Below are 60,948 nucleotides of genomic sequence, written 5' to 3'. Positions count from 1 at the left end.
TTTTGCAACTCTCCGTGAACGAACAATTTTTGTTGGCTTTAACTCATTTTCGAACACCCAAACTCGTGACTGGTTTTTTGTTTCGGGTTCGTACGCGTATATCCAGGATTCGTCACCTGATACAATGTTGTATACAGCATTTGAGGATCCTGCGTGGAATCTTTCGAGAGTTCTGACGCACCAAGTAACGCGAGCCGCTTTTTGCTCTTCACAGAGCAAATGCGGCATCCATCGGGAAAACAACTTTTTTACACCTAATTGTTCATGCAAGATTATTTGTATTTGACTCATACCAATGTCTAAAGTTGCCTGAATTTCGCGGTATGTCACATGTCGATCTTCCTCAATCAGCTTACGCACAGCATCAACGTTTTCTTGGGTGACTGCAGTTTTTGGACGACCTTGACGGGAATCATCACTGAGCTTGACACGTCCACGTTGAAACTCAGCAAACCAGCGATAAATTGTGGTTTTGGATGGGGCTTCATCACCAAATGCAGAAATCATCCGGTCAACACACTGTTTTTGTGTTAAACCACTTCGAAAGTCATAATAAATCATCGCTCTTGAATTTTCTCGAGTCAATTCCATTTTCTCAACGACTAAACAAGTTTGACAAAACCTCGTGACAAGACCGATAATCTTTTTTTAAATAAATAAATGGTATTCGATTTTTAAAACCAAGGAGTTTTCAATTAAAAAGATTTTAATATGACAGGAACAGTGGCAATATTCCATTCCCGATACTTTTAGTGCAGCCTATGTAGTGCCGCAAGTGAAAATGAATATCTGGAAAGTATTGTGGACTCACGCACCGGATTCTCTTAGTGAGATTAAGACGGTAGGTAGTGCGATCAGTCACCGGGAACACCCTAGTCCGAGTCCTGGTCCTTTGACCTCTTGGAGTCCGCACGGGGTAGGTACCACCGCCCTGCCTGTTTCTGCCGTGAAGCGGTAATGCGTTTCGGGTTTGAAGGGTGGGGCAGCCGTAGTAACTATACTGAGACCTTAAAACTTATATCTCAAGGTGGGTGGCGGCGTTTACGTTGTAGATGTCTATGGGCTCCAATAACCACTTAACACCAGGTGGGCTGTGAGCTCATCCACACATCTAAGCAATAAAAAAATAAAAAACCTGCCCCACGTTGGAGGGGCAGTGTTGTGTCATAGGCGCGAAAATCGTTAGGTTTGAGCCCCGTGACCTCACCTACTAGTTAAGGTTACCCTGATATAGCCTTTCAAGGCTCTCAGCTTAGGTAGGAAAAAAAAAGGTGCGCAAATTAGGCCGCTTCTTAAGCCTTTGACCTCCAGTAATAATTCACTGGGCTTCCCTATTAAGCCATTAAGCCATCCAATCATTTATCTTCGATTCAAACCTGCAAGTTCACTTTTATTTGATGTTATCACTAGATAACATCATATTCTCTGGATAACATAAAGTAATTGACGTAACACTGAAGACAGGTCTCTCTCAATAAATCACCAATGAGATTAAATTGCGCGTGATAAGAACTCGGTAAAAATAGACGAAAGATCAATCAATCAGCTGATTTCGACTGAATCGAAGAAGAGGTCTAGGTAAATTGGTAACACGCCTCAACACGGTCCTGCGGCATAGTGTGGTAGACCTCTGCTTCTTACATGGTACTTCATAAATTTAGAAAAAAATATATAGATAATAATTATATAATCAATCTAAGAAAGGGCACAAAAAGGTTACCTTTGTGGAAACTTCCATAAATGTATTCATTATGCATAACATATTAGGTAATTTTTTTTTTTTTCAACTAAACAAAAGTATTCAATCTAAAAAATAAATTAAGAGCTTTGATTGTTCGTACTTAAAGTTCGCAATGTAGAAACTAGGATAAACATCCCGGACTGGAAGTTGGCCGAATTGGGCATTGAATTATCATAAAGACTAAGATAAAACTGTTAAATTATTAGCATTTCAAGATAAGCTTCTACAATAGACTACTATCAACTTCGATAGGTAGCGTCAGTCAAGTCATCAGTCAAGCCTTCTTATTAATGTTTTATTTATTTATAAAATAATAAAAATTTATTCCAAACATAAATTAGGTACAAAAATAAAACAAAACAAATTTAATTACTGGCGGTAGGACCTCTTGTGAGTCCGCACGGGTAGGTACCACCACCCCACCTATTTCTGGCGTGAAGCAGTAATACGTTTCGGTTTGAAGGCTGGGGTAGCCGTTGTAACTATCATGAGACCTTACAACTTATATTTCAAGGTGGATGGCGCATTTACGTTGTAGATGTCTATGGGCTCCAGTAACCATTTAACACCAGGTGGGCTGTGAGCTCGTCCACCCATCTAAGCAATAAAAAAAAATTAAGATAAATAACGAGGCTTGGAAAGGGTTACCGATTCAGCAATGCCTAACAGTAATGAAACTTTTATCACCTTTTATTCTATATGGGAAAAGTAAGACAAACAATAATCATGACAATAACATATTTTATTCAGAATCAGAGGACGTTGGTCCGTCAGTGTCCATGGGCTCAACTTCTTCTCGTTTTAAGACCACATCTCCGACGGTCTTTATGCACCTTATCGTATATTTGTTGAAATCACATCTGAAACAAGTTTGTTAACATAAATAATTAAATGTCTCACTGAAAACATTCGATTATCTTTACGAAATCGGTTTTTGTGGAAGGTTTTTTTGTTTTGTGGAGTCGGCACGCGTAGGTACCACCACCCTGCCTATTTCTGCCGCGCAGCAGTAATGCATTTCGGTTTGATAGGTGGGACAGCCGTTGTAACTATATGGAGACCTTAGGACTCATATCTCAAGGTGGGTGGCGGCATTTACGTTGTAGATGTGGGGTCCGGAAATGATACTATTACCAAACTTAACCAAAATCGTCGTGCCTTAAAAGATAAGACCCCCGGTGCATTCGTATCGAGCAATACGACTGTGCCGGTGTTCGAATCCCGCAGGCGGTACCTTATAATCTAATAAAAACTTACTGAAGAAATGTCCACGAATGACCTCTACGATGAAGGAATAACATCGTATAATATTTGCGTAATTACCATACTAATTGAGACACGCACCTCAATTCGTTGGATGGCGATATTGGCCTTTTTATATCTATAGGCTCCGTTAACCTCTTAACACTAGATCGAGCGTGAGATCGTTTACCCGTCTAGACAACAACAAGAAAAAAATTGAAAATAATCTTTAGTTAAAAAAAATGTAAGAAGATTAATAAAAAAAACACTTTGAGAACCTCTGACAGGGGACATCACGGTCGGAGCGTGACGAAATGTGATAACGTCTCCGAAGGCCATCAGTCATTTATTTGTATGAACCATTTACACGCACGATACCACGATACGGCATATCACAAGTTTTGTGCTAACGACTTTTTATCGCGTCATCGGTGTCGTTATGTCGTAACGGCTTTTGCCTTGACGATATATGTATAGCGCTAGTGACGCGCGGTACGAAACAATTAAAACACTGTATACGACACACGACGTTTTCGTCGTTGACAGCTACTTCGACAAAGCGGCGCGACACGAAAACCCTCTTATTATGGCTGCCGCTAATTACTTATCCGACCGCGACGGAGCAACACAAAGCCGCCGTCGCCCTAAACATGTCTTTGTCCGATCCCCCGGATTCATTCTCGATGCTTTTAGGATCCTCAAGCACCGGTCGAACTCTTCATCGAACTGACGAATCAACCCATAGACACAGCTCACTGAGTTTCTCGCCGGATCTTCTCAGTGGATCGCGTTTCCGATCCGGTGGTAGATTCTGCGAAGCACTGCTCTTACTAGGGCTAGTGTTAGCAATTTCTCTCAGGTTGAGCCCGTGAGCTCGCCTACCCACCCGGGTGTGGCTGAAATAGCCTCTTATGCTACCAGCAAATAGGTAGAAAAAAAAATCGTTGACAAAAAACGTCACCTATGGAAAAAAATAGTACAAACGACATGACGTCTCGTGTGCAAAGCGTATCGTGTCGGTTGTTATAAAACGCTTCTAATTTTTATGTCAAGTTTATTATTTTTATTTTAGAAAAACATAACGTAGTGTCTAAAGTATATGCAAAGACAAACATTGAAAATGCATTTTATTTATTTATAAAGCAATGAAGTTGTATAAAAAGCCAGGAAGTCACTAGACCACAACAAAATGAAAGGGCCCATCGATTATACTAACAATGTAACCGTGAGCAAACTAATGTGTAACATGCCTGTCGCGGTACACTTGACCTTACAATACACAGTATCATCGGTAAAAGAGTAGTTCAGTGTGCTTAGTGCGAGTTTTGAACGTTCTCGAGAGCGTAAAAGTTAACTCAAATTTGTAGGGTGTTTGAACGTTTGCCTACGTTTTCCGCTAGGGGCGCTGTTCCAACTGCATACAAATTTGAGTTAACTTTTACGCAATCGAGAACATTTAAGAACTCGCACTAAGCACATTGGTGCATTGTAAGTTTGCATCGAAGTTACATTTTCGTTTTTTTTTCCTTTGCGAACTATTCAAACTCTCCTAATATTCTCTAAGACTTAAAGAAAAATAAACGGCAAGACGATTTTCGCACCCGTACGTACGGGCTTGATACATGCCCATCAATATTAATTAATAAAATGAATATTGATATATTTTTTAATGGTGGTAGGACCTCTTGTGAGTCCGCGCGGGTAGGTACCACCGCCCTGCCTATTTCTGCCGTGAAGCAGTAATGCGTTTCGGTTTTATGGGTGGGGCAGCCGTTGTAACTATACTGAGATCTTAGAACTTATATCTCAAGGTGGGTGGCGCATTTACGTTGTAGATGTCTATGGGCTCCAGTAATCACTTAACATCTGGTGGGCTGTGAGTACATCCACCCATCTAAGCAATAAAATATTTTATCTGGATTGCATTCTTCGTGGAGCTGTGTTACGTACGCATTTATATAATTTCGCAGATGAAGGTAAACTAGAATGTAACCCACTTGACCATCACTCAAAGACATCGATATTCAAATCAAATCCACTCCTCAAAAACTCCTTTTGAACCCCTGTTCGAGAAGGACACGTCCTTCATAATACACTATGAAATATACAATGGCAATTCGAACGACATAGTAAAAATTATCGCTGACATTAAGTACATGAAACTTTTTTTTTCATATTCTTTAACTGCTGCACATATCCGATTCTTTCTTTCCACACAAAATGTATATGCAATAGCAACGACCTTGATCGTGTAACCGACTTGTGATTCTGTTAGTAGATACACTGTGTATGTCACGTGACACGCGTACTGATGCCACACGTGACAACCCTGATTAGCGAGATCACGTCAAATCTATCATAATTGAAGTGAAACTTCCTTATCGGCGTTGGAAAAAAATTTACCGTCACATTTTTCGGTTACGCGTCACATTTTTCCGTTACGCGCCATCTTTTTTGTATTCATGTCTATGATAATAAAATCCTTTTGTTTAAACTTTATCTAATTTAACTTTTTTGTATTCATGTCTATGATAATAAAATCCTTTTGTTTAAACTTTATCTAATTTAACTTTATTTAACCAATTTCTAGAAAGTTGCATGTAGATCATTTTTCGAAAAATAAGGCCATAAACAAGTTTCACTTCTTACGTGTGTACACTAGTACACGCACACATTTTTTTAAAAATACGAAAATGGAACGTTCACGAATTCGATTAATTTTCTAAGCGACAGCTGATATTTCCGAAACGGTGGAAAATTGTAAAAAAAAAAAAGAATATCTGACATCTTGTTTCTAGGTATCTATATATTAATACGTCAAGGAAAACTTTGTATCCCTTTTTACGAAAATTGCGCGGACAGAGCTGTATGAAATTTCCCACACTTATAGAGACGAAGTGTTTAATGCTATTTTTTTTTTTAAATTATGCATAAAAATACATTAAATCAACACAAAAAACAGGACATACTACCATGTATTACATCACACAAATATATACTTCTTCGTTTATTGTTCAAGTCTGTGGTCAAATTGAGAATAGATTAATATTGTTTGTATTTAACATTATTTTTCTATATAGTGTAGCCTTGACGAAATCTGTGATCAGAAGTATAATAGTAGTATTTGACAACAGAAGCATAACAATATTCAAACTTATAATTTCAAATAATTATGGTCGGATTTCGACTACTGCAAGACCACTAGTATTATAAAAAAGGAACCTTGACTTTAATCGTTGATAATTTGTTGTTCTATATCTGACTTGTTGTTGCTTGACATTGTATTAACATTTCTTCTTTTCGATATGACATGACATTTTTATTAATATTTCAACAAATAGTACTATTTTTTATTATTATTATTTTTCAGAAAGGTAATCTTTTCTTAGCACTTTGGCTAGTCTGAACCACATCCACGGGCCTAAACCAAGTGAACGCAGCGTGTAGTAAGGAAAATTTATGTTGACGGTATGTTATTATGAGGGGTAATTTCGTTTTCGTCTATCTGCAAGAATTTCCTGACTATTCTACATGTATTCAAGATTGCGGCTTTTTGGAGAGTTATGTAGAGAGTTTCTTTGAGGTCTAATAGTTTTAGGCTATGGAGAAGATGGTTGGGAATGACGCCTGTTGTGGAGAGAACTATGGGTACTATGTATACTTTTTCCTGTCGCCAAATTCTGCTCACTTCATCTTTGAGTTCTGCGTACTTGCTTATTTTTTCAGTTATTGTTTTTTGTGTGTGTTAGGAACAGCAATGTCAATAAGGTAAGTGATTTTGTTAACTTTGTCCTGTACAGTTATGTCTGGTCTATTATAATGAATTGTCTTATCGGTGAGAATGGCGCGGTCGTAATAGAGTTTGTGTGTAGTATTTTCTAGAATGGTTTGTGGATTATATTTGTAATATGGAGTGTTTGTGTCTTGTATGAGTGCATATTTGAGTGCAATATTATTATTATTGTATTCCATTTTCGAGCCGTTGAATTGCCAATGCTATGTACGCCATTGTTGTCACATGCATCAGGCCATAAATTAAATAGTTTAAGTTTCTTTTCAATGTTAGTTGTTTGTGGTGTACTTTTTTAAATAAATAAATAAATTATAAATGATTCGAACAGTTATTGTAAAATAAGCGTGCTCTCAATGTTCGAATGCTGTGGAAGCAGCTGAAGATTAGTTAAGTCGAGAAGTTTGTACGTGGATAGCAAGGCGAGTTCACGATCAACCTAATGGAAACAGGAACCTTATGGATGTGTATACCTCGATGGACATCGCATGTGTATACCTCGAGCCGTGTGTTCGAAGCATCGCGGCAGAAATAGGCACGACTGTGGTTTTTACTCGGGCGGGTTCGTAGCGCGTACTACCAGCAGTAAAAGTTTTTATTTTTATTGCTTAGATGGGTGGATGAGCTTACAGCCCACCTGGCGTTAAGTGGTTACTGGAGCCCATAGACATCTACAACGTAAATGCGCCACCCACCTTGAGATATAAGTTCTAAGGTCTCAAGTATAGTTACAACGGCTGCCCTACCCTTTAAACCGAATCGCATTACTGCTACACGGCCGAAATAGGCAGGGTGGTGGTACCTACCCGCGCGGACTCACAATAGTAAAAAAAAGTTTCGGCGTATAACATAATACTGTCTACTAACACACTACAAGGGAGCATATCTACTGGTGTGCGGGTGAACCCATGATGTACGGCGAGCAATGCTCCCTCAACGCGAGGATCTTCCCTCATAAGCGAATCTCGGGTCCAGCTCGCAAGGGCCCATGGACAGCCCGACGCGAACGCCAACATCAATATTGAGGTCGAATACTCCTATAGTCCAGTACGTATACACACTACGGTGATACTGATAGTCGAGACGATGCGGGATATATCGGGATAAACAGTAGTTTGGGGGGAATCGGGACGATTTCCAATTCCAACAAAAAAATTTCAGCGGTTTTATAGTAATATCAATAAAATTGCTATTAAAATGGTTCCTGAGGTTTAAATTTTCATATACAATGCATTATTAGACATAGTTCATTGAAAAATATACACAAAAACTAGCTTGACATGGTACACTTTGGCTTTTGGGGTGAATCGGGTCAGGTACGGGGACAATAGAGTTTTTCGATAGGGCTGACACTGTTTAGTTGTTACGTAGTTGTTACCTTTAGGTAATTAACTTTTCAATATCTTTAATCAGGTACAAAACTATGATGACTAAATTAAGCTATTTAATATTCTTAAACGCTAAATAAAAGCCTTGTTCTATTCAACAAATTTAAATCTAAAAAAAGCATTGTGACAACCCACATTTATCCGTATTATTATTTTTTAATTTTTTTATTGCCTATGTAGGCAGACGAGCACACGGCCCAACTGATGGTAACTGATCACCGTCGCTCATGGACGTCAGCAATGCCAGGGGCAGAGCCAAGCCGCTGCCTACCATTAAAACCTCTAGTCCCTATTCGCTCCAATCTACGGTACTTACATTTTACTCAACTGCGAGTATTTGACGGTCAGAACTTTCTCTACGGCGAGCAGCGCGCTCGGCGGGAACTTGTGTCTCCCCGTCGACACGAGCGCCGTGGTCCAGTGCAGCAGCTGCTCCACGTGCCTGCTGTCCTCGAGGAGGCGCGCTATCGTGCTCAGCAGCCGGTCGCCGTAGTCTTCGTCTAGACTCGATACCGTTAGGGATACTGCGGACAAGAGATTGCGTGTTCGTATCGTTCTCACGGCAACAAACACCTAACGCCATCTAGTAGGCAAACTAGGAAACTATCGGACGACCGTGCGGCCGCGGGGCGGGACGGAGGGCGGCGCGGGGGGCCGGGGGGACGAGGGGACGTTATGATTCGAAGCGAACAGCAATCGAAGACTACAGTACGCTATAGTGGTATGAAGCTAGTACTGGTGAGTACGAAAAGTGGGATCGTTCTAAATTAAAAGCTAAATTAAAATAAGCTACAATCTAAATATATCGTTCATTTTATGTTATCAGATTCGAGTGCCATTACATGCATGAAACATAGCAAATATACGTAAATAAATGAGTAATAAAGTTAAATTACATTGCGTCCCTAAAAACTATTTTAGAGGCATCAATTTTGTATGTAATAGATAAAGATTTGACTTTAAACTCGATTTGGGTGATTTGGGTGATGATTGAAGCTAAAAATATTATTTGTACAAAAGTTTTTAAAATTTTAAATCATTTGTCGTGACGTCATCAGACACGTCATACGTGCGCTCTCTGCCTAGCATGATATTGTAAACACCAAAATTTCCCTTAACTCCGAATCCAATCTTCATATTATTCTCATTATTATATCCGTTTATTTGAGCTAGTAAAACATTTCTCGGCTGCAAATTTCTCGCACTCACTGTCTTTAGTGGGCACAGATTCAAGGCACTCCTGTATGAGCGCTTGCTCCGCCAGCTGTAGGGCGCCGGTGAGGGCGGAGCCCCAGGCGCCGTCTCGGAGGGACTGCCTCACCGCGGCCGGCGTTGACGTCGCCTCCAGTCGATACGGCCTGGAAACAACGGGCTTGTGATGACCATGGACAGCATTCGGCGAACTACTCCGACCGGCGGCAACCACGCACTTTAATCATATCGAGAGTCGAAAGGCCTTTTTTTTTATTGCTTTTGATGGGTGGACGAGCTCACAGCCCACCTGGTGTTAAGTGGTTACTGGTGCCCATAGACATCAATAACTTAAATGCGCCACCCACCTTGAGATATAAGTTCTAAGGTCTCAAGTATAGTAACAGTTGGATTTTCAAGTTAAGCTAACGTCTCACATTCGACGAGAATTACATTCGAAGATTCAAAGCGTGTTAAAAAAGAAGAGAAACAAAAGTCCATTGGCAAATAAGATCTTCTTAGGATCTTATTTGCCAATAGGATCCTGCCTGCATGCCTTAGGATCTTAGATTTTTTCATGGGTATACCTGAAAGTACCGTCGAGGCCGGCGTTCTGGCTGTACAGCATCAGGCCCTCCGTGGCGGCCACCGCGAAGCTCTCCCCGGTCGGCGAGAACCGGACGCAGTACACGCGGACCTGGAACCGGACCAAATGAAACCCAACTACCCTCACTTTACTCCCACCAACTAACTACTTAACCTAAACGAGATACTTTCCTATAGTTGGCAATCTTTACGGATCGGTGGTAGGACGTCTTGTGAGTCCGCACGGGTAGATACCACCACCCCGCCTATTTCAGCCTTGAAGCAGTAATGCGTTTCGGTTGGGAGTGTGGGACAGCCGTTGTAACTATACTGAGACCTTGGAACTCATATCTCAAGGTGGGTGGCGCATTTACGTTGTAGATGTCTACGGGCTCCGGTAACCACTTAACACCAGTTGGGCTGTGAGCTAGTCCACCGATCTAAGCAATAAAAAAAGATCCCATGGAACCGACGATACAATGGAGAATACTTCAATACTCTCTGTTTTGTGCATACTCACGGTACATGCGCATCAGCTACATACAGATCAGAACTGACTGTACATTGTCCCCGTACGTAACCCGATTTACCCCAAAAGCCAAAGTGAATCAGGTCAAGCTAGTTTTTTTATGTTTTTGTGTATATTTTTCAATGAACTACGTCTAATAATTGCATCTTATATGAAAATTTTAGCTTCCGGAACCCCTTTTAATCAATTTTATTGGTAATACCCTAAGAAAATTTGTGTTGGAATTGGAAAAAGTCCGGAACCCGTCAATATACTGTACCTCAGGTTTGACGTTCCTATCGGCCATGTCCCCGGTCTTGACGCCCGGCAATCGGATGTTGACGTTTCCTCCTTCCAGATCCTCCCTCTCTTCCAGTAGCGCCATATTCCCGAACTCCGTGAGGTTGCGGCGATTCACAAAGTCCTGGATGCGACAAAAGACTATTCATATTAAATAACGAAAACGTAAAAATATTAATTCATCTCTGGTTTATGAGGCTTCCAGGTAATATTGATTTATGAGTACTTTGCTGTGATTTTAAGTCTTTTGAGCGGCACGCAATGGAACGCTAGCAGAAGTCAGCTGACGCGCGGGGTCATTGCCCGCACGCTCCGTGTGACGTGGCGGTTCTCATAAACGTTTAATATTGCGGGTTCACAAAATAGATAAAGAATGATATATCTAACTTAATATAAAGTAATTTTGAAAATAAATACTGATATTAATTTATATAATACTAGCTGACCCGGCAGACTTCTTAGTGCCTCAATCGATAAATAAAAGATCTAAGCTTTTGTATAAAAAAAACTTAAAACAAACAAAAGGAATCCGTCCGACGGGGGACACATCAAAGGAAAAACAAAATTGTTATTTTTATTTAATTACGAGCATTTTCAAATTTATCTATCTTTTAAACCTTCTCTGGACTTCCACAAATAATTCAAGACCAAAATTAGCCAAATCGGTCCAGCCGTTCTCGAGTTTTAGCGAGACTAACGAACAGCAATTCATTTTTATATATATAAGATTATCGAAGACTAAAAGGCTATTTCGTTTAAGCGACATTTCGCTCAATACGCGACATTTATCTTTGTAATTAAAGGTTGCTTTTATTTGGTTTTAGTATCAAATATTCAATGTTTTCAATTGAATTTCAACGAAGTATACCCCATACAAACACCTGTTTTTTTTTTTTGTTATGATACTTTTTCCAAAATTTTCAACCTTAAATGACTTTCCTGTGAAGTTGCAAAAATGTCGCGTAAACCAAATAACCTTTCACTCCTCTTAATTATTATTATTATTCCTACCTATGCTGATAGTCTAGATAAGCGTAACCTTAACTAGTAGGTGAGCTCACGGGGCTCAAACCTGACGACGTTGCTAACACGAACCCTAGCAAGAACAGTGCTTCGCAGAATGTACCACCGGATCGGAAACGCGACCTACTGAGAAGATCCGGCGAGAAACCTCAGTGGGCTATATCTGTGGGTCAATTTACTACGAACTACTAAGAACAATGACCGGTTCACTCCTCGATCTATAATCGATGTGTAATTTAGTTTTCTTTCACCTTATAAAAAGTAACGATAGTAGCAAAGTAATAGGTAACTCACATTAACAGCATCCAAAGATCTATTTTCCGTGACGACAAACTTCTTGATGAGTACGGAATCCTTCACGCTATAAAGACAAACGTTCTTCGAGTTGCCGCCTCCCAGTATGCAGGTACCGTCAGCAGAATAGCATATTGTTGTGAACGCTCTGAAAGTAGAGACAAGTTTTATGAGATCTCTAAGTATCAATGAAACGACTTTTCAATAATAGTAGTATTATTATTATTATGTATCTTTATTCAGTAAAAAAATATAATAAAAAACTATAACATTCTGTTAGTATAAATAATCTATGTTGTTAGTAACTTAAAAACCAAACACATCACTATTAGACTATTTGTTACAATTTTTTTTTTCATTAATAAATTCACTCAATAATATCATTTAGTAATTTAATGGTTAGATTAACAAAGACTTCGATTGTAATATTAAATATTCTTATCACAACAAGTATAAATTGTAATTTTCGAAATGTTTAAGTCTAAAAAAGTACCAGATTAATTAATTTATTTAGGTCTTTATAATGTAATATTTATATTTAAAACCCAAGGCTTCTCTACTCTCTTCTTCAAAGATAGGACAGCGTTAATAATGGTAGGTGCAATGAAATATAAATTTGTTTTTGCAATCATTTAAGGATATTTTTTTATTGCTTAGATGGGTGGACGAGCTCATAGCCCACCTGGTGTTAAGTGGTTACTGGAGCCCGTAGACATCCACAACGTAAATGCGCCACCCACCTTGAGATATAAGTTCTATGGTCCCAGTATAGTTACAACGGCTGCTCCACCTTTCAAACCGAAACGCATTACTGCTTCACGGCAGAAATACGCAGGACGGTGATACCTACCCGCGCGGACTCATAAGAGGCCCTAACACCAGTAATTACGCAAATTATAATTTTGCGGGTTTGATTTTTATTACACGATGTTATTTATTCCTTCACCGTGGAAGTTAATCGTGAACACTTTTTAAGTACGTATTTCATTAAAAAAATTGGTACCCGCTTGCGGATTCGAACACCGGTGCATCGCTCGATACGAATGCATCGGACGTCTTATCCGTTAGGCCACGACGACTTCAACATATCCTACGAAAATGAGACTCACTTGGTTTTCAAGAGTGTCTGCGGCGTGACCAGGTCGGTTTCTGCCCTCCCAGAGCCCAGGTCGGACCTGCCCTCCACGCTACCCGTCTGCTCGCACGTGCTCGGCTCGAAGAACGTTATGTTGCCGTCCAGGGTCGACACCGCGATCTGCACAAAATTAGTACACGTTACATTCTACTGACAACCCTAGTTAATCTATATATACATATATATTAATACCGCTTTTTACGAAAATTGGCGTGGACGGATGAGAATGAAATTTCCCACACTTATATAGAATACTAGCTGACCCGGCAAACGTTGTTGTGCCATATATAAGATTTCTAGGGAATTTCTAGTGTAGAAAAAAAAAACTAACTTATTGTAAGTGTGTAAGGATGTTGTAAACGATGAGGGACTATAAAAATAACAAAACCTCATTCAACCACATAATGCCGCATTATAACAAAAAAAATTGTCCAAAAAATAAAAAATTAATGTTAGGGGTGGACAACCCTTTTCACTTAGGGGTATGAAAAATAGATAGTAGCCGATTCTCAGACCTAATTACTGAACATGCATATAAAATTTCATAAAAATCGGTCAAAGCGTTTCAGAGGAGTATGTTAATTAACATTGTGAAACGAGAATTTTATATATAAAATAGGAAAGGAGTGCAATATGCTACTTCTTTTTTTTCCTACCGACGCCGAAAGTTCGGTTTTCGTCCCGCTGTACAGGGAAGAAAGTGTAACTTTTCCTCCCTGGGTACTGAAAAGTGCGCATGCGCGTTAGTGTCTACGTCTGCTCTCACGCACCTAAAATTCTCCGCCATTGTTTGCTCGGGTAATTTGCAATATTGTGTTTAGTGTAAAAGTGAAATAAACAAAAGGCAATAAAATTTCATAGTGAAGTATCAAACAAAGATGAGTTCGTCAGACAGTTCTTATTCAATTAGTAGTAGTTTATTGAAAAATTTAAAAACAGTTAAATTGTTTCTTTTATGGCCCCCCGCCAGGGCTTCGACCCTGGACCCCGACTCGGTACTCCACGGGTGCTAAGTTTTTTACAATGTCGAACTTTCGGCCTGGTAGGAGAGAAAATAGTATGTGCACTGCGGGAAAAAACGTAGGACATCTCATCCCGCGTGTTTCGTGAATGTATAAGTCAGCTGCCAGACCCACCTCTTCCCCGTCGGGTCTGAAGGCGACTTGCAGCGCGTCAGAGTTGAGTCGGATCGGCTCGCACTGCACCTCCCGGTCGATGCAGTCCCACAGACGGACCGTCCCGTCCCAGCTGGCGGAGGCCAGGCGCGTGCTGGTCAGCGTCGGGCTGAACGCGAGACTCGACACCGGCGCCTCGTGACCACCTAGAACCTGATTTTGATACGCTTTTATTAGCTTCAGACGTATGTATGTACGTTTGTAACGGAATCTTTGAACATGATTTTGACCCCTTTAAAAAACGTCGGATTAATTCGAAATTTGGTAATCTTATTAAGGACCGATGACAATTTAATATTTAAAAAAATAATTAAAAATTGAAATTCAACTAAAAAATTAAAAATAAATAATAGTTCAGAAAAAACTAACAAAATACGCTTTTATAGAAAAACCAACGTAAAAATATAAAAAAAATTTCAATAAGTTAAAAATAGTTATTAATTTAATTTTTTACACTATTTTTAAGAATTAAAATAGTGTAAAAAAAATTATTTTATTGTAAAAAAGCGTGGAATGCTTTTCAGAATATTATCAAAATAACCTTTCTACTCATATCTGTTCATAAAATATTTATAACTACTGATACCGTGCAATTTATTAAAATTTATTTTCTATTTTTTAGTTGGATTTTCTATAAAAGGGTATTTTGTTAGTTTTTTTAAACTATTATTTATTATAAACGAAACTTTATTTGTGACGCACTCATTACTTATGAGCAAGGAAACCACTTATGAGGTGTATTAAAGCAAGTCGACTACACGAAATACTTACTAACGACGTCATGCAATACGTTGCCGTGTTTGAGAACAAACATAACGTTTACGGGTCAACACATCATGTTATTAGTCAGCCACAGTTTCCTCGAACTTCATTACCTCTAGCAACTTCCCGAACTTGATCGACCAAACGAATATTTCGAAGACGTCCTGACCGCCGGCCGCACAGAACTCTCCGCTGGAGTCCAGCGCCACACAGCTGAACTGCACCAGGCTGGGTGACGTCAGCGTACGGAAGTTGCGGTATCTGAAACAACAATCATCATCATCATCACGATTCATGAGGTCGATGTCTCAATTGAAGTTTGTTCGCGGCGTGACTCGCACCACAATGCAATGGAAGAAACGCTGTATTTTAGTGCTTTATTTATTAGACAATGATTTTTTATACAACAGATATGTTATCTTCATAGTAACTGACTCTTCAAATCTGATCGCGCCATATATATCTACATAACTACCGATATAGTGCACACACATGTTGACAAGTAGCATTAATGAAAAGTAAAAAAGATGGGATAAGCGCTTGAGTAAAAAAGATAGCTATAATTGGAACGATTGCACTTATTATATTATTATTGCATTTGTTTAGACACGACTAAAGACGAAACGTCCCAATTGGCCTGTTTTCGAGTCTTCACTTGACGTGCGCTTGAAACATATCTGCTTCTTTTTACATATAAAATATCATTGTTATTAGATCAATTTTTCAGTTGCAGACATTAAAACGACATATCGTCGCCGACATTTACGATATCGAAACCTATAAATGTCACACGACACCTTAAGACATGAGATTGCAATATTGTATCGTACGTACGGTTTTAAATATAATTATGTAAGATTGTAGCATTTATTATCCCTATGGTGTTTAAATACTCCTTGTAAAACGCACATCGCAAGATGCCATAAGATTTTGGAAAAGAGAAGATGACGCAGTAATATTCTTATCTCAGACAAAGATTCTCTGAACTCTCAAACAAAAATTGAAATCGTATAAAATTAAACTGGTAAAAAAAACCTTCAAACATAACTGTCGAGTTCCAGTGGTAACACCAAATATGACTAAAACAGAGTGGGTAGATTTGTTTGCTCCTAGCATCCTACCGGCAGTCTACCCGTGACTGACTAACTTCACTTTCACCCAAGTTCTGGTAACAACTCGTGAAATAACCGCGTGCGTAAAAAATAATGGTAGGCAGCGGCTTGGCTTTGCCCCTGGCATTGCTGACGTCCATGAGCGACGGTGACCACTTACCATCAGGTGGGCCGTATGCTCGTCTGCCTACAAAGGCAATAAAAAAAATAAAAAGATAAAAGATATGGAGAAGTAAGGAACACTCTCAGTGTATTAAAAAGTGTCCGTTGAAAGAGGGCCAAATTAAGGTGGCGCTACAGTAGCAAATGGAGAGATTTTAAAAACAGCGCCATAAACTATAATATTAAAGTAGGAAACTAAATTAAGAAAAAAACGCTTTTTACAGCTTAAAGAGTAATAAGACTAAATATATAATTGAGATTTTAAGTAATGCATACCTACATACATATCACGAAAAATATTATTTTTTTCAACCCAGCACAATTCACTCTGCTTTAAAGCTGCTATATTCATATAAGTTCCACTTCCTACACTAGCGCTATTTCTGAGTGAGTCTTCCAACAATAACTTGCCGTTTACATGTGTACACTTTTTCAACTTGTCCCCTATACATTTTTTTAAGAAACTTTATGACCCGGTAACTAAGACCTCTAAGTCATAATATCGAATGAAATGAAGATGATTAGTTTGAGACATTAATCAACTGGGATAAAATTGAGATGATATGGGATGAAATATAATCTCAGTAAAATGGTGGTCATTTACTGAGATTTTTTCAGTGGATTTTTTGGAGGATCCCGAGAAGTTACGTTCAGCGGCTTTGTTTCATTTTCCCATATTTGTGCACTTTCACAGATATTAAACAGTTAATAAACTGCCATTTAAACCTGAAGAAACACTAAATCGACAAAATAAAACAAATCACACAACTTCACTCCTCGCGTTCCCGCCAAAAAGTCCTCCCCTATTCAAGATGGCGCTCCTTGCATGATTGCATCTACCCGCCATAACGTAAAACTAACCTGGTCAAGTCGTAGCATCGTACAGTGCCATCTAGCGACGACGACACGAAGAACTTCTTGTTGGCGCTGCACGTGACGCCGCTCACGGTCGCCTTGTGCTCGTGGAAGGTCACGAAGCAGAAGCCGTTCGTCGTGTTCCAGACCTTCACTTTACCGTCGAAACCCCCGGTCACGACGTGCAGCCCGTCCGGCGAGTACGCCAGGCACGTCATGTCCAACGAGTGACCCTGCTGCTTCATCACGTATTGCTCGCCTGTGGAGTCATCGACGAGCCAAGTCACGTAAAGACATCTGGTCCCAAACCAGAACTCTCTGTACTACGGGAACCCCTATACATATGTACGTTTACATATACATACGTTTGCAGTCGTCGTGGCGTCGGCGTCCGGTGCATTCGTGTTGAGCGATGCACCGGTGTTCGAATCCCAGGCGGGTACCAATTTTTCTAATGAAATACGTGCTCAACAAATATTCACGATTGACTTCCACGGTGAAGGAATAACATCGTGTTATCAAAATCAAACCCGCAAAATATAATTTGAGTAATTACTGGTGGTAGGACCTCTTGTGAGTCCGCACGGGTAGGTACCACCACCCTGCCTATTTCTGCCGTAAAGCAGTAATGCGTTTCGGTTTGAAGGGTGGGGCAGCCGTTGTAACTATACTTGAGACCTTAGAACTTATATCTCAGGGTGGGTGGCGCATTTACGTTGTAGCTGTCTATGGGCTCCAGTAACCACTTAACACCAGGTGGGTTGTGAGCTCGTCCACCAACCTAAGCAATAAACAAAATTAATAAAAACCTACACTTGTCTGTCTGTAGCTAATACTAGTCCGTATCAAGTCACAGATCTGTTCGCAGCATGCCTCACCTCGACTAGGAAATCAAAATGAGGAACTTACTTTGCCACTCCCAGACCAGCAGCTGACCGATGTTGGGACAGGCGAACGCGATCCAGTCCCCGGGCGGCGACACGCTGATGCTGCTGATGCGGTGCTCCGATATGCTGAGCGTGTGGATCAGATTCACGTCCGGCATCTCGTGCAAGAAGAACAGACCGCTCGAGAAACCTGAAGCGAAATCGGACTTTTTGGCGGGAACGCGAGGAGTGAAGTTGTGTGATTTGTTTTATTTTGTCTATTTAGTGTTTCTTCAGGTTTAATATGTGTAATAACGGTGGTTTATTAACTGTTTAATATCTGTGAAAGTGCACAATTGTGGGAAAATGAAACAAAGCCCCTGGACGTAACTTCTCGGGATCCTCCAAAAAGTCCACTGAAAAAATCTCAGTAAATGACCACCATTTTACTGAAATTATATTTCATCCCATATCATCTCATTTCATTTAATTTCATCCCAGTTGATTAATGTCTCAAATTAATCATCTTCATTTCATTTCATTTCACTCCATTTTATCATTTTTCATAAAATTATGAATATAAATTAAAATAAGACATGACCCAAAGTTATTAGTTCAGTCTTAGTTACCAGGTCATAAAATTCCTTTAAAAAAAATAATGAAGCGAAATCACGTAGTTTACAGTAAGGGGGCGTCCATTAATTACGTGAGGTGTTCTAGGGGGGGATCAAGCTAAATCTTTCCAAATCTCACTTAGGGGCGAGGGCTGGTCTTGACAAATATCACGTAATTAATTATATTTCTCGCAGAAAACGGTGTAAAATTGAGTGAAAAATTATTGTTTTTTTTTCTCAATAATCCAACACTTTTACTGTCCAAACAGAAGTTTTGAAGAATCTCGCGTGAGATTAGAGGAGGGGGGGAGGGAGTTGAGAAAAATCTTACGATATCTCACCAAGGGGGGAGAGAGGGGGTCAAAAAATTATCAAAAACGCCTCACGTAATTAATAGACGCCCCCTAACAATCGGTTTGCAGGGTGGGGCAGCCGATGTAATTATACTGAGACCTTAGCATTTATATCTCAAGATGGGTGGCGCATTTACGTTGTAGATGTCTATGGGCTCCAGTAACAACTTAACACCAGGTGGGCTGTGAGCTCGTTCAACCATCTAAGCAATGAAAAAAACAACAATCACCAATTAATCCAAATGCAGTCCGACATTTTTTTGTTTACTTAACACCCGGTGTGAAGTGGTTACGGGAGCCCATTGACATCTAAAACGTAAATTCCGCCACACATATATTCCATTTTATATTCCATTCTCTTCTATCAGCCGTCATCTCAACACTCACTCCTCTCTCTCTCTATTAACACACTCCATCTATGTCTTCTTCGGTCGACCTCTTCCCCCTCTACCTTGCTCTACCATTTTCAAACATCTCCTAGTCACATGCATCTTCTCTCTATGCATAATATAAATAACTGAAATATGATAATATAATTGAAAATAAATATAACTGATAGTGAGTGGTTACCGTCGCTCATGGACATCAGCAACGCGAGGGTCACAGCCAAGTGGCTGCCTCCCAAGAGCAATGGTAACGCTAGGCAATCCTAAAATGAGTCACGAATTTGAGCGAAGTACTCGAGTGCGCAGCGAAGGCAGAGTGTGGACAGTCTTGTCTTCATCTTCAGTTGTCCAGTCACCGTTCTCGTCGACCGACCCGTCGCTTGCGACCAAGGGCTCGGCGAGTAAACTAACCCATAGACACAGTCCACTAAGGTTCTTGCCAGATCTTCTCAGTGGGTCGCGTTTTCGATCCGGTGGTAGATTCAGCGAAGCACTGCTCTTGCTATGACTAGTGTTAGCAACGTCGTCAGGTTTGAGCACCGAGAGCTCACCTAGTTGTTAAGTTACGGCGACATAGCCTCTCAAGGCTATCAGCTTAGGTAGGAAAAAAGATGTGTGGTGCCGTGGGACACCGGATAGGAACGAAGTTCCTTATTATAAAAATATTAATTTTAAGTTCTATTCGAGGTATAAAGAAAACAAAACTGGAGGTTTCGCAACAACCCACGGTCATTCGGTAACGTGCGAACTTATTGTGGTACACTTCATTCACGGTTGTTTGCATAAGAGTTAGTGTATTGCGCAAACGAACGCTCTGAGATCATGGCCAATGAATGATAAAAAAAAATGTTATTTTTGTACGTTAGTACAAAGTTAAGTCGTACACTGTGTGCATTACTAATTTGTACGTTATTACAAAGTTAAGTCACTACTAATAAAAATCTTACGTTACGGACTTTTTTTCCCGGTTAGGGTACCCCTCCGCATTGTCCCATAAGGAACTTCGTTCCAAAAAAACACTTCAGTTATTCTAAGATAAACACCTTAGTTCTCTTTGCTGTCTAAGGCATCCGGAGCATTTTCCTCCAGCACCACATTTCGAAACTATCAGGGGAATCGTGTCTCCACTCACCGGTCACTAGCAGCTTATTCTCCTTGTGGTACTGAACGGCCGTGAGCTTGACCTTCCGATCGGCGTTGCGTATCGCATCGCCGATGTAGTGCCTCCCCAGTTTTTTGTACATCAATCTCTTATCGTTCTCTTCAGAGTTAACCTTCGAATTGTTCTGTTCTTGTTCCGCGTCTCTGTCGCTGTCCTGATTGAGATATAAAACTGATCATTTATTTTGTTTCTAGTACCTAGAACTGTGTGCTAAGTGCGAGTTTTTTAACGTCCTCGATAGCGTAAAAGTTAACTCTTGTAACGTTTGCCTACGTTTGCCGCTAGGGGCGCTGTTCCAACTGCATACAAATTTGAGTTAACTTTTACGCTAACGAGAACGTTAAAGTACTCGCACTAAGCACACTGACACCGAGATTAACAAACATTGAATAAACTTGAAACAACTTAGTGTTAATTTTATTTAAATCATTTGGCTGCGCAATTAATTACAGCACATATAAATATCGCACACATAAAAGGACAAAAATAAAATAGTGTAGGACATCTTATGAATACTGAATGCACTGTACTGAGACATTAGAAATCATGTCTCAAGGTTTGTGGCGGATTTACGTTAGTGACGTGTATGGGCTCTGGTAACCACTTAATACCAGGTGGCCCGTGAGAAAGTTTCGTCCGTAAGAAAACACTACTTTTTTTTTGTTGGACAATGGTTTGGAATGAAATTTAGTAACATCTATATTTTTTCTTAAAAACGCCTACATTTTTCCTGTTTACAAGAAAAAAAAATATAAACAAAACGTAATACATAAAGCGAATCTAAATCTTGATAAAATTTCAACTATCGATTGAGCGAGCACTACTAAAACACAAATATTCAAACTTACATATTCCTTTTCTTTCTCAATATCATCCTTTGCGTCAAATTCTTCCTCTAGATTACCCTCGTTCTGCAGTCTCACTCGTTTCTTGCGCGACGTGTCATCCTGCTTCACTGCAAGCTCATCGGCATCTATACTGGCCTCCCACAAGCACAGCTGACCGTTCCTACTGACCGTTATCAGATCTAAGCTTTTCCTCTCGAAGAAGACACCGATAATTTTATCTGTGTGTCCGCTGAGCGAATACATAGTGATGTTCTCTAAATATTCGACGGTGTGAATCTTCGTTGTCGTGTCTTTCGATCCGACCGCCAGGAGTCTCGAGCAGGACGACCAGTCCAGACACGTCACTTCGTCTAGGGCTTTCTTGAAGACACGTTTCATGATGAAGGGCCGGTATTCGCCGGTGAAATGTACCGGTGCTGTCATCACGAATACTGAAATTTAATGAAATTCCTTTTTTTACCTAAGCTGATAGCATTGAGAGGCTATTTCAGCGTAACCTTAGCTAGCAGGTGAGCTCACGAGGCTCAAACCGGAGTGATGCTAACACTGACCCTATCAAGAGCAGTGAAACGTGACCCACTGAGAAAATCCGGCGAGAAACTCAGTGGGCTGTGTATATGGGTAATTCTTCTAAGCATTCAGGTTCGTTATTAAATTTCTCTTGACCACAATAAAACTGTGAAGTATTCAAAACATGGAAAATACTGGCCTCGAAATTGAGTTGTAAACAAAATTAAACATAGTTTTTTTTTTTATAATTATTTAGATTTGTTGAACTTTCTGTGCATTTCTGTGTGACACTTCTCTTCTTCTTAACCTCTTCACAATAGCTTGGCTTGACTTGAGATAATCAAAATTTAGTATTTATTACAGTATTGTAAACTATACATAATTATATTATATTCACAAATAGCTTTTTCTATCAGACTATTTCAGTCTCTAAAAATAGTTTTGTTATTATGATTTGAGTGTTTTTTATTTGTCTAAGTTCGACTAAGAAGCATTAGTAAAGTAAAGAAGTTTATTAAAAAGGAAACAAAAAATATGATGATATTAGTTAGGAAACTACTTTTATAATAAATTAGCGACCCGCCTTCACTTCGCTTCGGAAACATTAAATTTTATAATCGATAGCTGAGTCCCGCGATGTTACCGCGGTTGACGCCGTTTGGAAAACACAGATCTGTTAAAACCATATGTAGATCTCATCTATGGCACCTTAATGGTGCTTTCACGAAAACATTCCTTAAATAACAAAATTAACCATATAAAGTTCTAAAACAATCAGATAAAGAACAAGACCAAAAATCATGTGCAAAAACTGATAATTAGGTAAAGACAAAGTTACATTGAAGCTCGAATTGACTCAACATATTGAAACAAATCAACGTACCTGTATTATCGCAGCACACGGCAAAGTATTTTCCATCAGGACTAAACTTAACCGCATTCACTTGCTGCTTGAACTTATACTTGTGTAACACCACAGAAGTTGTAAGACTTATAATTTGTGCTTCACCCTCTAGATACAAATAAAATATTTTTCTAATCAACAATATTTTGTAGTACAAAGTTAAATTGTGTAACTATGTAATGGACAAAGCCAGGAACAAGATAGATCTTAAGAGATTTTTTTTTTTTGAGAATCTAACGAATTCTTTCCAGAGGAAAATGGCGGTGCTTGGGACATCAGTTTTTCAGTATGACAATCATAAAACTAAGATACTTATTATGAAACAAAATGAAAAAACCTATAGGAATTTCTAGTTTGAATATGTCTTGACTCCCAGTATACTTTTTTCATTAAATAAATAATGTAGAAAAAGATACATGAAAAAAGGTCTATGCCAAAAACTGTTTCGTTATATAAGTAAACAAACTTAATGTACTTACTTTCCGTAACAGCCAACAATGTCATTCCATTTGGTGCAATATCAACAGCTGTATAATTGTAGTGACTTTCAAATGATAGAGTGTTACTTTTATTCCTGTGATAAAATTGTAAACAGAATTACTATACAACTTTATTATTTATTATTGTGTGGACACTAAAACGACACATTTCTGCCAATCATAATCAACTGCATGATATGGCTCTGAAGTAATACTAATACTAATAAATTATTATCATGAAGAAAACAATCATTGAATTGACTTGGGATAAATATTTGCACTAAATGTAGTGTTGGCTCAATCAAATGCAATCAGTGACCCGACAACTTCATTCCACTGGTAACACTAGTTATTTATTATGTTAAAGTTGTTATTTAAAAAAACTGCTCTTTTTTTTTCCTACCTATGCTGATAGCCTTGAGAGGCTACTTCAGCGTACCCTAGCTTGTGTAGGTGAGCTCGCGGGGCTCAAACCGGAGAATTGCTAACACCGCCCTAGCAAGAGCAGTGCTTCGCAGAATCTACCACCGGATCGGAAGCGCGACCCACTGAGAAGATCCGGCGAGAAACTCAGTGGGCTGTGTCTGTGGGTTAATTCGCTCGTCGAGCCCTTCGTCGCAAGCGACGGGTTCGGCGAGGACGGTGACCGGTGCTTGTATTGCCTAAAAGCACCGTTAATGGATCAGGAGGATCCGTGATGACGTGCTTTGGGCGACGTCGAAGGTTTACCAAACGGTCTACAGGATCGGGTATGTAGTTTCCGGCGGCCACGACAAGAGGGTTCTCATGTCGTGCCGCCTTCTCAAAGTGGCGCAGCGATGCCGACTGTAGATACTTAGAACTGCTCTGTGATGTCTTGCTGTCCCAACGAGTTTTCAATAAGACATGAATGCTTCACAGCAGAAATGATAAAAATGTATTTTTCCTATCATCAATAATTCATGTTAAAGGTATGGAGAGTGTGGATAGTCTAAGCCTCTAATGCCAGCATAATGTAATGCTAAAATATTTGTAAATAATACTTCAATAATTAACAAAGAACTATCAATAATACTCAATCATAGAGCTATATCTTTATATTATAATTTTGGTAGCAAACTAGTCTTAATTGTCAAAATATTGAAATCTCCAAAAACATAATATCTAAAGCAGTGCATGATATCCAGATTGGTCTTGTATATTCTCATCTTATGCACCACTCTATGTATATAGCCAATTTTACTTTAATAATAATTAATTAGCCTTAATGAAATGACAATAATAAATATATGGTCTTGACTGATAATAATTAATTAGCCTTAATGAAATGACAATAATAAATATATGGTCTTGACTGATAATAATTAATTAGCCTTAATGAAATGACAATAATAAATATATTGTCTTGACTGATATTTTTGGAGCTTTCTATTTGTGCTAACGTTCAGTACATTATACTGCAACAAATCTGCTCATAGTCCAGGAGACTGGACAGATCATTAAATAAAATAATCCAGTTAAATGATCTCAAAACTTAATTTACATTCAGTTTCAGTATTTTTTGTTTGTATTCAATTTTGTATACAATAAAGACTACTTACTGTTTCAAATTATATATGGTTATTCTGTTACCAACTGGACTGATAACGCAATTTCCATCTTTACTGAAGAGCACATCACCTTTACGGTAAACTGTTCCGAGTAAATTTTGAAACTGTAATAATAAACATTCTACTCTCATAAACTCACAAGGGCCCAAGCTTTGATAATACTAATGTTATTAATGTCAGGTATATTGATACATACTACCCGAGTTGGTTGGGGTATCTAGTTTGAATGTGAGTGTAGACTCAGACTAGAAACCCCACAGCTTTAAATTATGATACAGTACTCATGGCTACTAATAACTCAACAATAAATAAGGTTATGTTGTAAAGTTAGGAAAATATTTAAACTCATTAATACGTATTCTAGTTTAGTACCGCACTTTCGTGCCATATATACAGTGGACTATTCTAACTGGATATAATGGTCCTTTATAATGAATGTATTCATTCAATAATTAGTATTTCTTTTAAAATAAAACACATTGTTATATTAATGACATTTTTACCTTATAATTAAACTTCATGGTGACTAAAGTGCTTCGTAACTATGTAATAATTCTATTGAATTTGCTCTTAATATTTGAAACAACTGCATAAAGAATCACACCATATTCATCGTGAAATTGTGTTCGGTTCATAAATAAACTTAGAACCACAATGTGAATCTATTTGTTTTTACATTTCCTGTCACTGATAGATAGCTGTCAATGCTGTCATTGCTACTATTGATTGGTCTATTAGATGGGCAAAGGAAACTTTGCCGATATAGATAAATTTTATAAGTTAAGAACCAAAGCCTTGAACGTCGTATCAAACGTGAAATGAACTGATTTATAAATATTAAATGAGATGATATGAGACAACACTAAGATTTGTATTATTTTAGCGAAGTCAATAATGAAAAGCATATTTAAGTTAATATTTTATAAACACCCTTTTTAAGCCCAATTCATCAGCCCGCTGACTTTCAAGCCTTCTCTTCTCAACGGCCTGTAATTCCTATGTGTTATGAGATACTTTCGGGAAGTAGCTGCCTGGTAGGCCTCAGATGCACTCTGGCAGCTCTTATCAAGCTCTACTCCTATTGAGTGAGTCTGAGTTCACCCACTCCGAGTCAGAGTTTGAAGTTGTCGTGGCCTAAAGGACAAGACGCTCGGTGCGTTCGTATCTAGCGTTGTAGGGGTTTTCGAATCCTGCAGGCGGGTACCAATTTCTCTAATGAAATACGTACGTGGCAAACGCTCACGATTGACTTCCACGGTGAAAGAATAACATTGTGTAATAAAAATGAAACCCTCAAAATTATAATTTGCGTAATTACTAGTGGTAGGACCTCTGGTGAATCCGCACTGGTAGGTACCACCACCCTGCTTAATTCTGCCGTGAAGCAGTAATGCGTTTTGGTTTGAAGGGTGGGGCAGCCGTTATAAGTATAGTGAGACCTTAGAAGTTATATCTCAAGGTCGGTGGCGCATTTACGTCGTAGATGTCTAGGGGCTCCAGTAACCACATATCACCAGGTGTTTTTTTTATTCCTTAGATGGACGGACGAGCGTTAGCGTTAGCTTAACAAAATAAACCATAATAATATAGTAAAAATCGTTGATAGCACAGGCAGACTGGAGCTCAGCGGTACACTTAATTTAGAAGTAACGGACAACTTTGTTTACCTGGACTCCAACATCAGCAACAATGTCTCTTTTGAACCGGAGATTCGCAGACGGATTGGGATGGCAAAAGGTGCCATGTCTCAGCTGGACAAAATATGGAAGGATAAAAATATATCTAAGAACACCAAGAGCTACCTAGTCCGCACACTATTGTTTTCAATATTCATATTCGGAGCAGAGACATGGACTATAAAGAAAGCTGACCGCAATCGGATTGACGCCTTCGAAATGTGGTGCTGGAGGAGGATGTTGGGTATTCCCTGGACCGCACGCCGCACCAATGTATCCATCCTAGCTCAGCTCAAGATCCGGACTAGACTCTCCACCATTTGCCTGCGAGGGATTCTTGAATTCTTTGGCCACATTGCAAGGAAAGACAGTGACAACTTGGAGAAATTGGTGGTCACTAGAAAAGTTGAGGGCAAGCGACCAAGAGGCAGGAACCCGACCCGTTGGACGGACTAGATTCGTGCAGCCCTTGATACCACAGTGCACGATGCTCTGCACTCAGCTGCAGATAGGAACATATGGCGGTGCATTATAAAAAAACAAACTGTTTCAAGGCGATGACCACGATCCTCAGTAATGAGGAAACCGACGCAAGGAGGAGGAGGAATATAGTAAAATAACCCATAAAAAAAACTTGGTGAAGCTAAAAAGGACTCAGGGTCTAAAGCAATCCGTCTAACCGAAACAAGACAATTTTTAAAAACTTTTGCATCAACAGCTAATTTTAAGCATGGCAATCCTACTGATGAGTCAATACAAGTTTTTGTAATGTCTTGAAAATATTCTTTAGCTTTTTTGGGAATCTATTGTATTTGTAGCAGTTTAAAAAAAGGAATACATTTTTCAAATTATAAAAAGTTTCATTTAAGTACTTATAAAAATATTATGTTTTTAAAAAGTATTGGAAAAATCAATTAGTTCATGCGCAGATGAAAAGTGCTGGCCAGCGATCCCCATCAATGATCGACGTCAGAACGCTGCGAAAATCTCAGCTCGGGATTGGTTGCGCATATCGGAAATTACGTAGCTACGCCAATCAGAACTTAGGTCATATCGAGCACTGCCTTCAACATTCTTCGTCATATGACCCATTCTGTTGAGTCTGCAAAGCTTGGGCCATATTTGTCTGTGCAAAAGTAGTTTCGTGGAGTGAGTGTGTGCAGATAGTCATCACAGTTTTTGGGACCTGTAAATACTCCCACATTTAACAAACAAAATGGCTGAAAATAATCCAATCTACGGACCCTTCTTTGGAGTTATGGGGGCGGCGTCTGCTATCATCTTCAGCGGTACGTATTCTGTCTGGACCATTATCGTCGAAATGGCTGTCTTGATTCAATATCGATTTCCCGAAACAGGGAGAATAAATTGGTAATTTTAGTGGAATTTGGGTCTTGTAAACAATGAAATCCACCATGATCACGTTGAATAACGAGAATCTAGTTATTTTAAGAGTAACTAATTATAGTAGCCGCACCTTGAAGAATTCATACCAATATAACTAACTACATCTGCATTATGTATCTGAGGTCTTATAGTTGTTAAAGATATTGAAATTGGGGTGAAAGGTATTTTGAACGGGTTGTTTTTTCTGTATCTGATTCATTGTCATGTGATAGATAAGCCTTCCGTTATAATGTTGGTATTACTGAAATAACGCGTGAGATTGAGACGTTCAAAATGCCAAGATTTATAATGTCAATGGCTTAATGCGGTTGAATGGGGCTCTAAAATTTAATATTAATTTGCATTGATGAAGTATACTTAGCCTTACGTATGACATACACACGCCTGTGTCACTAAAAAGCACACACAATATATGGGAGTTTTAAATAAATGAATGCTATTTGACACATTCCATAAAGTATCCTTAAAATTGTTTAACTTTTACTAATAATCGTTTTTATTGTCACATGACATTACTTGTATCATGTGACTTGATCATCAGATGGGCAGTCATGCCTAACTTAACTGTGTCTATGGTATTACCTAACTTAAAACATCAGGGCTAATATCTCAATCACTGTTTAGAACAAGTACCATTAATAATATAGGGGATGGAAATGTGTTTCATTGATCACATTGAGGAAGAAACTGAGCATTTTTTTGAATTCAAATTAAGCCTTTAGTTAGATACTTTATAATGGTTATCAAACTAATTCAGGTAGTTTATTTGAATGTCAAATTAAAGAAAATTAAGGAATCTCCAGTAGGAAACTACTATAGCAAATTAATAAATTATCTAAGCAGGCAGAAAATTATGGAGATGCTAATTTTCCATTAGAACTTAAGTTTTGCTGGACTAGTAAGAAATTTCAATAACCTAGGCATAAAATTATACTAGTATCTATTTCTTGGTACACTCAATTGTTAAGCAACCATTCCATACAACTAATTTCCACTTCATTGTCCAGCTCATGTTATGTCACATACAATGTAAAATGGTACATGACATAAGTTTGTGCTTCACTGGTTTTGTGACTGTTTTACAAATGTGAATGAAATAAAAGGAATGATTCATCATCCTTAATAGTCTGATATGTCTGGAGGAATAAGCATTAGAATTAGGGTTTGTAGTATATTAGTGAATATTTATCAAGGGTATATGTGGTATTATGGATATCAATTTATTAAAAAATACATGGAGCTCTCAAATCTTGTAATAAAAAACTGGTCTTAGTTATATAGGAAATGTTTTTCACTAAAAATCTCAACTCTGTCAACATCTAGAACATTTTGTGCAAAAACTGTTCAATCAGCAGACTGATAAATTATTTTATAAATTTTCAGCCTTGGGAGCTGCCTATGGAACTGCCAAGTCAGGAACTGGTATTGCCGCCATGTCGGTGATGAGGCCTGAGCTGATCATGAAGTCGATCATTCCTGTCGTCATGGCGGGTATTATTGCCATCTACGGTCTGGTCGTGGCTGTCCTGATTGCTGGTGCCCTCCAGGAGCCAGCCAACTACCCCCTTTACAAGTTAGTATCTGGTTCAGTAGTTAAATATAGGTTATTATATCAAAAGATGGTTATGTAATGTAGGGTAGAGGATGCATGTGACATGTAATTGATAAAAATACTTATTTGGGTTAAGTTAATATTGGATATGTACTTGTCCACACACAGTAGTATATTTAAACTTTCATTTTCCTTCACATTAACATTAAAAGAAGCAAATCATATCTATCAATATGATTTATGATGAAGTGTACCAGATAAGTGACATAAGTGCCTAAATGAACAATTTTCTCCAAAAGCATGATCATCTTCTGATCATAATCATGTTATTTTGCTAAAAAAGAAGTAGGAAATTCAGAAAGTTCCTACAACACCTAGCTCTCTCCTTTTTTAAGTATGAATATTCTTGGTACATTTCTCTTATTATAGCTTATTTAAATTTGAATCTTTTGATTTTGCCACTGACTTAACACTCAAGATTCTCATTTTAAAATTAATTATAAAAATTGTGGCCTCTTTTGTTGTTTTAATGTTATTTTTGCTTGGGCAGATTGAAACTTATGTTCTGAATTGATAACCTCCTTTTTGGTTAGTAGTCTTAAAACAGCATTTACTAAAATGTGTTTGCTAATGATTATAAAGTAACCATATTAAAAAAACAATTTAGTTTTTTAATTTAAAAAGCTCTCATTAACAGTAGTTACCTAACAACAAAAAAGAATCTCTTTTTAAACAGGAGAAACTGTTGTTTTTTATATTTGTCTATTTATACATGTATGTTTTTTTTATTGTTTAGATGGGCTCACAGCCCACCTGGTGCTAAGTGGTTACTGGAGCCCATAGACATCCACAATTTTGCATTTTTGATTGTAATAAATTTAAATGTTAAATTTTTATAATTAAAGACTATTTCCACATATTAAGCTCAGTATTCTTCTTCTTTCTGGTCGTTCCCTCAATGCTGAGGATCGTGACTGTATGTCAATCTTCTCCACTCGGTATACTTATACTATAAATATGTGAATTAAAATCATATTGTTAAATACGGAATATTTCTAGAAGTAATTGTAGTTAAAATGAAGTGAAAATCCAAACGTTGGAAATGTTTTGAAGTATTCAAATGAGGATACTGATGAAATGTGAATTATAATTTATGCTTATTATGTTTACAAGTGAAATTATTGGTTAAATATTCAAAAACTGTCTTAGAGTTACTATAAATGAAAAATTATCATTTTTCAGAGGGTTCATCCACTTGGGTGCTGGTTTGGCTGTAGGATTCTCTGGTCTGGCTGCCGGTTTCGCCATAGGCATCGTGGGAGATGCAGGCGTGCGTGGTACTGCTCAGCAGCCTAGGTTATTCGTCGGAATGATTCTTATTCTTATTTTCGCTGAAGTATTGGGTCTTTACGGACTTATCGTCGCCATCTACCTGTACACAAAATAAACGCCCTGAACACACACCACTCCCGTCGCCCGTGCTCCGAGCCTCTATGCTCATTATCTGAGTCTGAAGACGCGCACAGGGATGGTCGTCGCCGGTAGCGGGTCCACCTTGCATAGGGTTTCGGAGCACCCTTCCACTCTTGTATATTACATTTGTTCCCTGCTCGTTTTCACATATCTCCAGACCGGTGCAGCCTTGTTGCTGCGGCTGCTCCGCATCTAGAGACGTGAATCTGTATATTTTTACTAAAAACTTTTTGTAAAAACGATCAAACCTCAATCATGGTTTTATTGAACATGAATGCTACCGTGCGATGACCCCCCAGTATTTGATTAATTTATTACACATATGTTTTATTTTCGGTGACAGGAGAGAACATTTCTTTTGCGATTTCTATCGACATATCAGTTTTATTTGCGCGTCACATCCTCCGCAACATCCGAAGATATCAATTTAGATTATTTTAGCAATAAGGCGAAACTAATGTACAGTTAGAAGTAGAAAATTAAGTCCAAACGAGTTATTTTAATATAATTTATGAAACCGTTGAACCCCCAGGGTACAGTGTACCGGTCTCTTGCGGAGTTAAGGTTAAACCTGGCTTTGAAAAGTATTATGTGCTATCTAGCTTTCAGTGTTCTAGTGGATGTATGTATCCTAATTATACTGTTGTGAGCCTGTATTAAAATGTTATCATATCTCTCTCATGTGACTGTTGACAATTACAAGAGCGAGTCACAAACATTGTATTGCCAGGAATCAGTAAATAAACATGGTTTGTACATTCCATATTATTTTGTTTCTACTTGATTATGTGTTTTATTTTCCTTTTTATTTTCAAAGGCTTTGCTTTCACCACATTAAAATATATTATTCTGCGCTGTTGTAGTTAAATTAACCTATAATAATAATAATATACTATTTGATCTTATACCTATATGAAATATTTCAAGTAAAATATTTATTCTGTATATGTACCTAATAGTCAATGTTTGAATGATATAAATTGGTGAGTAAAAATACATGTAGGTAAAAATTGTATTTTAATTTAGGTTTCATGTTAGAGAATGTTATAATCTTTGGTGTTATTGAATGAATTGTGTTAATAAAATATTTTGAAAATAATTAATGTAAAAATTTGAATTGTTTCTATTTTAAACCATGTTGTATTTAGTAAAACAACTCTAGTAACATAGTTAAATTAATCACATCAGCACAATATAGTAAAACTTAGAGCTTTTAAGGAATAAACGATTTACTAATATTTTCTTGAATAAAAGAACCCTTCAGTCTACATGCCTATTATATTTCGTAAGAAAAGTTTAACTAGGATTTTGAGATTTTAACGTAAGTGAAATCTCACTGGCGAATGATATGTTACTCGAAGTGAAACTGCTTTGATAAACAAATATCCGATTAAGACGAGTGGGTAGGTAAAATTTAGAAGTTAAGCTTTGAGGAATATGAATATCTGCATAATTAAAATGTCACGAATTCGATTTCTATTCGAGTAAGCTGGAACACTGGTGACGCAAGCCTAGTGCCTAAAAATATATCTAGCACAGTTTTAAGAGAACCGCCATTGTGTCATGCAGTCACACCGTCTGGCGATCTAAGGCTAATTTAGATTTTTCTTTAAAACAATGTCTAAAAAGTTTTTATTTTTTTATTGCTTATTTGGATGGACGAGCTCACGGCCGGTCTGTTCAGTGGTTCCCGGAGCCCATAGAGATCTACAACGTAAATGACGCCACCTACCAGTAAGAGGGATCGTCGTACCCCCTGACGGGGGCACGGAACGGGCTTCGGGGCAAACCCCATTGCCCGGGCAGACGCTCCCTGCCACTCAGGGCAGGGGTGAAGTTGATGCAGGGAGAAGCTGGGAGAGGTAGGTACTGCTGTTCGCAGTGCACGGCTGCACTACATCCATAAAATAATATACGATGGGCTGGTCTGGTTACGGCTCGATGTCCGCGGAGGAGTCACCCCGGCGCCGGCTGCTGTCCTCTGTTTCCTAAATGCTAATATTTTTTTTTCCCTTGCATCTAAGCCTCCCACCTAGACACCAGAGTTAAGGGTCTCCGTTTTACAGTACAACGTACAGTACCCCATCCTCCAAAGCGGAATAGGTACCTACGTTGTTTCCCTCTACTCTACGGGCTCAGACTATCAACAGTTAGTACCTACGCAAATTAACATTTTCGTGGTTTTTTATTTTATTCTTTCATTGTGGAAGTGATTCATGGATATCTGCTACCATGTTAGGTTCAATATTTGTACGTAATTGAAAAGATAAATTTTTATTCGCTTTTTATGAAGCATTACTTACTAAGTAATTATATAAGCATTACTTACTAAGTAATTATATAAGCATTACTTACTAAGTAATGCTAATACCTAAGTAATACTTAGGTGGTTTTCCAATTACAGCACTATAGTCGGATTTTTAATTAGACGAAGCCAGCTGACAGTAGCTAATGTCACTTTGTGAAATAATGTTGCTATATTTAAAGTAATAGTGATGCGTTCAGTTCTCGTTCAATCACATGAATGAACAATGAGTGTGAAGAGTTAATAATTAATTTCAAACTATAAAAGAATATTATTTATATTTTACAATAAAATTGTATTAAAGTGCTCCAATATATGTTACTAGTAGTATGTAACTACAATCAGTTTTTTTATTTTCATTACATACCTATAATTGTTATATTTTATACATCTATAATTTCAACTATATGATGTATTGGAAATAGGACAGTCTTACAAGCTTCCTCGCAATGTTTTTCTTAATGTTTAAAACACTCGGTATTCAGTACAGGTAGATACTATAGGAACATAATATTTCGTCGAAAACTCGTTGGTATGTACAAAGCACGCCTAAAATACGAACCCCGTACCCGATATCGGCAATTCGGCACACCAACTATTCACTAGACAATCGAGGCAATTTCATTAATTCAGGAGTTTTTTCAATCGTTCACTTTGTCACAACATTATTTTTATTTCATCAAAATCTGACAACACAGTAAACGTCAGTTTACTTCGTCTAATAAAAAATCCGAGTATAGAGTGCGTTATGCGGCATAAAGCTCAACGGTGAATGTTCCAACTACAGCAACGCTTCGCACAATCGAGCACTCAAAACTACTGCCTGTCATCAGATATTTTATTAATGGCTCAAATAACTCATCTGTTTCATTATCAATAAATATATCACTTGATAATGAAATGATTGATTTAAACTCTGAGCACTCGGTAAATCATCGTCATCACTATCATCTGGATAAGATGATTCAATTAAAAAGTATATAATTTTCTTACTACTCATTTTAAAAAATTACTCAAAACGTAAAAATTTTTTAATGAAATAATCAAAATCCAAATTACTTAAAATAACCGTAGTTTTCACCAATTAATATTGTTTACCACATTATTTATACCACAGAACACTATTACTTCTAGCGAAGATTTATACATTAATGAGGTTGCTAACTCCATGATAATTTTTTTTCAACACTGAACTTAGCGCACTGCTGATGCATTTGAAAACTAATTCACGTTCCAATTAAGCTTCAGCATAATTCGCCATTGTGTGCCACTGAGTCGCATTATGCTCTGTAATTGGAAAACTACCTTATGGCTCCTCTTCACCATCGGCCATGATGGGCCAACAAATGATCGTCCATCATCGCCGTCATAATCGGGCAACTCTCCACACAATCGTGAACGGTCATTTACTGACTGTCTACTGATATGTTAAGACGTCTAGGTATCGATGATGGAAATCGAGGAGATCGCGGCTACGGCAATATTTTTAGTTAGCTCATATAGTCATTTAATTAATGTGCGTGAAAAAAGAATCTTGGAAACTTTTTTTATCGCCTTTTTAGACAGACGAGCATACGGCCCACCTGATGGTGAGTGGTTACCGTCGCCCATGGACTTCAGCAGAGCCAAGCCGCTGCCCACCGATAACGATAAACAAGATGAGAGGAAGAGAAGGTGGTGGGCGGTGGCTATCAATCAGAACAAAACAGGATCCACGCAACCATACTTTTCTAGTCGACACAATTAACACACACTCGAGACAACGACATCCTGACTAATCGGCGATGGATGGACGCTCACACAATCATGGGCCATCATTCCTTTGATCTACCGACACAACGCCGATTGCGCACGATCATACGCAATGATGGCCGATCACACACATTTATGCCCTCTACACTATCGTGAGTTTCTATAATCGCCCATCATGGCCGATTGTGAAGAGGAGCGAGCCATTGCATATTTCTAAAAGGCTTATTACACTTGGCTGAATTTAGTCGACTGAATTCAGTAAAGTGTAATAGCATTAAGTAAGTTAGTCTACTGAATTCAGTAGCAAGGATGGTTTCTGACTGACTAAATTATTTAGAAGCCTTATTAGGAACGCATTTAGGAAGGTGTAATCGCATTTAGTTACTTAATGGTTTCAGTCGTCTCATAGCTCTCCGTGTGTAAGGACGACAATAGGAGTCGAGCGACACCATAGACTTCATGACTTTAGACTACTTTAGAGCAATATATCTACTGTTAGAGAATTTGTCACTACCCGGCCCCTCTACTCAGTGACGTCAGGTGGTGGGGCGAGAGTCACGTCATCGCGCCAAGCTAGCCGGCCGTTTTAGATCGTCGGTCACTTCGCTGCGGGCGCTCGGATGCAACGGACGTGTAATCCAGTGCTAATTATTGTGGTGTCGTGATTAATTAATTCCTAGTTGTCGTAATTGTATTTCGTTCTGATAAATCATCCTTAGAGTATCATTTTCTTATTTTTAAAAAAACCTCTTTCACTTCTGATTTCTAATATCAGAAGTGGGATCGGTACGCGCGCTTTTCTTTTTATCGTTCGCCATCGTTTATAATCGAAAATAGTTTTCGTGTGATTTTAAGTTGCAACTACCCGTTAAATTAATTATTTTCCGTTGAGTGTTTGTTTTCGGGTGTGATCATCATGTCGGATCGCGAGTTTAGATCTATGAGTCGCCGTACTCCTCCCAGGCGACAAAATAATCGACGGAATTCACGTGAACGTCGTAGTGAATCGCGTAGTAATGATAATAGTTCGAGTAGACGCAACCGTTCGCGCCATGCGCGCAGTAGATCTCCTTACTTAGAAACTCGGCGCAGGCGCCGCGATAGTTCATTTGGCCGTCGTGATAGTGTGCGGTGCGATCCGTTAAATCAAATACTCGAGAGGTTAAATGCACTAGAGGGCCGGTTGCCGGTTACGGCACCATTAACGTCGACTCCGCTACTACATCCGAGCGCTGGAGGGCGCACTCCGACGTCGGCTTCGGGGGCCAACGAGGTGTCCGTGGCTGATGCGGAGACACACGGAACGGGCCAAGCTTCCAAGGCGCTGCGTGATGCGAGCGTTGGCACGGCGGACAGGATTGTTGGTGCGCTTTCTTCATTGCTTCAAGTAAGATCTAAGCATTATTACATCTCAAACTTTGACCCTAGTGTCCATGAATTTGACGCGTGGTGTACGGAAGTAGATCGAGCTCGCGAATTAAATCGTTGGGACGATCGCGAATGCCTAGGGCGAATTGGTGGTTGTTTACGTGGTGATGCTAAAACTTGGTTAGACGAGTGGGTGACCGGAGACCGCACGTGGACAAATTTTAAAGCAGAGTTTAGATCGTTGTGTCCACGTGAGGTTGATATGGCCACTGTCCTTTATGACATAATGAGCACAAACTCCAACAAATTCACCACGTATGCAGAGTACGCACGAAAGTCTCTTTTACGTTTAAACATCGTCAAGGGGCTTTCGGACGAATTAAAAACCGCCATAGTGATTCGAGGCATTTCCGATCCTCAAGTAAAAGCGGCGACGGTCAACGCTAAGCTGCAGTCAAAGAATTTGGTCGAATTTTTGTCGGTATATGTAAAACCTAAGGGTGCACCTGCTCCTAGCAATCCTGTTCGCCCACCAAACACTAGCACGTTCAATTCACGTAAGCGTGATGTTAAATACGATTGATTGACTTGCTATATGTGCGGGAAAGTAGGCCATAAGCAAATTCATTGTCCCAAGAAACCTAGGATTGAAAGTAATTGTGCGAGCTCGACAGTGCCTGTAGCATCTAGCTCGCAACCACCTAAAACTAATTCCAAGTCTGTTAAGACCTGTACGTTCTGTAAAAAGATCGGGCATCTCGTTGATTCTTGTTTTTACAAAGAACGCGTTGAATCGAAGCCCAATGTTACTAAAAATCCAACCAATGTAAATTTTTGCTTGAAAACGAGTACAAACGAAACAACGTGATACCCGCTGTAATTCAAAAACTACCCGTTGATGTACTGATAGATTCCGGCTCTGATATCTCGCTCATTACTGAGTCTGTTCTAAAATATTTAAATTTAAATAAGCTGCCTACTTATCGTCGTATGCGTGGCATCGGTAGTCAGGATATAGAGTCAACATCATACGTAAATGCTATATTAGAATTTCCCGAAATAATTTTGGAAGTAGATTTGTATGTTGTTCCATCAAATTGTATGCAGGCACCGATCCTAATAGGTACAGACGTTTTAAATCGTGGTGGAGTCGCCTATATACGAACAAATGATTCTCAACGCCTAGTGAGAGTCGATCAAGTACAGGCTGTGTCGACTGCGGAGGTCGATATTGTAAAAACACCTTTGATCGGTGAGGACAAATATCGTTTATTGGCTTTGATCAAGGAATTCTCTAATACCTTTACCACCGGAACAGCGACCTCAACAGTCAACACGGGAAGCATGGAAATCAGACTTAATAGTGACGTCCCAGTGAGCTATCGTCCGTACAAACTTTCGGCTGATGAGAAAGGACGAGTACGGAATATAGTCAAGGACTTGTTAGAGAAAGGGGTGATTCGCGAGTCAAATTCTGATTACGCAAGTCCCATCATCCTCGTTAAGAAAAAGAACGGGGAGGATAGGATGTGTGTTGACTACCGAGCTTTGAATGCCGTCACCATTAAAGAAAGATTTCCACTACCATTGATTGACGATCACATAGATCGGCTAGGTAGTTTTAAATATTTCACCAGCCTCGATATGGCGACTGGCTTCCACCAGGTGTCCATGAAGGATGATGATTCTGTCAGTAAAACCGCCTTCGTAACGCCCGAAGGGCACTACGAATACCTTAAAATGCCCTATGGGCTCGCTAATGCACCTATTGTCTATCAAAGAATCATCACTAAGACCCTGAAGCACCTGATAGAATCCGGTAGAGTTTTGATCTACATTGATGATGTGCTGATTATGTCTAATTCGGTAAAAGATGGCTTAGAAACTTTGCGTGAGGTGTTAACAACGCTAACTCAAGCAGGATTTTCGGTTAACCTCAAAAAGTGTACGTTTTTGGACACTCAGCTCGAATACTTGGGTAGACTAATTGGACAGGGACAGGTACGGCCGAGCCCAAGTAAGACCGATGCTTTAGTTAAATCCCCGAAACCAACTAATGTAAGAGAGGTTCGTCAGTTTCTGGGCCTGGCGGGCTATTTTCGAAGGTATATCGCCGGTTATGCCTCTAAAACGGCTTGTATCGCTAGATTGCTTAAGAAAGGCGAGCCTTTCAATTGGAGTGTCGAACAAGACGAGGCTCGAGACTACGTAATTAAATGTCTAACGGAAGAACCCGTTTTAGCAATATTCGATCCCAAATTGCCCACTGAGCTTCATACCGACGCCAGTGCGATAGGCTATGGTGCGATTTTGCTCCAAGAACATGAAGGAAAGCGTAAGCGAGTGGTCGGTTACTTCAGTAAATCCACACAGGGTGCAGAGTCACGTTACCACAGCTACGAGCTTGAGACTCTCGCAATCGTACGCGCATTACAACATTTTCGGCATTACTTGATCGGTATTAAATTCAAAATTGTGACCGATTGTAACTCTTTAAAATTGACAGAGCGTAAACGGGATTTATTACCGCGTGTGGCGCGCTGGTGGATTTACATGCAAGACTTCCAGTTTACGTTGGAATACCGAAAGGGTTGTTTTATGCAACATGCTGATTTTTTGAGCCGACAGCCCGTTAACGTTTTGCATATTCAAAATCCGCGTAATTGGGCGAAGATTGCTCAAACGGCTGACTTAGAGACCCAGAGCTTAATTCAAAAGCTAAGAGATGGTCAGTTAGATACTACTCGGTTTACAAAAAAAAATGATTTGTTGTACTATAAGTATGCTAGTACTGGAGAAGATTCTCGTCTTCTCTGTTTTATTCCAAAAGGACATAGACTTAGTCTGTTAAGAATCTTTCACGATGATCATGACCACATCGGAATCGACAAAACTACTGACCTAATTTTGCGTCACTTTTGGTTCCCTGGAATAAGATCGTTTGTAAAGAAATATATTGGTCACTGTATCGTATGTCTGGCACATAAAAAGGTACCTAGGGCACCTCACCTACCTATCGAATCGTGGACGAAGCCTGAGATCCCCTTCTCAGTTGTTCATACTGACGTTCTTGGACCACTAACAGAATCAAACGGTTTTAAGTACATACTCATAGTCGTTGACTCATTTTCAAAATTTTGTCTGTTGTACTCATTATACAGACAAGACACCGCAGAACTAAAGCGTGTCTTTTCCAATACCATTTCTCTCTTTGGTACTCCTTCTACAATCGTATGTGACCGAGCCAGGATGTTTGAGAGTGCACCGCTCCAAGATTGGGTAGCCGGGCTAGGTTCCTCCTTACACTTCATAACCCCGGAAATGCACCGCGAAAACGGCCAGGTCGAACGGTATTGTAGGACGGTCCTCAATATGCTGCGAATTGAGGTCAATAATAAGGGAGCTTCGTGGTCTGACGTGTTATGGAAGGTACAACTGACATTAAACATAACAAGGCATTCGACAACTCGTGCCTCACCACTGCAATTACTAAGTGGCATTGAAGGGACTACTCCGGTCTTAAGGTCTCTTGTGCGGGATGTCGCGCTTGAAAACTCTCATACGAACCGAGAAGCTTTAATGACGCTTCGGAGACAGAGAGCCTCTGAACTGCTAGCTACTAATCAACAAAACCAGGACTCTCGTGTTAACGAAGGTCGTCGGCAGCCCCGAACCTTTGCTGTTGGCAGTTTTGTCTTTGTGAACAAGGGTTCGCAAAGTACTGGGAAGTTGGACTCGGGGATGCGAGGACCATACAAGATTGTTCGAGCGCTGCCGCATCATCGGTACGAACTGGAGCTGTTGGCTGGGTCTTACGGAAAGAAGACTCAGACAGCCGCAGAACTTATGGTTCAGTGGCGTGGCGAGTGCACTCCAGCCGTATGTGAAGCATTCTTTGAAAGTAGTGAGTGGCTTCTGCTGTTTTGCCCCGACATTGTGGCAATGCCCCGACATTGTGGCTGCTGTTTTGCCCCGACATTGTGGCTGCTGTTTTGCCCCGACATTGTGGCTGCTGTTTTGCCCCGACATTGTGGCTGCTGTTTTGCCCCGACATTGTGGCAATGCCCCGACATTGTGGCTGTTGTTCTGCCCCGACATTGTGGCAACGCTTCGTTGTTGATATTGCCCTCTAAAAACCCCGATAGTGGTTATTGGATGGTAATGCTAACGGTTATGTTTCAATGTTTGTTGGCATTTGGCAATTGACAATGACGCAAGTGATTGTTTACTCAGTGTCTGAGAATCCGGACTCATTCATTGGCGAAACAATTAACTTTAAGCGTTTTTCTATACCGTATGTGCCTAACGTATACGGATATTGGTGGCCGCCTATTCTGATATGATCACTTGAAGTGCACACTTGTGGTCTGGTTGGATTGGGTGACTACTAATAATAGCAAGAACAAACAATGAGCAGCTTACTAAGAGTTTTCTGTTTTAGATGACGATGAATACGATGGGCACTTCTTATCCAATGAGAATGAGTCGCATGGTGATCGTGTTGAAGAGGAGCAGGAAGACCAGGTTGGGGTGGTCGAGGGAGACCAGCCTGAGGGGAACCAAGCTGACGAGGCCGTTCAGCTGTCAGGAGAGGCCGTGTTAGAGAATTTGTCACTACCCGGCCCCTCTACTCAGTGACGTCAGGTGGTGGGGCGAGAGTCACGTCATCGCGCCAAGCTAGCCGGCCGTTTTAGATCGTCGGTCACTTCGCTGCGGGCGCTCGGATGCAACGGACGTGTAATCCAGTGCTAATTATTGTGGTGTCGTGATTAATTAATTCCTAGTTGTCGTAATTGTATTTCGTTCTGATAAATCATCCTTAGAGTATCATTTTCTTATTTTTAAAAAAACCTCTTTCACTTCTGATTTCTAATACTACCTATACTAATATTATAGAGCTGAATAGTTTGTCTGTTTGTTTGAACGCGTTAATCTCACGAACTACTGGTCCGATTTGAAAAATTCTTTCAGTGTTAGATAGCCCATTTATTTAGGAAGGCTATAGGTTATATAGCACCACGCTAAGACCAAAACAAATGGAGCACCAAAAATAATGTTTCAAAATCGGGTTTTTTTTCCCTTTTGAGAGCTTCCGCTGCGGAAACGGTTAAAGTTTTGCTAGCATAATGTATGACAGAATTGTGGCCCTATAAAAGTCCTAATAAAAGTCCGCGACAGCATATGTCTATAGGTTAAGGTTGGCTCACTATAACGTTTTTTATGCTAACCATATTTGTGCTAAAATAAAGCATTATTTGTGAAGGTGTTCTTTTAAACATGATATTAATCCTTATCCAAATAAATACGTTATTCATTACAACATTGAAACACCCAATCAGTTCAAGATCGTTTTTGACAATTATATATTTTTCTAGATTTCTCCAGGATCCCATCATCAGATCTTGATGATTACAGGAAGTCTACCCTTTCGAACAAAAAAAAGAAAAAAGAATTATCAGAATCGTTTCAAACATTTTCGAGAAATCGGTGAACATACATAGATGAAAAAATTATGGTCGAATCGATAACTTCCTCTTTTGAGGTCGGTTAAAAAGCGTGATTTTGGTAGGTACCTTAAATAGCTCCTTAACATTCTTTTATTCAAAAATATTTTCAGTTTCTACGTAAATGAAGAGGCGGGAAAAATTTAGCATTATGCCAAAATAGCTAATCCACGCGGACGAAGTCGCGGGCAAAAGTTAGTTTAATATAAATAAATAAATTTAGTAATACCATATTAGCTTAATAGTGGAGATTACAATGCTTAATTTTTTTAGATAAATTCATAATTCATTCATAGCAATTCATCATGTGGTGCAAGATAATTTTACATTACATCTTACATTATACAACTACAGCCGCTCGGCATTACTTGGCTGTCAGTTGGCTTATTCAAAGAGAGCAAATCATTGGCGTTTGAGGCGTTTTTTGTGTCTTAAGTGCAGTCGTCGTGGCCTAAAGGATAAGACGTCCGGTGCATTCGTATGTAGCGATGCACCGGTGTCCGAATCCCGCAGGCGGGTATCAATTTTTCTAATGAAATACGTACTCAACAAATGTTCACGATTGAGAAGTCATTTTATTACACGATTTTTATTACACGATGTTATTCCTTCACCGTGCTTCCACGGTGAAGGAATAACATCGTGTAATAAAAATCAAACCCGAAAAATTATAATTTGCGTAATTACTGGTGGTATAATAGCCGGCAAACTTCTTGAGCATTTGTCGACGTAGTGGGGGTAAGTTCGCGCATGGTACACTCACGTGCAAAAACATTATGTACTCTGCGTCATAATGCTATTAAATTATTAAAATCAACATATGTATTTATTTATATATTTATGAGAACATCAACAAAAAATATAGGTTAATAATTGTAATAATTTAATCTTGGGGTAAAATTGATATTCCTTCTATTAAGTCAAAACTAGAGCTGTTGCCAGGTCTTGGTTCAGTTGAAGCGAAGCTGGTATTTGTAATTTTTTTTTTCGTTATCATAATCTTGACCATCATCATCACTTTTTATCACCCGAGTTGCTATCATCGTGATGAGTCGACATAGGGATCATCGGTGTAGTTTACAACTCGGTCGGTTCGGTCTACTTTTTTGTCTATAATTAATTATTTTTTGAAGATATTCGATTCGTAGTAATCGAATGTAACTTTTTTCAATTACCAGCTTCCGATTATTTTCTGTTTTTTTTTCATCTGAAGCCTAGCTCTTTCATAATTCGTCGTAAACTTCATACCGAGCCATTAAAATTTATATCTTCTTTAAATTTTTCGAAGCCTTTCTACGGTACGGAGTTTCGCTGCTTGTTATGTAGTTATTATGATTACATCTTTTTATTACAGATTGAACGAAACTATCCATTCCGGTAAATTTCTTCTTCCCTGATCTTTTCTTACCCGGAGTCCGAAACACGGCGAGCAAGCCAGAGCCTTTAGCTTCGTTAATAATGCACCTAACAGCACTCACGGATGTTTTTGTTGCTTCCGAAGTCTGTTTTACTTTTTCTATATCATTCTTCCCCTGTTTTATAATGAAGCAATATACGTCGTACACAACTTTTCTACCCTTTCTTTTGAATACTACACCAGTTTGTCGCGGCATAGTGTATTTTTTATAAAAAATCAACAAACACTCAACAAATAGCAATGGCAACAAAGTCAACAAGCAATTATAACAAATAACTTAACGATTAATAACGATAGACTTTTCACTGTACGCAAGCGTACTTTTGGGAGCAAGCGGAACGAGGGCGCGGTGCGGGACGCAAGGTTCGACTGATCTACCAATAACGCGCTCGATACGATTTCCCCTGCCGTCGCGCCTCACCCTCACCACCAAAGTGATCTAAAATTCGGTTCTGCGCAGTCAAGGTCATTTGCTCACGAAGTTTGCCGGTTACTATAGCACCTCTTGTGAGTCCGCACGGGTAGATACCACCTCCCTGCCTATTTCTGCCGTGAAGCAGTAACGCGTTTCGGTTTGAAGGGTGGAGCAGCCGTTGTAACTATACTGGGACCTTAGAACTTATATCTCAAGGTGCGTGGCGCATTTACGTTGTAGATGTCTATGGTATCCAGTAACCACTTAATACCAAAAAAAAGATCACTGAGTCTCCAAATGGAGAAATCGTAGTGATTACTTGCTCAGTGGAAGAAATTACATTTTGTAGTGCTGATGCAATGAAATGTCTATGAGGATCCCAACACATTTTTGAGAACACTAGATTGTTAGTTTTTCGAGTTATGCCCAGTATCGGAGTTAATTGGAAGATAGTGTCAAATTTGAGAAATTTTAATTTTATGCCTATTCAATGTTCATTAAACACAATGTTGTGTATTGTTCCAACCTCGGATAGGGGTCAACGTGGACTGGAAGAATAAAATTGTACCTTGTACCGTAGGTTCCATGTAGAATGCTCTGCGGAATTGAGTGATTGAGGTTTATCAATTAGCATTCCCTGTGGTTTCGGAATAAAGATATGATACTGGGAACTTGCCCACTGAGTTTCTCGCCGGAACTTCTCAGTGAGTCGCGTCTCCGATCTGGTAGTAGATTCTATGAAGCACTGCTCTTGGGCTAGGGCTAGTGTTAGCAACGCCCCCAGGCTTGGGCCCGAGAGTTCACCTACACGTTAGGTAGGTAGCGATGGCATAGCTCTCATGACTACCACCTTAGGTAAGAAAAAAAGGGAGCAAATGTTACCCGATCTGTTTTGTTCGCTTAGGGATTTTTATGTTGTTGATGTGGTATTATTAAAATTTGTGTTTGACGTTTCTTATTTTCGTTTTGAGTTGGCAAATGTCAATTTATCGGTGATACGTACCTACATTGAGAAATCCATTTATTATAACTTTTTGAGTTGATTCTAGTACTTAGTAGGAATCATTCATAAGTTAAACATGAATTTCAAAGTATTATTGTTACTAACAATAACTATAACATACTATGAAGGAGCTGCGCAACCTCGAGCTAAAGGGGTAAATAAATCGAAATCTACAGGCCGCACCGGTTCTTGAGGTTTTATTAACAGTAGACGAGCTTACGCCCATCACTGCCGATAGAAACACACAAAAGGCATTTGCCTCCCCTGAGACACGAGGAAAGTCAATTATTTAGGATCTTACCTGTAACGTAGTGTAAAATTTCAGATTGAGGAGAAAGTGCAGCAGTTGACTGATATTACAGCAAAGAAGTCTGTAATTCCATTAAACATAAATAAGTTTAAGGAATATGTGAAGTCTCCTCCAAGGGATTATTCATTTGTAGTGATGTTCACTGCAATGGCACCTGCAAGAAGGTGTGCTATCTGTCAGCATGTTAACGATGAATATTTGTTGGTGGCCAACTCATTTAGATTCTCAGCTGCTTACAATAATAAATTATTCTTTGGTATTGTTGATTTTGATGAAGGCTCAGATATCTTCCAAATGGTAAGTTTAAAACAATTACTTACACTTGAAACATGACAAGGGACCGAATTTGTTGTCTACTGGCTATCGAATTGAATAAATTTAACCAGAGAAGTTGTCATGGTCTTAACCTCCTACTGATCAAACCAACTGATCTATTGCAAAATCCCATGACTATGAATGATGGCTTTATGCTTGCCTGTTTTCTAAGCCAATTTAAACAAACATAATTTGATTATATATATTTTATATTACTAAATTATTTATTAACTTAAACATAAAAATGAATTGCTGTTTGTTAGTCTCGCTAAAACTCGAGAAAGGCTGGACCGATTTGGCTAATTTTGGTCTTCAATTATTTGTGGAAGTCCAGAGAAGGTTTAAAAGGTAGATAAATATGAAAATGCTCTAAATTAAATAAACATAACAATTTTCTTTTCCCTTTGATGTGTCCCCCGTCGGACGGATTCCTTTTGCTTGTTATAAGTTTATTTTACACAAACATTTAGGTCTTTTATTTATCGATTGAGGCACTACAAAGTTGCCGGGTCAGCTAGTTAACATATAAGTAAAACAAAATTGATAGCAGTATTTTACCAACATCTTTTACTGTTCCAGTTACGGCTTAATACTGCACCTGTGATAATGCACTTCCCAGCTAAAGGCAAACCTAAGCCTGCTGACACAATGGACTTTGAGAGAGCTGGCATCCATGCTGAGGCCATCGCTAAGTGGATACAGGACAGAACTGATGTACAGGTTGGTGTAAAGATTACAAATTAATGTAATAAAAATAAAGCAAACATTATGACTATCTACAGCATATTATTTCTTTATTGAAGAACGATATATCATAGTGCTCAGGAAACACCAAAGAGGAAAGTTTATTGGTATTTTGTTTTATCTATTGATATGTTAAATGGAACATGCAAACAAATTTCAGAATGCACTTGATGAATTTTTGAGCATAGTATTTCTAGATAGTATGGATGTAATTGGTACTGGTGGCTGGTGGTGCAATGGTAAAAGGAATGAAAGGATTATCTCAAACGTTTCTTCAGAGTACTCCCTATATAAAATATGGTTGATGGGATAAAGATATTAAAATGAAACTATATATTGTCATAAACAAAATTTTGTAGATTTACACTAAAACTATAGTATGTACATATGTTTATTTCCAGATTCGAGTCTTCCGATCACCAAATTACTCAGCGGCTGTAGCTTTTTCAACTCTCTTCATCATATTGGCTGGTTTTCTTTATATCCGTAGAAACAACCTCGAGTTCCTCTACAATAAACAGTTATGGGCAGTTTGTGCTGTGTTCTTCTGCTTTGCAATGGTGTCTGGGCAGATGTGGAATCAAATTAGAGGCCCACCATTTTTCCATAGAACAAAAACTGGCCCGGTCTATATAAACGGGGGATCACACGGACAGTTTGTATTGGAGAGTTACATTGTTGCTATACTGAGTATCCTTTCAAAATTCCATAGTTTTATTATGTTCCTTTCCATATTGCTTCCTGTAGCAATGATGTTGATGATAGATTCAAACCGAATACACTGCACCATTTGATAATTTAATTACTTCAATGATTATGTGCACTCACAATTTTAAGCACTTCATCCTTCTGCATGATTCATAATTTAGTAGTACAATGCAAGTGAGTCTAATAGTTTGGACGATTTCATAATTTCATAGAAAATGAAACAATCCAATATTGTCACTTGTGAAAAACTAGACTTTCTAGTCTCAAATAGTTCACAAGCCCATATAAATCTTATTATAAATGTAGTCATCGACGAGATTGTAGGTCGAATTTCCAAGGCAGAAATGACCAGGACAGCAGTAACACCCCATGCACATATGCCATACCGACTTTTAAGATAACAATTAGCGTGAGGATCTGAAGAACAGAAACAACACAGACACATATAAATTCATTGAAATATTGACATGACAGTGTCTGTCTAGTCACTAAGTTATTTATCATTAACAATAGAGCTGTAATCTGTAATTCAATAATCAATCAATCAATCTGTAATAAATAAATATTCCTTAGCAAAATTATTAAGATGGGGCTGTGGTTGTGGGTATGATCCTAATGATTGAAGCAGCAGGTGGAGTTAAAAACCATGACCCAACACGAACCCTGGCCGAAGGGAAGCGTCGAAGGTTCCAGTCAGTTGTTGGTCTAATATTAGTCTGCGTGTTCTTCTCACTGCTTTTATCAGTATTCAGAGCAAAGACGCAAGGATATCCATATAGGTAAGTTATAGCTTTTGTATATTATTCGAAAGATTCAAGAGAGCAGTCGTATCCCTAGTAGCCTATCAATTAGGCAAGTTCTGCTCTATGTGGCTCAATCAGATATTCTAGTTGCACTTCAAATATATGCTGTAATGGGTATACACTACAATCTTTCTATTACGTATTCTATTACGTTTATAGAGTTAAATAGCAATTACTTAAATAAGTAAGCATTTCATTTTTGTAAACGATTTTAGCTCTTCTTTTTTTTCTCCACCTAATCCCACTAGGTGGGGTCGGCACAATTATTTTTCTATTCCATTCTCTTCTATCAGCTGTCATCTCAACACTCACTCCTCTCTCTCTCATATAGTCATTCACACACTCCATCCATGTCTTCTTCGGTCGACCTTTTTAAGCTATTGCATAGATTTTATCGCGGGCCTTGAGCGCGGCTTGAGAGCGGAATCATGAAATTCCGTAACGAAAAAAACCTTACACCCCTCACTCCGCCTACCATGTAGCTCGCGTTCAACACATTCACACGTTGCGCTTGTGTAGTGTTTGTGAATAAGCGCGTGGCGTGACGTCACACTGCATGCGCAGCATGAAAAGTCTGCCCATCTCTCTCTCGCGCGGTCTAGCTGATGAGTGTGAAGGGGACAGTTAAGGTATTGCTTTTATTAATGTTTAATATAGCGTGGTCTTGTTTTATTATTGTTTTAATATTAAATTATCATTGTCTAATTATAATTGCATAAGTTGCTAAAAAAGCTTTACCGCGGCAGTTCCCGAGTGCCACACGTGTTTTTTCTTTTTTTATTGCTTAGATGGGTGGACGAACCCATAGCTCACCTGGTACTGGAGCCCATAGACATCCACAACGTAAATACGTCACTCACCTTGAGATATAAGTTCTAAGGTCTCAAGTATACTTACAGTTACAACGGCTTCCCCACCCTTCAAACCGAAACGCATTACTTCCCCCTCTACCTTGCACTACCATTTCCATACATCTCCTAGTCACATGCATCTTCTCTCTACGCATTACAAGTCCATACCACGCTAACCGAATAAACGATTTAAGCTAAAGCTATTAATATTCATTTCATATTCACACAAGTGTTTTTAATTTAATATTTTGTTTCAGTTTCTTGTTCAAGTGAGAAAATTACTATGCAAGAGACCAACGTCGTCCCCTATTTATATTTTTAAAATATATCTCACAAGTAAATTTAATAAATGGAAGAACTCTTTTTTGATCTGAGTCATTGAGTTTAATGGCTATAGATTTTTTCAAGTGTGTGATGTTTGAAACTTATATTAATTACGTTGGTCAATAAAGTTATAAAGAAAAAGTTATTTGTTGTTTTTTTTGATGCTTTACTACTATCACAATGCAATCATGATTTCTGGTACAGAGGATTAATATGAATTCGAAATTTCAAGGTGAGCTAGGCAATCTACGGCGGCGTGACATTAACATAGGTGCTGCAGTAACCGTGTGTCATCTGCCTGTTTACTTTAGTAAATATGTAACACTATATTTAAAGCCGCTTTCAGACTACGCTATAATATAATAGCATATAGTATATAGCTCATAGCACAACAATATCGCACACCATACATTGATAAGGACACGTTCACACAGTACTGTACTATATATTATTGGCTAAGTATAGGCTTCTATACTTTATGGGATTATAGTATAGCATAGTCTGAGAGCAAATTAAGACGCAAAGCTCTTATTTTATGATGGGTAGTGGCATTCACGGATTTCTATTAAACACAAACCCAAATATCGGAGCGAGTCCGCGCGAAGTTGGTATAGCCCCTTAGGCTACCAACGATTAGGTAAGAGGAAAAAAAAAGTGAGAAAATGGTCCTTAACTCTTCCGTGTTATGGAAAATAAATACAAAGTAATTAAAAAAAACTTATTGATTACACCAAAGTTTATCAGACACATAAGAAAATGAAGTCGTCGTGGCCTAAAGGAGAAGTCGTCGTGGCCTAAAGGATAAGGCGTCCGGTGCATTCGTATCGAGCGATGCATTGGTGTTCTCGCTGGCGGGTACCAATTTTTCTAATGAAATACGTACTCAACAAATGTTCACGATTGACTTCCACGGTGAAGGAATAGCATCGTGCAATAAAAATCAAACCCGCAAAATTATAATTTGCGTAATTACTGGTGGTAGGACCTCTTGTGAGTCCACACGGGTAGGTACCACCGCCCTGCCTATTTCTGCCGTAAAGCAGTAATGCGTTTCGGTTTGAAGGGTGGGGCAGCCGTTGTGACTATACTGAGACCTTAGAGCTATATCTCAAGGTGTGTGGCGCATTTACGTTGTAGATGTCTATGGGCTCCAGTAACCACTTAACACCAGGTGGGCTGTGAGCTCGTCCACACAACTAAGCAATAAAAAAATAAAAAACTAGGTTTACTTATATTTATATCAAGGCCAGATTAAGTATCTATGTACTTAATTTTGAAATGTATAGACATCCACCATCATATCACAAATGTATATACACCATGTTAAAATACAAACAGCTGGGAAAATAGATTTAACAACATTTAGAAAACTTTTAAATTATTGATTTGTAGCTAAAGCCTCTGAAACAAATACTGTTTCACAAATTTGCTGAAAAAATGCATGTTTGTAACTTAGTGTTTACTTTACAGTACATAAGGGAAGACTGCAGTTCTCTTCGCTGGATAGTTCTTGAATGTTTTCTTATACCATTCATGGGCATGGATGCCTGTTTGTATCTAAAACAAATAGTATTATTATTAACAAAACTATAAAAGAGTCTAAAATCATCCAATTCTGCACACAAACGTCTCCCAAAATGTGTCTACTGTGTTTGTTTGGTAAGCACTCTTCCAATTCACTTTTTGATAGGCATCTTTCAGATTTTTTAAATACTTTCAAAATAAGTGTGCCACTGTTTTGATTATTGTGGGTAGCGACCCAATGAGGATTGAAGGGTTGGAAAACATTTATACAATTTAATTGAAACATTGATCTTGTTTTTCACCTGCAGATATAAAAATAATAACATACCCAATATCTAAAATCAATATCTTACCTGATTAGACAAAACCCATAAATAAATGCACACAAAAGTCTTTGTTGTTATTAAAAATACTAAAACAGTGTACATTATTATCTCACACATTCTATGGGGACTCGAAACATATTTAAACATTCTCCCATTAGGTACACGGTGATCTTCTGTAACAATTTTATTTGATTTTTTGTCTTTTCTGAGATATGCGAATATGATGTTTGTTTGATACTGTTCATACCAACACCAAAGGAAGATTAAGGTACAGGGTACAAATAAAATTGTAGTTTTTGTATCAATCCATGTCACTTTTTCTCTATTTTGACTTCCTGAAATAGAATATATTTTATTAAATTTTAGTTACAATTAAGGTCAAAATATAATAGTGTTTTTTGTTTATTCTGTGTAAAGCCATCTTTGTAAATTAAGTAGCATATATATTGAAATTTAACAACTCACTAGTTACTTGTTATACTTTTTTTTTTATTGCCCTTGTAGGCAGACGAGCATACGGCCCACCTGATGATGAGTGGTTACCGTCGCCCATGGACTTCAGCAATGCCAGGGGCAGAGCCAAGTCACTGCCTACCGCTAAATACATATAATACTATAAAAAAATATTTAAATTTTTTGTACAAAATTAACTATGCAAAATAAAATAAACTAAAATGGTTAAATAGAAAGATTTCTATCAAATAATATTGCTATCCATACCACAAAACAGTGGTGCTTGTCCAACACACACAACTATACATGCAAAATAGTGTATGATTCCAGCGAAATAGTGGCTAATGTTCATTTTGCTGGACTTTGCAAATACTTGTAAATAATACGTCTCATATAGTCTCCGTAGGCATTGCAAGGTGAGAAGAGAGAGTGCCAAAAGAGCTGCTGTGACTGATACTGAAATAGAATACATTACATATTTAGTATGTAAATTTTTTAAAAAAATCTTCTAGAAAGATCTAATTGAGAATTTATCCAGACAGTGCTATCCAAAATTGACTTTATTATCAAGCCATGAAACTTAAATACACTGTTTTAAATTAAAAAAATTTAAGTATAGATAATTGTGATTTTTACTTAAGTTCTGGGTATTCGAAAGTTTTAGTCAAATCCTTCGGTAGGATTTGCGTCAATTTTGAATCTTTGTGAATCTGCACCTAACATAAACATTAAAATAAAAATAACTTACCAGGGGTTTGATCTTCGAGTAGAATGTAATTCAATACGGTAAAGAGATATTCGTTTACACTAAAGCCGAGAAAATAAACTAATATCATATAAAATAATGATAAAACACTGAAAATTGACGAAAATAAATAAAAATGTCTGTAGTAAGCTTTAGGTATTTCAATTATTTTTAAAAAGTTCGCTTCCGATCCTTGATAAGCGAAGGAACCATAGGAGAAACTTTTTTTTATGAAAGCAGGAACGTAATCTTCGAATTTTTTTATTAAAACACCGGTAAAAGTCACCGAGATAGCGAGATTGAGGAACACGAAGTCTAAAATGTTGGGCATTTCTACGGCTTAATATAAATTCACGCACTAACAAAAGACCAAGCGATTTCGATAAAAATGGAATGTAACGGTATATGGAATCATTGCCTACTTTCTAATTACATCTAACTTGTTTGAAAACATTCAACTTTCAAGTTTCAACACAACAAACTCATATTTTTTGAAAGGGATTTTATGACATGGTAACGAAGACCTTTAGGTCAAGTCTTATTTTAAAATGATAATATGAAGTGAAATGAAGTTGATTATTATGAAAAATGGCATGAAATTAAATGAAATGAGACAAGGTGAGATGATATGAGATAAAATAAATGGGTTAAAATGGTGGTCATTTACTGAAACTTTTTCAAAAAGTCCACAACAAACAATTTTTTTAAAAGGGATTTTATGACCTGGTGACTAAGACCTTTAAGTCATGTCGTATTTTAATTTATATTCTTATTTTTATGAAAAATGATAATAATATGGAGTGAAATGAAATGAAGATGATTAATTTGAGACATATTAATGATTACAACTGGGATGAAATTAAGTCATCATCTCATGGTATGGGATGAAATATAGTCTTAGTAAAATGGTGGTCATTTACTGAGATTTTTTCTGTGGACTTTTTGGAGGATCCCAAGAAGTTACGTCCAGCGCTTTGTTTCATTTTTCCACATATGTACACTTTCACAAATATTAAACATTTAATAAACCATCGTTATTACACCTTTAAACCTGAAGAAACACTAAATAGACAAATTAAAACAAATCACACAGCTTCAGTCCTTGCGTTTCCGCCAAAAAGTCTACAACAAGCTCATTTTTTTTTATGACCTGGTAATAGAGACCTTTAGGTCATATCTTATTTGGAAAATATTCATTACTTTGGGGACAACAAACTCAAGAGTACCAACCACCTCCACAGACTACTTAGTGTATTATTATGCAGGCTACTAAGAAAAACCAATTCTCACTCATATATTGATCACTGAATTTGGCCCCTTTTTTTTGATTTACGGATTTTTTTATTTTTAATTAAATGTTCGTCGTTTGGTCGTTAATGTTCGAATGTAAAAATTGTTTGCTCGTCTTATATTTATTTATAATTAATTAAACAAATGTTCACCCTTAAGTTGGCCGACCTTACTAGATATCTTTATTTTTATCTCTCAGATTAATTAATTTTGATCAATTATTGTTTGTTCGACGACTGTTGGTGATTGCTCGATCATAAAAACAATTAAATTCCTAATTATTAATTATTTTATATCTAATAAGCAAACCATTACCTCACGCCTACGATTCTGAATAAAAAAAACTAAGCCTTGTAATATATATCAATCAAGATACTTCTTGATAATAATAATTAAGTTAATATAGACGTAAATAAATATATTTTTTAAATAAAATTCTGTTTATAGAGTACCTATTATATACTAAGTTTATTCTTCCATATTAAATGAATTTCTACTAAACGTCCCTGCAATATAATTCTTGAACTTATAAATAATTATGGTGGTATATATTATTGGTATATATTATTATTAAAGATGGTGGCTATTCGTTGTCTGAATTGCACTATCTAGAAGGCCGTTGGTCGGTTGCTTCAATGGTCACAGGCCGGCTAGCCGCCTGGACTATGCCTTTAGTCTAGATTGAACCATCCGTGCTCGTATGACATTGTGTCTAGGATAGGTAACACCATTAGTAATCAGTAACTCGCTTAGACGATGCCTTCGCTGTCCGATTACTATCCCCTTCCTTCTTGGCAGTTGATACCTTTTCTGCTAACAACAAGCAATAGCAACCTTTCTTCGGTCAATTGGGATTATCGGTTAGCAAACGAATTACCAAACCACTCGCAGACCCGCTTGCAACAATTACCACATAGCCACGCCGGCGCCGGTAAACATTTTTATTTAGTAGCAACGTACCTTACGTAAGGTGATTTTAGATTTCTTCCGTCCTCGTGAAGTTGCTAAGGCGTCAGGCTACTAGCGATCCCGCCATTTCAATATTTTTTTTTTTTTTTTTTTATTGCCTTTGTAGGCAGACGGGCATACGGCCCACCTGATGGTGAGTGGTTACCGTCGCCCATGGACTTCAGCAATGCCAGGGGCAGAGCCAAGCCGCTGCCTACCGCTTAATACTCTCCACAAGCCTCGTTTGAAGAAGGACATGTCATCATCGCTCGAAATGTCGACCCCAAGTATCCCGATACTCTCGGAAGGTTGCAGGGATACTCCTTGGAATTGCGGCGCCATGACAAAGGGGTCCTTCTTCGCAGTGAACGCCCAAACTTGTGTCTTTATCGGGTTGAATTGAACCAAGTTCAATTCACCCCATTCGGAGACTCGCCCCAGAGAGTTCTCCACTTCAGACACAAGTTTTGATCGTCTCTCTTGCACCACGCTCCGAGAGAGACTCTGATGGCCGATATATCGCGCATCCCCCGTGCTGTCATCCGCATAGCAATGCATGCCATCAATAGACAGCATGTCATTGATATACAGGATGAAAAGCGTGGGGGAGAGCACCGAACCTTGTGGAACGCCAGCGTTAATGGTCATGGTATCAGAACAGTCACCGTCTACAACGACCGTGATGCTCCGCCCATCCAAAAAGCTAGCGATCCACTTGTAGAGACCCTCGGGGATTCCGTAAGATGGTAACTTCGATAGAAGTGCCCTATGCCAGACCCTGTCGAAGGCCTTCGCGATATCAAGGCTCACAGCAAGAGCCTCGCCCTTGCTCTCCAAGGCTTCAGCCCACCTGTGAGTAAGGTATACAAGAAGATCGCCAGCTGAGCGACCGTGACGGAAACCGCACTGTCGGTCACTGATCAGCTGGCGATCCTCCAGATACTTCAGGAGTTGTATATTAATTATTCGCTCCATCACCTTGGAAAGCAAGGAAGTTATCGTGATAGGCCTATAGCTCGATGGGTCCGACCGGTCACCCTTCTTGGGGATAGGGTGGACGTGGGCAGTCTTCCATGAAGACGGAACCCTGTTAGTGCAATAAGAGAGGCGATAAAAAACGCGTTAGCGCAGGCGTCAGCTCAGGGGCGCACGTTTTCAGAACCACTGCAGGGATGCCGTCTGGCCCGCTCGACTTATGGACGTCCAGGAGTCGGAGTTCCCGCCTGACTGCACACTGTGTAAAGCAGATCTCCGGCAGGGAACTATCAACCGGAGGATGTTCGGTGGTGTGGCACCCCCGTCGTCCACAGTCGAGTTCGAGGCGAAGAGTTTGACCAGAAGGTCAGCCTTCTCTTTCGCACTATGGGCCAGACTGTCATCGGACTTGCGTAGTGGTGGGAGACTAGACCTGCAAAAGTTACCTTCTGCAGCTTTGGCGAGCGACCAAAAAGCACGGCTCCCAGAGGGATAGCTCTTCAGTCGCTCGCCAATTCTAGCAACGTGCTCCGATTTCGCCCTGGCAATAACCTTCTTGTAGGACCTGGAAGCGGCGTTATATTTCCGCCTTTCCCCTGAGATGTTAGGATCCCGACGTCTCCTGGCATTATCCCATGCCACGTATGCGGACCGCTTGAGGTGTGCAGCATCCCTGCTGGCATTATTATACCAGGGTCTGCTGCGACCCCCAACGGGCACTTCAGAGGAGGGAATAAAAAATTCCATCCCCTGGAGCACCACGTCTTTAAGACGGTCCGCACAGACGTCAGGATCAGCAGAGGAAAAGCAGAACCGCCCCCATGGGTAGGATGCGTAAAATTCACGCAATCCATCCCAATCTGCTGACATATACCGCCAAACTCTTCGATACCCGGTCGTCGTTCGACGATCAGGACGAGAGAGTGGTACGGCAGCACGAATAAGGCAGTGATCAGACGATCCAAGCGGAGCGTCGACCACCACACTGTATCCGGCCGGATCTGTGGTCAGCAGAAGGTCCAACAAAGAAGGCTCGTGCCCCTCGATATCTGGGACACGGGTGAGCTGTGTCACCAGCTGGGAGAAGCCGTAGGCCAAGGCGAAATCGTAGGCAGTCCGACCCGGGAGGTCAGTGGTTCTGGACCCCAACCACTCTTGGTGGTGAGCGTTAAAGTCTCCAAGAACCACCACCTCCGCAGATGGGTACTGCTCAAGCACGCGGTTAGTCCCCTCTTGCACATGCTCAAACAGAGCTGAACCTGCATCACTGCTGTGGGACCTGTACAGGCACGCGTAGATTCGGCTACGGCCCCCGTGATCTACGCGCAGCCACAAGAGGGACAGGTCCCGTTGTTCGAGGCCCCGAAGATGGCGACAACAGACATCAGCCCGGACGAATACGCACACCCCGGCTTTACGCAGGAAGTTGTGCTCCAATACGTAGCCGGGGTATTCAAGGTATGAGGTATCATCCGGAGCAGATATCTGCGTCTCCGTTAAAAAAAGCAGGGCAGGCTGCGCCGTCTCAAGGTGGTGGTGTACGGCGTCAAGGTTGCTATGTAGGCCCCTGACATTGCTGAAATCCACATTAAATGTGGAATGGGGAGCCGCCTGTAAAACCCTTTTCTTTTTTTTCGACTTCATTAATTAAGTTGTTATATTTCCGGAGAGTAGGATAAGGAGAGGTAGGATGTTAGAGGTGAGATCGAGGCAACACCTGAATGAAGCGCGGAACATAGTACGTGCTCGACCACGGGTTGCGTGAGAGACTGACGCAGGGCATGGAAGGGCCCCCAGTCCACTCTGCGTGCGATCGCCGGGATCCACTCCGGTCTCCGACTCCGGCACGACGACCGCACGACAGAATTTTACACCGGTTGGCGGGACAGCTTCCCGGGGCGGAGTTTAGTAGAGACACCCGGGTTCAGGTCCCCTACTGACCGGCGGGCGGCAGCGGGTACCGTTTCACTGGGTCTCCCTATACCCCCGTCAAACAATCACGCCCCGTGAGTTCGCACGCACGTCTGCTCCGCAAGTTCCAGGCGTCACCAAGACTCACCCACAACAAGGAAGGGGAAAGGGAAGGGATAGAACTGGCTCTCCAACCCACACGCCGGAACACAGCTAGGCTATTTGGCGGCGGACTCTAGTTGGAGGGTGGTCGCCAGCCAGTCGGACAAAGTCCTACCACCGGTTATGTTTTCGGCTCCCGTTTAGCACCACCCAGGGGTCACTTGTAGGGAATCGCGGGTTAAACCTACGGAAGCGGGAAGCACCAACCCCCAAAATTACATTGATAGTAAAAATACATTGAGATTCTTGACGCAACAATTTCTCCGAACAATGTTAGTAAAACATAAAACGGTCTGCACGTAAAAATCACCTGGAAAACCTGCAAAGCGAACGTCCAGTGAACTGTAAATAAATTTAGAGCTTCTTTGAGTCTACTTAAGAGAAGTTGCTTCTTGTTTATCTGAACCTGTCATAGGCAGTCTCCATTATACAGTTCAACGGCGCGGAAGAGACTTTTAACAAATGAAGTGTGCCAGCGTGCGCGTCGTTTGAAGGGTGTGTCGCATCGAATGTTCCACGCGGTTTCATCTTATTTGACGGCTTAAGTGCGACCCAGATTGGAGATCGCGTCACCGTGACGCTTGGGTATGAGTTTGAGGGGTTCGGTGTTTTTTAACACGCTTCTAGTTTGACCTGTATCTATTTAAAGTTTTATCATAATCTTTCAACGTAATCTTCATTTAAAACATTGCTGGAAAAGTGCGCCTGAAAGGAAGGTATAAGTAATGTTAATGATTGAAAACTTTAGATTTATTAATGAGATGCTCATGCTTTTTCTTTGTTTCTTTCTATTAGGCTACAGACGTCCACTGAAGGTGTGTCCTCCCCAAGCCTCGCCACAAAGATCGGTCCTGCGCTGCTTGCATCCAACAGATCCCCGCGAATCTCATTAGTTCGTCAGTTCATCTTGTGGGAGGCCTACCCACGCTACCTCTTCCGTCATGTTTTATTACTTGAAAATATTCGATCTCGAATTATTGAATAATAATTAAGAATACATAATATCTCCCTTGAAGATATAAAATAAGACAGATTGTCAATTCGTGTCACTTAACTAAAGGCGTGTTGAAAGTATGAAAACAATATTATTATTCTTTTTTAAATACTTCTCTCAAGAAACTTTTACGTGTGGATAGACAGTTTCAATTATGTCTTGTCTGCGAATTCAAACAAAGTAACATTTTACGTCATAAGTTGTATATAAATAGGTCACTTTCTTAAAATGTATGTGATTTGAGAACTAGCAGATAACGATTCACTAAGATTCCCTAAAAAGAATTTGAATACATTCGATTGATTGATTTCATTAAAAAATTTAAATATTTCATATACCTAGTCAGGTCATAAGTATTGTCACACAGTAAAAACTTTTCTTTTAGAATGCTGGCCACAAAAAAGTTTATTGAACCCGAATTTCGAATTGTTCATGAAAATAAAAATAGATACATTTAGAATTTTACTCATTTTTAAATATGGAGTGGACGCTTAAAGAAGACCGTGTTGCAGTTATTGCGTTGCATCGTTGCGGTTACGCGCCAATTCAAATTTTTAACATACTGAAAAATTTGAATATAACCAAAAGATTCGTTTATCGTACCATCAAACGATACAATGAAGACTCTAGTGTAGATGACAGGTCAAGAAGTGGTCGCCCTCGGTCTGTTAGGATTCCAGCAGTGATAAAAGCTGTGAAGGCGCGAATTCAAAGAAATCCCAAACGTAAGCAGAAACTGTTGGCCCTTCAGATGGGGTTAAGCAGAACCACGGTGAAAAGGGTGTTAAATGAAGACTTAGGGCTTCGGCCATATCGAAGAAAAATAGGAAATCGTTTGAATGCTCGTCTAATGGACCTGAGACTGAAGAGATGCGGCGCTTTGTTGAAGTGGTACGCGGGCAAAAAATATCGGGAAATTCTTTTTTCGGATGAAAAATTTTTTACCGTAGAAGAGAGCTACAACAAAAAAAATTATAAGGTGTACGCACACAGTAATGAAGAAGAGAGCAACCGTATTCCGCGTGTCCAACGAGGTCATTTTCCATCCTCGCTCATGGTATGGTTGGGAGTTTCTTATTGGGGCTTAACAGAGGTACATTTTTGTGAGAAAGGTGTAAAAACGAATGCAGTTGTGTATCAAAATACAGCCCTGACGAACCTTGTGGTACCTGTTTCTCATACCATGTTCAATAACAGGCACTGGGTATTCCAACAAGATTCGGCGCCAGTTCATAGAGCGAAGAGCACACAAGACTGGCTGGCGGCGCGTGAAATCGACTTCATTCGGCACGAAGACTGGCCCTCCTCCAGTCCAGATTTGAATCCGTTAGATTACAAGATATGGCAACACTTGGAGGAAAAGGCGTGCTCAAAGCCTCATCCCAATTTGGAGTCACTCAAGACATCCTTGATTAAGGCAGCCGCCGATATTGACGTGGACCTCGTTCGTGCTGCGATAGACGACTAGCCGCGCAGATTGAAGGCCTGTATTCAAAATCACGGAGGTCATTTTGAATAAACTTTAGTGTCATAAGAATCTATGTTTTGTTAAGTTCATTTTGGTATATGAATGGTTACATAATGAATAAACTTGTTTCAATTATTTTACATTAAACATGTGACAGAATTTATGACCTGACTAGGTATAACTGTCTTACATTGTTTCATTGATGTATAGAGATTTCGGTGCAGCTATAAAGCTGGCGATAGCCTCTTCTTCAAAAGGACTTACAAAATTATGGATACGGTAATTAAGGTGGATCTTTTGACTTAAAGGGCCCTAATACCGTTGCGTGGATTTCACACGTCGAACGTTTAAAACATTTTTGATCGTCTTGTCGATTTATCTTTAAAGAGATCCTGATTTGATTGCTGTAGTACTTTTAGTTAGTTGAGATTACTAGTGGTTCGTTGGCTGCATGAGAATACTCATCCTACAGGGCTACTGGATAAGCTCGGATTGAGCCAAGAGAGGTGGTGTTTGCTCAAGAGCAGTTGCTTCGCTAGTGAATCTGCCATCGAATCTGAATCGCGACCTGTCGAGAAGATATAGCAGTGAACTAAGCGGGTTCAAGGACACGTACATCCAGACTTTAAAAACAGAAAGTATTTTTTATTTATTGCTTAGATGGGTGGACGAGCTTACAGCCCACTTGAAGCCCATAGATATCTACAACGTAAATGCGCAACCCACCTTGAGATATAAGTTCTAAGGTCTCAGTATCCCCACCGAATGTAGTTCCGCCTTGTCGTGGCGGTGGGGCTTAAGCGTGCGTCCCTAAAATCGCGTGCAGAGGAATCTGTGTGGGACGCCGCGACCAAGAGAACTGCACCCAGCTCTCCTTGGCTGCCTCCGTATTCAACGGGTGCTGCCTTGAGAGAGAGCGAGGGGCTCTCTCCCCACGTCCTTTGCACTGGCAAAGGGAGGCATTCAGGGGATGAGGGGTTGGCTCTCGGGAGCCTGATGAGCTGGCGGCACTTTTGTGTCTTCCGGCTGCGGGTTGCCATGTCCCCGGCTTCGGCTACAAGGGAAAGCCTTCCAGATATGGGAGGTACCGGCTTGCCGGCGTGGCTCCACACCGCGTTGTGGGCGGCGGACAGGCTTCGGCCACCGTCGGCCAAACCGTAAACCCCAGTGATGGGGAACGGGGGCTCCTACCTTTACTGGTCGGAGCCGCGAGGATGTAAACCTCTTCAAAAATGCCCCAATCTCAAGCTC

At 39.5% G+C, this 60,948-nt stretch overlaps 4 protein-coding genes across 4 annotated transcripts; 2 read left to right on the top strand and 2 right to left on the bottom strand.

Moving 5' to 3' along the window:
* Positions 1-2,462: 2,462 nt before the first annotated feature.
* LOC101746947 (periodic tryptophan protein 2 homolog) lies at positions 2,463-25,690 on the bottom strand. Its single transcript, XM_038014988.2, has 17 exons — positions 25,478-25,690; positions 24,966-25,078; positions 23,386-23,480; positions 22,886-23,014; positions 21,493-21,923; positions 20,615-20,798; positions 18,173-18,340; positions 17,270-17,522; positions 15,248-15,395; positions 14,334-14,525; positions 13,172-13,317; positions 12,063-12,210; positions 10,726-10,869; positions 9,940-10,049; positions 9,371-9,519; positions 8,478-8,685; positions 2,463-2,601 (listed from the first exon to the last, which is right to left on the bottom strand). The coding sequence occupies exons 1-17, from the start codon at positions 25,493-25,495 to the stop codon at positions 2,484-2,486; spliced, it is 2,754 nt and encodes a 917-aa protein (XP_037870916.1). The 5' UTR covers positions 25,496-25,690; the 3' UTR covers positions 2,463-2,483.
* A 2,027-nt stretch (positions 25,691-27,717) lies between these two features.
* VATPc (vacuolar H+ ATP synthase 16 kDa proteolipid subunit) lies at positions 27,718-32,181 on the top strand (the record flags this gene model as incomplete). The annotated part of the gene is given in 3 exon segments (NM_001098292.1): positions 27,718-27,939; positions 29,441-29,630; positions 30,852-32,181. Coding segments are annotated over 3 exon segments (468 nt in total). The 5' UTR covers positions 27,718-27,866.
* A 12,211-nt stretch (positions 32,182-44,392) lies between these two features.
* LOC101747213 (tumor suppressor candidate 3) lies at positions 44,393-49,046 on the top strand. Its single transcript, XM_038014963.1, has 6 exons — positions 44,393-45,000; positions 45,172-45,453; positions 46,051-46,191; positions 46,617-46,905; positions 47,510-47,702; positions 48,835-49,046. The coding sequence occupies exons 1-6, from the start codon at positions 44,923-44,925 to the stop codon at positions 48,848-48,850; spliced, it is 999 nt and encodes a 332-aa protein (XP_037870891.1). The 5' UTR covers positions 44,393-44,922; the 3' UTR covers positions 48,851-49,046.
* On the bottom strand, positions 49,047-52,628 carry LOC101735516 (polyprenol reductase). The gene is made up of 4 exons (XM_004927929.5): positions 51,953-52,628; positions 51,472-51,660; positions 50,779-51,086; positions 49,047-50,458 (listed from the first exon to the last, which is right to left on the bottom strand). The coding sequence occupies exons 1-4, from the start codon at positions 52,278-52,280 to the stop codon at positions 50,366-50,368; spliced, it is 918 nt and encodes a 305-aa protein (XP_004927986.1). The 5' UTR covers positions 52,281-52,628; the 3' UTR covers positions 49,047-50,365.
* Between the last annotated feature and the right edge of the window lie 8,320 nt (positions 52,629-60,948).

The sequence above is a fragment of the Bombyx mori genome, chromosome 13 (assembly GCF_030269925.1).
Source record: "Bombyx mori chromosome 13, ASM3026992v2".
In the NCBI taxonomy this organism is placed as follows: Eukaryota; Metazoa; Arthropoda; class Insecta; order Lepidoptera; family Bombycidae; genus Bombyx; species Bombyx mori.
This window is presented reverse-complemented; position numbering and strand designations above follow the sequence as displayed.

What these genes read in the sequence shown, in the direction of transcription:
- LOC101746947 (XM_038014988.2), bottom strand. An exon ending in GCTGGTCTGGGAGTGGCAAA is followed by an intron (nt 17,523 to 18,172) that starts GTAAGTTCCTCA and finishes ATGACTCCACAG; the next exon opens with GCGAGCAATACGTGATGAAG. An exon ending in GGCCTCGACGGTACTTTCAG is followed by an intron (nt 9,520 to 9,939) that starts GTATACCCATGA and finishes CGTTGTTTCCAG; the next exon opens with GCCGTATCGACTGGAGGCGA.
- LOC101747213 (XM_038014963.1), top strand. Translation starts at nt 44,923, where the DNA reads ATGAATTTCAAAGTATTATTGTTACTAACAATAACTATAACATACTAT. An exon ending in CGCAACCTCGAGCTAAAGGG is followed by an intron (nt 45,001 to 45,171) that starts GTAAATAAATCG and finishes GTAAAATTTCAG; the next exon opens with ATTGAGGAGAAAGTGCAGCA. An exon ending in TTACATTGTTGCTATACTGA is followed by an intron (nt 46,906 to 47,509) that starts GTATCCTTTCAA and finishes AAAATTATTAAG; the next exon opens with ATGGGGCTGTGGTTGTGGGT.
- LOC101735516 (XM_004927929.5), bottom strand. Translation starts at nt 52,280, where the DNA reads ATGCCCAACATTTTAGACTTCGTGTTCCTCAATCTCGCTATCTCGGTG. An exon ending in ACAAGCACCACTGTTTTGTG is followed by an intron (nt 51,087 to 51,471) that starts GTATGGATAGCA and finishes ATTCTATTTCAG; the next exon opens with GAAGTCAAAATAGAGAAAAA. An exon ending in TATGGGTTTTGTCTAATCAG is followed by an intron (nt 50,459 to 50,778) that starts GTAAGATATTGA and finishes TATTTGTTTTAG; the next exon opens with ATACAAACAGGCATCCATGC.